The sequence below is a fragment of the Falco punctatus genome (genome assembly GCF_963210335.1).
Source record: "Falco punctatus genome assembly, chromosome: 7".
Classification (NCBI taxonomy): Eukaryota; Metazoa; Chordata; class Aves; order Falconiformes; family Falconidae; genus Falco; species Falco punctatus.
In genome coordinates, this window is record NC_137587.1 from 4,446,882 (window position 1) to 4,518,970 (window position 72,089).

The window sequence follows — 72,089 nt, forward strand, 5'->3', positions numbered from 1 at the left end:
AAACAAGACACTTTTCATTCCATATCCACCTAGCATTTTTATTTGGTGTGAGAATGATCATGTTGTTGGTGTTTACATATCATTAGTAGCAACCAAGTTAGGTTCTAATAGAAAGACAATTTTTCCTTTTTCTTGCTGGCATTTCAGATGCTTCTTTGCCTCCCTGCCTCTGATAATGATGTACAAGGCACTCAGCTCATGGACAAGAAGCAGGATGGGGGATTGGTCACAGAATAACTAACCACACCTGGTTAGACTTATGCTCCCTGGTCAGACTTATGCTCCCATACACGTTGCTAAAGCCTGTCCTGTGAGAATGATGCAGCCCCAGACAACACTAGAGAAGCATGCAATGTCAGGGATTGACACGGTTAAATAGAAACCCACCAGGAAAATGGGGGTTGTGTCTTTGATAGGTAACACATTCTAGGAATGACTATCAAAGACCTGCTCCATGACTAAGAATTAGCAATCAATGAGCCTAAAAATAGAAATAGTCTGCCATATACAAAAATCATTATGCTTACTATTCTGCAAGACTGGTAATGTAGGGTATGCTTTCTAAGAAAATACCAAGCCCTTCACATATACGACTACAAAGGTTGTCAGACACCCTCTCTAGACTAAATGGATGTTTCACTGGATGTTTCTGCCAGGTAATAGATCTGTATTCTTTCTATATCTGTATCAGACACATCATTCCCTACAAAGTGCTGTGAAGTAGCTGAAGCAATCACCTTAAACGTGATAGTAAATTTCAGTTATATGAACCCTGAATATTGAATGTAGGAATAAAGCCTACTTCAGGAATACTTTGCTTTGACTTTGATCAAGAAGTCAGGTTGTAAGATCATAAAATGTTGAAGTCAGCACCATACAGGGTCCTAATCCTCCTGACAGGATCCTGAGTGCTGCTGTATTCTCAAAACCCTCTAAGCAGCATTTAATACTGTAACTATGGCATTTGGGGTTTTTTATGGGAAAAGGATTGTAATTAAAAGGAAAGCAAAGCTCACAGCCATTAATAAAAGGGTTAAACACCATGCCAAATGGCAGCACATCGACTTAAAACACTGGGGGGAAAAAACAGAAACCTATTTTAATTTTGAAGCGCCTGCCCTGAACAATTGCATATCCACCTTGACAGGAAAAGCTTCTCTTAATGTCTCCTCTTGGAGTCGCTTCCATTATTCTCCATCCGTTAAGCATAAATCGTAGGAAATTAGACATATTTTAAGGGTCACAAGCTCATTTCCCTCTTACAGCATGGTATAAAGTGTTTAAATGTAATGTAAACTAGTGTCTATTTAATCCAATGGCACTTTATAAGCATTGTAATGCATTTGTTTATTTCAACATCCAATTCCAAATGTAGACTCCTCCTGTCCCCCAAGGAATACACAGACTTGACTGTATGTTTGCGAAGGAAATACCAGTGTTCTACCAAAGAGCTCTTAACAGAAACTACTGAGCAAACATGATGGAGATACAGCCAAAGGGATGACCCTGCTGTCATAGATGAAATTAGATGGTCAGTTATTTTCTAAACCAACTTTATTTTGTCAGAACACATTAACTTACCCAATTTCAGCAAATACTGTATTTTTAGTCAAAATAAGGTGATTGTATCTTGTGTGCCACAGAACAGCTTACAGTTAAGTGGTCTCTGCACTCACAGGCCATACAAAAGGTTAAGATTCAGTCTCCTCACTGTCTCAATAAACCCAGGACCTGGACAGAAATCTCTGTCTTGTCCTCCAAAGTGCTCTAACTTCATTATTCTGGATTGGCATTGTACCCATTGGATTTGCTCCATGATATATAAATAGATATTCATTATTAAATATTTATAAGGGAAAGTAATTAAAACTGTTTTCTATATCTTTGATGAGCTTTCCTGTCACTGGAACACAGAGCAATTATTAATCTTGCTGTCCTACAACTCATCTTCAACAAGAAGTAACGTGGAGTCTGGTCTGCATTGTAGCCTGGTGCTATAGGATGCTCACAGTTCAGGCCAGTAAAATCCCAACCAAGCACAGACAGGACTTCAGCCCAGACCTTCACCAAGTTTTGTAACTATTAGTTGGAGTATCAGCTTTTATGTGTCCAAGGGAAGGGCTGATGCAGGCACCTGTCTCACATCTGAGTGCAGAGCTGGGGGAGGCATTGAACTCTCTTTCGGTGGAGGGGGAGAAACCCTTGCTCATACGCTCACATTTCACAAAGTTGGCTACTGATAGGACTCTTATTTTTTGGTACCTAATTCTCTTTATAAGCAACGCAGACTCATTGCTATTTCAGCCTCACAAAGACTACTGGATAAAATGGCTTCTTGTCTTGACATGACTAACTGGTTAGCAATTAGTTTAGCTTTTGCAGTTGTTTCCGTTTTATTCTCAGTTGATTAGGTAGCTTTTGGAATATATATATATGTGTGTGTATACATATATCCTATACATAAATATATAGAGGCTTAAAATTTCCTGAATGTTTAGCAGATGTAATTATTCCCTTTGAAAATATCTTCTGTAATATACTATGTATTCTTTGTTAAATCTTTTACCTGTCTGATGAAGTTCTTATTTTTTATATATTATAGCTAGAAACATGAGCACATAGTTCAGGTGCCCACAGAGATGCTGCTTATAGTTGTTTATTCACACAGAGATATAGAACTAATGACAGAACAATCTAATGGTCTGCATCATTTCCTTTTGGATTATTTATGAATAATCTGCATTTTGGTCTACCAAGACTGGAACAAGGAAGCAGAAGCAAAAAGAAACACACCAATAACCCCGCACTGGAAAGTGTAGGATGGTGCTCTGGCATGCCGCAGCACGTGGCATGTTCGGGGAGTCTGTGTATTTCTGTATGTCCTACAAATTTCCTTCCTGTCCCACTTTCCTTCCTTTTTTTCCTTCCCCCTGTTCTTTCCACTTTTCTGACTCCCTGTCTCCCTCGCCTTCCCTCCACTGCACCCTTCCACCCCCCTTAAACCGCTGACTTGGTCAGGTACCTAACCCTCAGGTTTGCAGCGTGAGATCTGAAGAGTAAAACCACGAGTAGCCATTGAGCTTACGGAGCCAAAGGAGCGGAGGACACTCTGTGCCTAGCAGTAGATATCCTGGGACCTGAAGGTTTCAAACACTTCCAGATTTTGGTCTTGACAGAACTTGGATAGACCTCTCTTATCTGAAATTTCTGAATAATTTTGTATTTACAGGGTGCATTTCGATCATGGACACCTATGTTCCTATTATATGGTAATCGCTGTTTCATGGTGATGGTGTTTTATCTTGTTGTGTCTTCTCTGTGGGTAATTCTTGAGTTATTAACACATGCTGTAAAATAGTGTCTGTATGTGTGCACGCATGTGTGTATTTTGCTCTGGCTTTGTAATAGCTCTGAGTGAATTCACCTCTAAGGATTTCTAAAGTGATTTAACATTCCACTTCCTACAATAACAGCATATTTCCACAGGAACACTTAATTATTCTAAAGGTTTATTTGGTTTCATACTCTTTTTATCTGTCATGTAGCTATTTTATGCTTCTTCCACTTATATGAATTTAGACTGTTTGTTTTAAGTTTCTATAAACACAGAATAAAGAAATACTGAAAATAGCCATTAGCTTAGAGTGCTACATCAATTTAAAACTTGATTTAGATGTTACCATAAATGAAATAAATGGAAATCAGCACTAGGTGAAGCAGAAGAGGCTGAATATAGCAAAGTCACTGGAAGCTAAAAATCTACACAGCTGAAAAATTCAGGGTACAAAAACAAAATTAGGGCTGCTGAGGTCTCTGAGGGAAATGAGAAGGGGCTAATGTTTTATTCTTCCATTACTGGGTGAACATTTACATTATTATTAATAGGCCATGTCTCAAGCAGTTGGTTTTAAAATCTAATCCCTCAGGAAGAAAAAAAAAAAATCACGCTTTCTGTAATGGGAGTAAAAAGGAATAAGGGGAAAAAGGTGAGAACATAAGGATTTGGTTCTAAATGATGAAAGCATAATACTGAGGTTAATAAAAAATTCTTCGGCTATATATGAAAATTCTTCAGCTTTGTTTGAGACTGGAGCCATTTTTAACCATGACCTCATTATCATTAAGGATTGCAAGGCCCAGATTTTGCTTGAAGCATTAAAACCCAGTACAAAATGAACAATAAACAGTCACAGTATCTGTATTAAAGATCTATATTCCGGTGTTGAACTTGAGGACTGGAAGACAGATGAACAGGAGCTAAACTCCGTATTTTCCTTATACCATGTAAATATGATTTCTCATATTCAGCCCTCAGCAAAGCAGCTTGCATAAACCGCTTGTGCTGACCTTCATCTATTGTGGTGCTGGGTTTTTTCTCACCCTGACAAATTCCTCCGAAGTATCTATTTTTTATCTGTGCAAGGACAGTTATTAACTATAGCTCTTTGTGGCAGGATGAGTGGTAGGGTACTCCAAATACAAGGTGTGATTCTGGCCCACAGGTTTCTGGTATTTATTTTCTGAATTTCAAGCAGTCATCGGAGGACCTTCCAAGTGTTGTGAGTGCAGCAGACGAGCGGCCTGAACTCGTGTTTTACATCAACTTGCAACGACCACAACAATAAAAAAAAAAGAAGGGCTGAAGTCACTTTCAAGCACGAAAATCCCAAACTGATCCCAACAGAGGCAAGCCTGGTGACATCTGTAACACACGACTGAACATGAGGCACAGCTTGCCAGGCACTTTGTTGCCTTGAGACGGTGTTTTGTGAGTCACTCCACCAAAAGCAGGAGGGATACTTATAAAGCAAGTACTATATCTAAGTGGTTGAACTGCTTCCCAGCTCTGTAACATCTGAATACCTTTCACATAAACTGGGTCACAAAGGCTGCAGAAATTCATCTGCCCTTTGGCACTTCTCTTTTGAGTTACAGAAATGCTTCTTTGCATGAAGTGTTTTGATAGCTCAGGCGGGAGCAAGGTTGGTTTATATCATGCATACGCCTGTGTTTCAGGTGGAAGTCTTTTATCAAGGACAAAGATTTGGCAGTATTCCTGAAATGTAATGAAACGCCAGCTTTGTTCTGGAGCCTTTGGAAGTTTATTCCACAACCAATTCCACCGGGATGTACTTTATTAGCGTGTGTCAATGCTAAATACAGCCTATAAGCAAATTAAGCCCCTCTTGCACATTCACAGAACTAGGACAGAACACCGTGGTGCTGCCCAAAGAAGCAGTCCTCTCCCCGCTCTTATCCTTGGGTATTTCTCACCTCTTCTATTCATCAGCAAGAGCTTTCAGGTGGATACTTGGTCCCTCAGTAGGATCCAGGAGCTGGCATGGCTAAAAACTAATCTTTGAATCTTTACATTATCCCCTTTGGTCAGTTTAATTTCGAGCCATCTCAGATGTGGATTTCTGAAATAAGTGTGGGAAGAGGCCTAGACTGCCTGTCCGTCTTCACAGCTGTCGAGATTTATGCAGGCTTCAAGTGACTATATAACCACAGCTTAAATTAGGTTAGTTTTCACTGAGCCTCTGCTCCAGACAAGGGAGAATGCGTGGCTGCTGTGGTGATTTACCATCTGTAACAGGGTAACGTGGGATCCCTGAACTGCCTTCTGGAGGAACCTGAACGTAGATGCCTGAAGTTAATACTCCCCTTAATGTGAAAACTCACTTTATTTTCAACTCTCACATGTTTTAGTCAATGCTTTATGACTACTCTGGTGTAAAGCTAGTAGAATCTGGCCCAGTGTCCTATGAACTCATGCTGGCAGCTTGCGAAGGATGTAACCTGATTCTGACATTTCCCCTTCTACATTAGAGGGTTATCATCTATTTTTCTTTGCATAGGTCAGAAATGTCTAAAGATTCACCTTTCAGAATGAAAAGGACCCATGAATACCAATGCAACTGACTACACAACATCAGTGAAAACATTTCCACCTCAGTAAAGAACCAAATGGGAAAAGCTTGTCAAAAACACTGGCATGCACTGTGACTGAAAGTGCCCTGCAAAACCCTGTAAAATGGGAGTTCCGTACTACCGCTGACATTCACTCAAAGTGTATTGTATTGTCTGTTTTTTTCATTCTCTCCGTGGGGCAAGAAGGTGACATATTCCTGGTGTCGGAGTTCGCTTTTTGCATCTATGTGTTGTCACACCTGGGCTACGTACAAACGTGCAGCCTAGGAGAGCCTCTGGGCTCCCAGTCACCCTGCACCCCGACTGACACCGGGGCAAGGCTGGGACTTGTACTACACGCCCTTGTTTCTGCAGAAATGAAATCCAGGTGGGGGCACAGACAGGAGCTACAAAATGCTCCATCTGGAACCTGAGCAGGTATTTCAGCATGTGCTAAAGACACGCTCTCAGGTCACATTAAAACATGGTCCTTCCATAATTGATGCTATTTTTTCAATAGCTTCTCCAATTTGTACTTTTCCCAAAGCAAGACAGAAGTTGATATTAAATGTACCATTTTCTACCAGGAGATTTCAGCTATCAATATGCGGCATAAAGGCTCATAGGATAATCATGTCTTTTAACATTCAATAATTACACTTCTGCAATTCAATCAATTTGGGACTCAGTATAGACAGGTTGGATTGTTTCTATTAATTGCAAAAAAAGCACAGCCTTATTAAATACATTTTGAACATGTTCCTTTACTTCTAACCTTGCAAATCACACAAATGCACTACTACATCTGGGATATTGCTGGTAGGCTGCTAGTGTGTGCTGGCTTTAACACGGGAACAAATGGCAAAGCGGAATTTGCCCCTTTCCCCCCACTCAGACGTGCAGCCTTACACCAGTAACAATGCTCTCACCGGTTTCAGAAGCTCCGTTTTCCCCTTTCTGGGGGCTCTCCACAGAAAAGGAAGCGTGGCTTGTCCAGCCCTTCACATCAGGCCCGTGCAGAAGGCAGAGGATTTTTCAGGAAGTTACCGTTTGATGAATCTAAGGGGGAAGAGCCTTTGAAGTAGATGAGGCATGTTCCAGAGGATATCGTGTTGGCTGTGTGCCTGTTATCAAGGAATTGTACAGGATGCATATTCAAAAAGTTTCCTGAAGGGAAAAGCAGAATGTGTTGGGCTGTCTGGGCAGATTTGAGTCATTTACCTGGAGTCAGGGCAACATCTCAACCTTTATGAAAGACAGACATGGAAATGTAGATTTTTTTCTTCCCAAGGGGATAAAGGAAAGTTGGGCTGAGAGTTAAGACTAAATGTCAGAAGCTTCGACTGTCGTGTTAGCTGATAGAAAATAAGAGAAACCTATTTTAGAGGGGGAATGAGAAAAGGGTAGGGGGAAAAAAAAAAGACAAATATGTTAAAAGGAAAATGTTTGGAGGGCACATGTTCCTAACAAACTTTAATTTGGATAACCTTGTAGCAATATGCCTATTTAAAAAAGAAAGAAGAAAATGAATGCAACAGCCTTCTTTTTGACTAAATAAAGAAAAAAAAAAATGTGGATATTTATATAATGACTGATACAACAGAAACTATTACTCAAATGACAGACCAGTATGACAAGGCCAGATATAAAGACTTAAAGTATGCGGACTGGGGAGTTTTCCAGGGACTAAAATACAAAAGCAAGATGCATATTTATTTTATTGTGTGGCCATATGTTTCCATTAATGAAAAAGACCAGAGAAGGCTGCTGAAAGCCAAAGAGATAACAGGAAAAATGTTGGTAAGGTATCTTTGAGGGAAAATTAAAACAAAACTTTTGGAGCAGATGGAGACTTAGAGAAAACAATATGTTCCCTAATATATATCCTCAAACATTTTCACTGGAAAACAACTAACCACTTCTGTTAGAGCCTGGCATTACAAGGGTTTTGAAGCGGTTGGTTCTTCTGGATTTCAGACTCTCTCTGATGCTGGAATAGTTTATTTAGAACGGAAAATTTAGTGGAAAACAGAAGCAGCAAGTTCAGACCTATATTATGGAAAAAAAAAGAGACCGAAATGGAAATCGTCTTTTGTACAAATAACCTGGAAGAGAAAATAATAGAGTAGCAAGATATATGATTATAGTTACCACTAAATTGTATATTAATCAATGTTTCTGTCAATAAAAATTCCAAAATCAATGCAAGCATCTGAAAACTCATTTCTATATGATCTAACAGACAAGAAAGAAAGCTGTAACAAGTCAGCTTCTGTCAAGAGACACACTAATCATTCTGCTTATTCTGTTAATGAAATCAGCAATGGCCAAAGGATTGGAGATAGTAATTAAAAGCTAGGTAACTGCAAATGTGTAATTAACACAAATGTGTATCTAATTAAGCAAAGCCTATCATGTGATGCCAGACTCAACAGAGGATAGTAAAACCTGGGTTTGACAGCTGATGGGCCTGATGAGTTTTTCAGCATTTGATCTGCAGTGTAGGGTGGCAGCAGTGGATGAAGTGGTGGCTTGTCTTCTCCTCTCTGCTCCAGACACATTGTGGAGAACCTTCGGGGGGAGAAGTTTGGGTTTCTTCTGGGTACCAAGTCTGTGAAGCTGGGGCTGCCGTTTGGACTCGGGTAAGTGTGAGGTACGTGGTAAGCTTGCAGTGTGGGTGGAGGCTGGAAGAGGTATATTTGTTACCTTTGGGTTTAGATATCTGTGTGCATGTAGCTTCTTCTGAGCTGTGTACTCTCACCCCTCTCCACGGTAAACAGGGAGAAGTGACACTTCTTAGGGGTAGTGTATTTGTTTAAGGATATATAGAAGAATCGCATCTATAAGGGCATGAATCATACTGTACAAACACTTTATGGTTGGCTACAAAAAAAAAAAAAACAAAAACCAAAAAAAAAAACAGCTGAAGGAGGCTGGAGGAGGTGTGGGTGCTCACATCTGGGTGGATCAGCCCAGGCTGACAGCAGCAGGGGTCCTGCTTCTAGCAACAAATATATCCATCGCCATCTCTGAAAGGTGATGAGGCAAGATTTCTCGTGACCTAGGCAATATTGTGAGGCTTGCATCAGACAGAGCTAAACGTGGTCAACTGCAAAGCAGGTGAAACAAGAGGGACCATCTTGTGGAGACAAGGAAGGGAAGATTTATTTTCAGGTGTTTATTTAATCTGGCCCATTGAACTGCTGGGGTCTATGCTGTTGAAAGCGTTGCTTTCCTGTTTCTATACGTATATGCTTATGACTTCTGAAATACAGACTTTATTAAATATGAGACTGTTGATGCCTATTGGTATTTATGCTTCAAAAGTACAAAGTAAAATATGGGGTGTCAATTCATACAAAGTTTTTGATGAGTTAGAGTCTGGTCACACCAAAGCCACTCCTGTGCTGCCCTGGCTCCTAGGAAAGGCTCTGCATGTGCGTGAGGAGCTCACGGAGCCAAAGCTGCTGCTGAGGTATCTCTGCTCTGTCAAGCTTGACTCCAATAAGCTTCTCTGAAGACAGAATGGGATCCAGAAAATCTTGGTTCTTACTCTGAAAAAGACTTCCCATGTTTTCTTGGTGATTCTCATAAGAATCTAGGCACTACAGACAGTAAGAATTTCAGAAATGCCTTTCAGAGCTCCCTGATATTGTGAAAACAGTCTCCACAACCAGCTGCTCATGGCTCCAGCATTCAGCCCTTCACGCTGTTACAGATGGCAATAATATTTCTATTTGCTGGTTTTTCTACATAAACTGTAATTGTTCTGGGCATGAATGTGTATGTATTATGAACTGCTCTAAATACTGCAACATCGACAAAAGTAAGTAAATAACAATTACCTGTGCATATGGAGTTTTAAAGAGATACAACTGCACGCTAACCAACAGAGAACTTACTATTGAGTTTACGTGGTGAGGTTTTGGTAGCAAGGGAGCTGCAGGGGTGCCTTCTTGGCTTCTGTTAGAATTAAGTATGTATATATACTTATATATAATTCTTTTCAAATATATTCAGCTAGAAGGAAAGTGGTTGTAATTTTTTTTTCTGGGGGTTTTATGGAACCACACAAGAATTGAGGCAGGAAGGCACCTCTGGAGTGCGCCCAGTCCCACCATTCTGCTCAGAGCAGGTTGCTGGGGTTTCAATATCTTTAAGGATGTAAACACAGCCTCTCTGGGCAAGCCTTAAAAGAAGAAATTATTTTTTCTTGTGTACAAATTTAATTTTCTATATTTCAGTTTATTCCAATTGCCTCTTGTCCTGCTACTGGACATCACTGAGAAGAGCCTCACTCAGTCGTCTTTATGGTTTCCCACAAGATATTTACACACATATTTACAAGATGTGGGGGTTTTTAAGTTCACTTTTGTTGCAGAGCAATGAAAATATTTTTTGTCATTAGTAATTCTTTAATATTTCAACTATAAGCACATTTAAAAACTTTATGTACAAATTTTAACTTTTAAACATTCAAAATAATCTTTTAATCATTTTCTTCAAGCCTCTTACAAATTTAAAAAAATGCTTCTACCAATTATAACAAGCTTTTCTTAGATTAATAATATAGTTATCAAAAAGTTTCTAGCATAATACATCAAATGATGTTTTAATTTATCTAAATATCCACTAATTATTTGGCTAGTTCTTAGATCAGGATCTGTAGTAGAAGTTTATAGCTACCTCTGTGTGATTTTGGAGGTGAACTATAGGAGAGATGTGCATTTCTCCTGTTGCATGTGACTTACTCTAGGCATTTTCTAGAGGTTCCACTCATTGTATGTCTTGTCACTTCTTCTTTTCAAGGGGTTTTGTAGTATTTTTAATATTATAAGTATAGAGAGATCAAGCCTGGCTTCAGCGGTTAGGATACTTCATTAGCTGTATTTGTAGATGCAGCTCTACCAATTATAGAGGAATGCAACTCCCAGCTTTAGTTCTTTCTGTTTCTGAGCAATCATTAGTCACAATGAAAGTGTAATAATAAAAACTGCATGCTTAGTTTTGACATATTATACCATATTTGCAAAGAGCTGAATAAATCTATTGAAATTCATACATCATATTTTAAATCAATAGTACTAAAACTTGTAAGCCCATTTTTCAGCTCACAGGATGCTTATAAAATATTTTATTTTTAAGCATAGACATTATTATTCAAAACAAGAAGTATATTGGAATTCAGACTCTACATTCTGATATTAATTTATAAAGTATTGGACAGTCATAATTCAAACTGCTGCGAATAGTTCTGATTGCTTTCATAAATCATTTTATTAATTCTAGCTTGAGTATAAGCTAATAAACAGGTCCATACTATGCATTTTCTTGAAGCATAATTTTAAAGTTTATCTTAGGAAGGGGTTTTCAGCTTTCTGTGATTAATTCAATTTTTATAATCTTAAACAATGACTTTTTAGACAGAAAAGCTTCCCTTCATAATCTAAATTATCCTTTTTGGCACTATTTGTTTAGGATTCATCTATAAACCACTTTGAAATGTGGACACTTCTCAGATGGAAATGAGTTGGTTTTAGACAATACCCACAAGTAAAGCACAACAGCTTCAAGCAGGAAGCAAAAGTGAATAAAACTGCAATATAAAATTTAGTGTGAATATAGCTCTGCAGAATAAAAGTTATCATGGAAAAAAAAATTAATCCACAGGTTACAACAAAGCAATTCTGTTTTATTGCCTAACACCCACACCTGTACCCCCAAAAAGAAAGGATTTTTTTTTTTTTTCAAATGCTAGTGGAGCTACAAACTATACTTAAGAAGAATCAAGATGGCAAAGATCTTAATTTATACAATCTGAGCTTAGCAACCGTTCTGTTTGAGGCATGTGCAGGTTTGTACTTGCATAGTTCCATGCTTCCTGACAAGATTGCCACTGTCACCTTGAAAACAAAATCTGCTTTCAGTCAGCTTCAGAGCATCTTACCAGTTCCATGTCACCCATCCAGACCACCTTCATTATTGTTTTACACTGTAGCCCAGCCCTTCCAGTAAGCTACATCTCAATGTTTGACGAGTTCTTTGCATTAGAAATTAATTTGTGGTAATCGGCAGGAAATACACTTAGCAAACAAGGCATTAAGTTTCTGAAAGAAAGTGAACGTTTGGTAACTTAATAATCTTCCTGTATATGTATATTGTCCTAGTTTCAGCTGGGGTAGAGTTAATTTTCAGTAGCTGGTGCAGCGCTGTGTTTTGGGTTTGGTACGAGAACGATGCTGACAGCACCCTGATGGTTTAGCTGTTGCTGAGCAGGGCTCACCCTCAGTCAAGGGCTTTTCAGTTCCCCGTGCTCTGCCCGTGAGCAGGGGCACAAGGAGCTGGGAGGGGGCACGGCCAGGGCAGCTGACCCCAACTGGCCAGGGGGACATTCCATACCATGGTATATCATGCCCAGTATAGAAACTGGGGGAAGAAGACGAAAGGGGGGACGTTCAGAGTGGTGGCGTTGGTCTTCCCCAGTCCCCATCACATGTGCTGGAGCCCTGCTGCCCTGGGGATGGCTGAGCACCCCCTGCCACGGGCAGCGGGGAAGGAATGCATGGGCTGGCTTTGCTCGCACACGGCCTTTGCTTTCCCTGTGAAACTGTCCCTATCGTAACCCAGAAGCTTTCTCACTTTCATGGTTCTGATCTTCTGCCCCACCGCACTGTGGGGGGGAAGCGGGTGGCTAGGTGATGTTTAGTTGCCAGCTGGGGTTTGATCCCAGCCAATACTGCTATTTCAGTTCGAGCTGCAGGCATCCTTACTAAAGCAGTGGATCAGAGGTCAACTAAATCACCAGAAGCCTACCAGCTCAGCACTCGGGAGTGTTATACAGGCCAGGCTAGCAACAAGACCATATATTTGTTGTGCACATTGATAGAAAATGTTAAATTATGACAACGATGTAAAATAAATAACCGTGTATACGTAAGGCATTTTCAGTATCATTACTTCTATACAAATACCTCCAAAACACTCCTTCAGAAATAGTGCAGCAGATAGATCTGTTAGCATTTAATTACCAGTCAAGTTAAATTACTAACTTAAACTAGTAAGAGAGGAGAGGACCGATAGATGCATCTCTTGTAAAGTGAGACTGTGATCTAAACATGCTGCTGAAACAGTTCATATTGAATATATATAAGGGGAATATTCTACTTGTTCTGTGCTGTCTTATGGGTAAGAGAGAAAAACTGGCATTTTTATTTTTTGCAGTGGTCAAGGATTCAGCAGGTTCCAACATGAATGAAATGATAGTCATGGAGATGATTTTATTTTGTTTCACGAAGGTAGGCATAAAGGAAGAGGCAGGGTATAAATCAAAAATTTATTATTCTAACTTCTGCACTCCAGGCTTTATCACTGATGCTCTGTTTGTATGCTAGAACCTCCCTGCCACCACCACCCCCCAACAAACAAAGAACTTCCAACTTTTTTTCTCGTGACATTATAGAAGAAAAAAGTATTTCTGGGAAAAGTATATTCAGCGTACCAGTATTTTTTCAAATGGGGGAAGAAAAATTACAGCTTCAAAAACTTGCCAACTAACTCCAACTCTTAAGTGTGTTCTCTGGGAATGTGTTTGCTCTTCAGTCATCTCCATATTCTAGTTGCAGGTTGTATAGAAGTATCTAATTTAACCTTAAATTGGCCCTAATTTAGCTGCTTTTCACTTTAAAGAATAAATCCCAACATGTGAAGTGCAGAGCTGCAGCAGGATTGTCAGCTTTCCAAGGTACACGGTCTGGAGCTTTGGCCTGGACCCAGGCCAGTGACCAGGGTCAGGGAGTGAGCTACACTAAAATTTTAAACACTCACAAAATTTGACAGCTTGGCTCAGCAACGCTTCTAATTTCAATATTGAAATACTTCTGTGTTGCACGATGTTCGGGGCAAATACTAGGAGTGTTGCTTACCCTGGGATTTTGATTTGGGGTTTTCTTTTAGGTCACGGTAGTTTTTTGTGAAGTAGGGGTACCTTTTGGAAGAGGCATTTAGGATCTTTGGAGGCCACCTCCTATTTGGGGTCATATATCCTTTGTGAGAAAGGGAAGAAGTGGGAAACATGATAAAGAGAGACTCCGTATCCATGCTGTGTTCTGCAGTATTTCCATTTGTTCCTGTCCAGTGGCATGAAAATTGCATGTCAATCGCTTCTGCACCTCAGACATTTGAAAGTACTTTTATCACGTGCTTCTGTCATGAATATCTCAGAGCTACATGCAAATACACACATTCAAACAAATGAATAACAAACGTTACCCCATCAATCGTTTAGGTTGGAAAAGACCTATAAGATCATCAAGTCACAAGCTGTACTTCCGAGGTGTTCTAAAATACTTGACTCTCCAACCATTCTATTGAAAATGGTCAGTCTGCCAGTGCCTGTATGTATGATGTAGCCTCATAATCTAGGAATACTTTGTGTCCAATGGTTTTCTGTGTCAATTCCACTGCAAAGTACCTGAACCAATATTTTTCTTGAATGTAGTTCCTTTTTACGTCTTTCAGGTCTATGACTTTTCTTGGCTAAATTAAGTTAACCAACAGTATTTCTGGTTTGAAGAAAAAAGCTTATCATTCTTTAATGAAAGAGAATTGCTAGCTGCATTTTTTTATTATTATTTTTTTTTTTTTTTACTTTTTAACTGCCAAAACCCAATCCAAAACTGTGATTTATGGAGACAGCTTTGCTCTCTGGTTCTCTTTCAGGCTTGTCACTGTCTGAACAAGAATCCCTAAAGCAGTGAAACATTAGAAATCACTTATTTATTCAACCTTTTTAGAACAAAAGAGTTTTGTAAAGATCTCAGCAAACTAAACATTTCTAAACTTAACTTGTATGGTTTAACTAATTTAACTAACAGGTTAGTTTAGTTCACATTAAAGTTGGCTGACTGTTCTACCAGAAATGCTATCCAGTTATGGCCAGCCTAGAATGACTGCTTTTTTAATAGGAGCCATAAAGACCAGGCACCAAATACTTAGCTGCTTTTTTTTTTTTTTTTAAGAGGAGAACATATTTGCCTTGACTTATTAATTTATAATCCTCTTTTGCATGGCCAGAAGTACAGCCATTAATGTAACAGATCACTCTCAAAGTTAATAAATGCTGTCTTTAATGTACTTCTCTCTAGTGTGCAACTAGGCATACAATTAAAGAGCAGAGGCATACACTTGATGATGGAGCAATCCCTTTTTGACCCTAAAAATGACCTCGTGACCATTTGACAGGGAAGTGACAGCAAAGCCCTTTTTAGAGGGACACTGTAAAAGGTGTAAGACATGTACATTGACCTGTCACAATGTATCCAAATGAGCTGTCATTCACTTTTGAGGATATTGGTTTGTACTTTTCATCATCTTGTCATTACAAATAGTTGGGTTTATTTTAAAGCATGGCATTACTTATTGCGAAATTCCCAGCTGCTGCTCTTAGGTTTTTCTTGGTTTTTAATGTTCTGTTATGTCAACATCTACTATTTTACATTTTATCACCTATGCATAGAAACTGATTAAATTCCTGCAGATACCCTGGGAAACTTTGTTAGGAGTCCAAAATTGTTGAAGAAGATACAAACAACTGAAGGGGCCTTATTGTCACAACGCACAATACTTCTAGTGCATTGCTCACTGCAGTGTTGCCCAACAGCCGTATTTTGTCTTACTCTCAACTTAGATATACCACCATAGAGCTGTTCATTTCAGCAGAGCTGAACTGATTTACGTTGTCCAAAAATTTGGTCCAGAACTGTCTTACTGAATCTGTGCTTTGTAACAATTTCTTCTTTCTTCCAGTCCCCTGGATTATACGTATTGATTGCAATTAAAATTCATATGGGGCTTTGTAATATAATGTTGCAGAGCAAAATATTTTCAGTTTGCAATTAGAAGGACTACAGTTCTCCAGGAGAACAAACACACGCAAAGTGTTTTCCAGATATATCTGTCCTTGACCATGTTACAGAATTCCTCCTGGGCAAGTAATTTAATCATCCTTTGCCTCAGCTTTCTACCTGAAAAATGGGAATAGCAGCATTTTCCAAATGCTTTCTATCAATCTTGTCTGACTAAAATATTAGTTCTACTGTGCAGCAAAAGTAATTACATTTTTACTCCGTAACCATTTCCCAAACTCAACCAAAAGTCTTATAGAAATGAGCATAACGGAAAACTTTGGGCCAAATGTATGGATTTTTCTTACTTTTGACATTTTGGTGGGAAAAGTGTAGTAGCATTCGGCTCGCTTTTTGAAATCTTTTTCAAAAGATAATTAACGAACAATTAGAATTAGAAACTAGGGAACAATTATGACATTCACAGGGGAAGAGAATCTGCAGACAGAACTGTCTGAAGGCCTCTGAACTCGCCTGTGTAACACGGTGAGACACAGGTATCTGTCCTCTCACTTTACTGATTATATTCTCTTCTTTCAGAGAGAGAACAGTGAAGCGATAAATCTGCGTCTGTTCTTTATGCATAGACAGAAACGGGGCAGAATATGTGGGAATGATATGTTAACTCAAACATTAATCTGTCATGTTAATGGATCTATTGCTTTCCCTACCAGAGAAGGCCATACTTTAATATGCTACCTTGACCAGATTTTCTTCGTTTAACTCCTAATGTGCAGTATTTAAGGGTACCACTGCGAATACTAGTATCCAAGTAACAAAAGCTGTTTGTTCTGTATGCTATTTCTCGTCCATTTGATGTGCTGTGGTACATCAATCAGTAAGATTAAATAATGTTATTTTCATAAAATCTTGGATGCTTTAATATTAATCTTAGATTATTTTTCCAACTAGCTGTGTTTCACTGCATTTATTTCCTCTACAGGTTAATTCTAATTTCAGACCAACAGAGTTTTATTGACAGAAACTATTTGATCGGGGCATTTCTCATTCCACCAGATAATGTCTGTGCATAACTGAATTTATTCACTTTTCATTAATTATCCCTCAACTGCAAGGAAGAACACTGGAGACAAAAAGTTAAGTAAAAAACAAGTCACACACTAATATCCCTGTGTGGGTAACACAAATAGGCAAATTCTTAATTAATGTTTACTGCAGTCAGTAGTAGCCTTGACATCTGTGGAGTTGGGACCCAAATTCTCTTGTTTTCTGACCACCAGTTCTCCCACAGGGTTTCATTCCCCTGTTCATCCTAAGGGGGTGTGTGTGTGTGTGTATATATATATATATATATATATGAAAGCAAGGACTTGGACACTGCAAGGTTGGCTTCAGGATATTTTCCTTCCTCACAATAGTATTTAAACTTTTAAATTTGTTGAGCTGCAGAGCAATTCAGCCAGCAGGCAGCACTTAGCTGTGTTCAGAAATCACCTCAGTTGTCCACAGCCAGAATTACTGGGCATGCATAACGTCGACCGTGTTTTTCTACGTCACAAGTAACATTTGGAGTTTTCTCTCAATATGATCTACAGCTACAGGTAGGTATTATTTCTGAGTTCTCTTTCCCAAACAATTTTCAACAATTTTGCTCTACTTTCCTAAACTATGCTGTGGTATATTTATGAGACCTCTTGAGATAATCTAACCCAATTATATGCTGAAAGGACAAGAATCTGTAAATTTCAAGAACACATAATGAATAAATTATTACATAGAAAGACCAAAAGTATTTCAAAGGTGTTCACTATGTGTGATTAAGAAAAATGTGATATTAAAAAAAAAAAAAAAATCTTACTCTTGAGATTAGCTGACTACAATGAACCCTTTTTGATGACAATGCAGTTTACATATATGGTACACCTATGTCCAAGTGACTACTGACATATCCGTATCGGCTAGAGGTAACGACTTATGTTTCATTTAAAAAAAACAAACAAACAACAAAAAAAACACAAACAAACAAAACCCCCTCCTGAACAAGTCTATTGCATGACTACAAATTTGTCTTATTTTACTTGTTATTTCTTGCATGAAGTTGTTATGCTGTAGGAAAAGTTTTGATTTGCATTCAGATTCTTGAGCCAAGTTTATAGCAGACTGACTCAACATAATCCAGTTTGTGGGAACATTCCCTCATATATCACTGAAGTGCATCTCTGGAGTCAAATTTGTCAACTATTTTAACAGCAGGCAGCAAAGCTACACAGCAAATTAGAAAAAGAAGTCAAGAGAAAAGTCATGGGTGTGGTCTGAATATTTACGTTGGGAAAAGCTTTGTAATTGTAAGTTGAAAAGAGTAGAAAATTCCAATTAAACAGAATTTGTAAGAAGTAATCCAGCTGGAAAGTAAAAAGTATCTTGTGGTTTAGGCCTATTGCTAAAAATAAAACCAGAAAATACTTTTTAACTGAATTATAAGGCCATTTTAAATAGAGAGTTAAAATGCTATCAGTACATGAAAATTACTTCTCCCTGCATCTTGAATTTTCAAGCTTGTAAGGTTTCCTTGCTGAAGGAGACCTTCCTAGCTCAAACCCTTCCTGTTTAGCCAACAGCCGAAAAAATCATACAAAACCTTGAAATGACGCAGATGTCTGTTAGAGGAATGGTTTCCTTCAAGCGAACAGCACTAATGCTTCTCGGGATACTGTCATGTGAAAACCTACACTCTGCAAAGGCTAGCCTTCTTATCTTTCCATGGGACATTGTTGTCCCACTGTAATGCAAAACAGCCTTAGCATCATGTTGAAAGCTGGCACGCTGAGGGGAGTTCATGAATACAACGTTGAAGATGTAGATACAATTGAATTTATCCAAGGTTCACAAAGCATTGATGTGATAGTCCAAGTCAATATATCACAGCACCTAACAAAGAACTGTTAGGTTAAAAGTGAAAAATTAGATTTCTGAAAGGGTTCCCTCACATAATAAATTAGTTGAGATATGAAATATCCCAAGAGTATATTCTTAGGTTCTATCCGTTGATAAAGATGCCTATGGAGATTTGATTGAGGGAGGGAAAAACAGTGTAATTTTCTCTTTTTACGTGAGAAGCGAAGCCAACAGGCCAAATTGAGGACTGTCTGGAAATGAAACATAAATGAAGAAGGCCAATGAAAACATAATTACAACAATTGGCCTAGAAATAACAACAGAATTTATGAAGATCAGCATGAGCAGGGTGGGCCAGGAAGAGCTCAAACTCCCATTTTAAGTTCTGCATAAGTGTGGGAATTGCAGAGAAGATTTCCTCACGTGAAGTCTCATTTAAACCAGCCAGAAAGAGGGGGTGGAATTCATGCACATCCCAAGAGTAATGGACCACAGTGTGTTTGAAATAACACATGATTGCTGATATCGAAAAAAAACAAAGCAAGAAAAACAAGTGTCCAGGTGCTTTCCCAGAATCAGACTTTTTACTGCAAGAATTTACATGTCAATAGGGCAAACATGAAAGGAAAATAGGGAATGGTGGCACTGGTGTTGAAAGGGAAGAAATACAAAATAATGCAAAAAATAAAGCAGTCTAAGTTTTCTCTCTTTCCCTGCCTTATGCAGTAAGGTATTACAGTGATGAGAAACAGAAATACTTTGAAAAGTAGATTTCACAATATGAAATTTGCCTATTGAAATTACAGGATACTGTACTTCAAACTGCATGTAATAACAAGCTGGTGATGTTTCTTCTCGCCAGTACTATGAGAAAGGACTATAATAAAGTGTATTACAAAAATATAAAAGTTTTGAATTATGTGTTTGAAAGTCTCTGGGGATAGCTTAAGGATGTTCATCTTTGGCACTCTGTAGCACAGAAAATCAAGTGAGCATGAAGTGCTTTGGGCTGAAATCAGTCCTCAGCAGTTCAAACCTTCCTCTTCTAGAATTTTGTTTAGGAATAGTGGGAACTAATTTCTTCTTGCCATTAGGAGAAGAAAAAAAAAAAAAAAAAGAAGAAGAAAAGATGAGGCTTCCTGAGTTGCCTGTAGACCAAGCAGCTGTCCTTTTCTACTTACTGTGGAAACTAGATGTCCTGAGGGCTCTGGCTAAAATTCAGAGGGAACCAACTGTCTTTCTCAAGGAAGCTGGGTCCTGCCTAACAAGCAGCACAGCTCCATGTATCACAGGAAGCCAAAGACTAGGACAGCTGATATGAAACCCACAGGTTTCCATAGATGTGCTGATGAAACTGTCAGTTTCTTGCCAACTTTTTCAGTTATAATGTGTATAAACATTTTCACAAAAAGAAAATATTTCCAAGCAAATCAGGCAAGGAATTTGGGGTTTAGCTTTTGAGGTAGTCACCAAAATTCAGTCTCTAGGGTGCCTACAAATCAACAATGAAATCTGGTATTTAATTATTAAACTGTCAACTCAGGTACTGGAGACTCCCTCCCTCTCTGCACTCGTACCAAATTTTATGCTGCTCCATTTTTTTTTGCTGCTCAGTGAGACTCTACCTGAACTTCTTTATTAGCTTGGTTATCTAGATTATGTGGGTGTTCTTTGAAAAAAGTTTCATAGAATCCATTTCAGTGGTCTTTTATACTTTATCCATTCTGTCGTCTTTTGCTTCGTCTGTGGAATTCCTAAACTTTATTTGATCTTAATATGAATGTGAAGAGATTTTGAGATAAGTTGTAAAATATAGTCACACGTAAATGTGATTTGTCTGACACCTACATATACTAGTAAGTGTATTTTAAAAATTATCAGAAAAGTGTTGACCAGCAATTGAAATAGGAGGGAATATCATATGATAAACAAACAAAATGGGCCAAGTTCAACTTGGATATAATTTCTTTTATGTTAGTGGCATTACATCAGGGATTTATTCCACTCAGTATACTCAGCAAACAGAACTTGGTACAGGGAAGGGGTTAGAAGGTAAGCAGGTACAAAACACCTAGAAAAGTCCCTAGAGTAAAGGTTTGTAAATTCACAGACAAATCAAACACTGCCACAGCTGCAGTGAGAAGAGAGGGCTGAGGGCTGGGCAGAAAGCAGAAGGTTCAATAGACATGCAGATAAATATACGTACACTGCTGCGATCCTCTGAGCCACACTACTACAAAAATGTTATGGTTTAGCTTTTGAATGAATACTTTGACACATCCAAATATTTAAGTAAGGTTAATTGAGGATGTGTTTTGCTTAAATCATATCATCAGGAGGCAGAAATAGTATTCTGGACACCTAAGTGACCCATAGCAACAAAAAAGCAATAACAAGTAGCCGGTTAGAAAAATCCAACAGTTAAAAAATGTTTCTGTAGTATCCTCACTATAACTTTCGGAGCAGTAGATGGCAATTTTTATGATTTTATTTGGTGATCACTGATTTCCTACCCACCCACGTTCTTCTTCAGGCACAGGAATAAACTGCAAAAACAATTCATTTAAAACAATGGATTCATGTCTGATCTGCACAGAAAGGAAAAAAAAATGTGGAAAGATGACCCAGTATTTCAAAAAGGCACAGACACTAAAAGCCAAATAAAAAGAATAATAAAAAACATTGTGTCTTTTATTTCAAAATATCACAGCTTTAATGATAGCTAATGATTCCTGGCTTCTGATTCTTTAATGCTTTAGTTTATGTTACTGAGAAAACAGTAACAGCTTGGTTAATCGTTAAGTAAATTGCACAACATATGAACTTATAAAGAATGTGAAAACATATGCATTGGATCACCAAATTCAATAACATCTCTTCAATTTAATACATGTTTAGGAGAAAGTATAAAAACAGTGTAAGCATACTATGATAACCCCCACAATGTGACTTCCTAGATTCTGGTAATGAGAAAAAAGAATAAAGGTATGTTTCAGAGAAAATATGTGGAATAAACAACTGAGAAACCAGTTTTTGGTAAAGAACCTCGGTTAGCAAGAGAGTGATTCAAAATCAGAAAATACCATTATGTGTGTGAGGACAGGTTATTTTATTTACTAAAATATAATCTATCGTTTGATGAACCGTATGCTGACCATCAACATGTTGTTGACTTAAATGCTCTATTCCTTCACAAAAGCCAAAGACAAGACTTTCCCCACAGCATTCAAAGTATCCTCTGTCAGGACTGTTTCTTGTGAGGGGAATTCAATCTCCATGCTGTAGTTAATCCTTGACCTGTCACCTACATCTGCCAAGGAAAGTGACACTTGTGTCAATTAGAGTGATGTGTGTTGTGACTTGGACACAGCTCTGCTGGGACCCGGATTGCAATCAGCAACAAATGACGTGGAAGGCTTTGAACAGATCAGATCAGATAGTCATGAAATTTTGGCCGTTAGACATGAGTTAGCCAAATTTGAACTAGTAACTGATAAGACAGTCACTCTATATTACCACTTCTGTTATTCTACTAACGATTTGCTGATCCTTCCAAGATATGTCAAGGGTCATGTGTCTTCAAAGACGTGCACCTGGGTACTTCAAATTGTTTCTATTGCATAGACAAGTTTTTTTCCAAATTGTTTCTATTGCACAGACAAGGTTTTTCATGCCATTGTAATCAATGCGCATTTTGCTTATAAACCCAGCTAAACTGAATAAAGAATCAAAACCAATCAGAAAAAATATGTAATTATAAAGGGCTATGTATTCTAAATGCATTAGATAATATCCTCCCCCCCCCCCCCCCCCCCCCCGCAATATTTTATTTGAATCTCTTTTCTGCTGTAATTCGGTATAATAGCATTAGGACCATGTGTACTGTTTTGGTCTTCGATACAGTTATCACTGATTTTAAGGTGAGTTATCTAGAATTAATCTCCAAGTACTGTATCTGCCATCAGAAGTTCTGTAGGCATTGTTAGTAGGCATAAAGTGTCTTTCAGTTTAGTTCAGGGCAGTCTGAGATAACAAACAATGTTACTGTTAAAAGTGAAGATTGAGATGCATCTTTATAAATAACACATGACTGGACATATGGGATCATTTTCACAAGAAAATGAATTCTTTATTTTAAAGAGTTAGAAACATAAGGAGCCATTTGAGAAGGATTTGCCAACAGAGCACTAAAACAACACTGTGGAGGGTCAGAAAATCTGGAAAATCATTTGAGAGGATAGGAAATATAGTGGAGTATTGTATATGAATAAGCCAGGAGGAGCAGTTCCAGAAATAACTTCTGCTCACCTGTAGGAAAGACTGGATTAAGCACAAGGCTAAACAGATTCCCACTCCAGCTCTGAAGGTAATTATACTTACAGAAAAATATACAATGTAAAGTATGAAAAATAAAAGCGTGTACATAAATCTGAAATAGAAATGTTTATTCATTTTTATTTGGTATAAGGATTTGAACCCATATCTAATAAAAGTACAACGGTCCTTTACAATACTCAGAAATATGTGAACTTTATGCTTTATTTTATTTACTTTATGCTTTAATTAATCTTGGGGACAGCGTATCACCAACTTCTCTTGGAAGGCATGAAAGACTGGAAGGAAAAGTTCCATATTAAGGATTGCCACTGCTCACCAGGGTTTTCTTTCCACCTATAAAAAAGGCCACAAATAAGATGATACCTGTGAAGCCGTGACCATTTCTAGACACATTTCCACTGCAATACACAATCTTCATCTTTGTGCAGGCAAGAGTGAAGGAATGCCCATGGCTTCAGCTCTTTAGGTCAGGAGAGAACCTGAGCTGGGCTGACTGGGTTCCACAAAGGTGAAAAGACTTGGTGGGTGGCATCATTATTGACCCAGGGACTCAGCCGGGCACACCCGGAAAAATCCACTAAATCCTTTCCTGAACAGAAAATAACAAGAATATTTCAAGACCAGTCATGCCATAAATATTTGTGGGAACCAAACATTCTTTTATTTAATGAACAGTGAAACTGAACGAATGAATGATCTTTTCAGTGGTAACCTGCTTTTAGCCCCAGTTCAGGAGTTGGTTACTTTAAACAAGATATTAAGATGTTCTTTAATGTAATGCTTATTTTATGTCACTTAAAGTCCGCTGAAACCTGTAGAATTATTCTTAACTTATATTGGCATAAAAAACTTTAAACGCGATCAAAATCTCAGATACTTGTCAGGTCTGGGCTTTTCCAGTTATGTTTCTTTGGTGTGTTTATGTCTGCTAACTAACGCTCTCTTATGCACTTATAACTTTATGTTTCATTTAAGGAATTTTGAACTTTGGTAAAAATGTAGAAAAGACATGCAACTACTGAATATTTAGTATAAAAATTGGCCACTCTGTCTAGAAAAGAAATTAAATCAGTCTTTATGTGATGTTCTAGATGCATTCAGCCAAGCAAAATTATCAGCTGATAATGCTTTGAGGATTTTTTACTAAAGGAAAGAAGAAAGCAAGTAGAATATTTTGGAATGGGCACTTCCTGGGAGAGTTAGGGTGGGTTTAATAACCTTCATGATTTTGCAACTTTGCTGACCACCAAAACACAACCAGTAATAAGGTTGTTACAACAGCAGCGCTATCAGCTTCTTCAATAGCTGCAGGAGATGGGCAGTGACAGCGTTGTTGTCAGGCTGCTGTCACTCTCTAAAACCCTTCTCGTTAGTTTAAGAGAGCCTGACAATGAGCAGCATGGCGTGAAAACCAAAATGTAGCAGCACCCTTGGGAAAGCAGACAGCAGAACTGAAGATCTGTATATCAGATACCTAGATACCATGTATAAACAAGTTGGATTTTTTTTCTCCTAGTGTTATATTAATAAATAGCAATCCAAAGAGAGGTACCCTCTGGGACCTTTTAGATTCTCAGATTATTTCTGGTGACTCTGGTGAGCTTAGGGGTCATGGGACATTGTCTGCTCCAGATGGAAAAAAAGTCTGAAATCCTTCATGTTGAGACTGTGGCATTTTTGAGAAAACAGCTCTAGGATTACCTGTTTAAAATGAGGTTGAACAATTTTAATTCAAGGAGTAATCCACCTCTCTTTTGTGGTTTTTTTCTTTCTTGGAAGTTGAATGAATCATTGCTATAAAACTATTGTCTGTGGGCACAGCACAACAGAATGAATTTCATTTATGCACTGTTTAATACACTTTTGTTCTGTATAACCGAGTGAAAAGTGATACTGAAGTTTATACTGCGTTCTGCTTTGAGGCATTTGAAACAGGCATGTCTGAGGGATGCAGTTTTAATGATACAGTACATTAGAATTCATTATTCTCTTAGAGATCTGTGTGCTCTGTAATGCATACACAGAAATGCATACATGGGTACAGCAGACACTATCAAAGGAAAGAAAAATCAATTACTTTGTTGCTAGTGCAAAAAACCAAACCCTTATCGCTATGCTTTGCATGGCCAACGGAGTGCTGAATTATTATCTTTTCTGTAGGCGCAAAAGACTAGATCTGCACAGAATACACGGCGACTCCAAAAAGCGGCAGTGTTTCTCTGCACCTGCTGCATCACAACTCCATAGTGGGATTAGACACAGTAAAATCAACGCCACATGAAGCACATGAAAATGCTGCATGGACTAGTGATGCTAAAAAGGTTGAGTGCTATTGATCCAGGGAATCTATGCCAGGTCTCAGTACAACCAGCGCCTACAAGTTTTTTCATAGGAGGCATAATTGCAGATATAAGAACGCTGTTTTGACATTGCAAATGCTTTGGAATGGCCTTCCTTTTATTTTATTTTTTTTTTGTTTGTTTACAAGAAATAGAAAATTGCTCTCCAATCAATTTCTCAGCCTATTGCAAATAGTTAACAATGCTCTCTAAAATAGGTCTCATTTTTGTAACTCAGATCTGAACCTGTCTGTTTCTAAACACCTCAAAATCAGATCAATAATAAAAAATAAATTTAGAAGAGCGGTGGCGTATCAGCTCTAAGCAGTTACGATTCATTTGTTTGTTGTACATTTTTAAACACCACTAGGTTAGTTATCCATGACAAGCAAATGAATTTCTTGGGTTGAGTGCACGTGTGTTATTCCTCCATAATGAGAAATAGAACACTGAATGCAAACGCATCTCAACACAGAATGGCTGCAAAACCCCGCGACTGCAGGTATCAGTCAGCCAATTCCGCCGAGGTAGCAAAGATTTAATTTTTAACTGAATATACATTAAAGGACTTTTTATAATAGGACATTATCAAGTGCTTGTATGTAATTGTACATACCTGCAGTTTTCTTTATTTTTAAAAGCTTTTAGACACTTTTGCTTTGTCAGTATGTTTTTTCTTCATGGGACAAATGGTGCTATTTCATTCTGAATTAATATATTCATTCATTCAAGAAAGCTTGACCTGCTGGAAATGTAACTTATCTTGCACGAGCCCCAGCTCACAGTCCCTCTAACTGTTGACACTGTTGTATTCTATGGGCCTGATTTAATGTTTATGTACCTTTGTAGTAAGAGCTAGAAGAATGTATATTCAACCAGAATGTATATTCAATCAGGAATAAAGGTCCCCTGGCATATAGAAAACCTCACCAAAGGAACAGCGAAGTTGGTATGATATAGAGAGAGATATGTAAAGCATATGTACCCCTGTGCAGTAGGCTGCAGTGGAGGTGTATGGGTTCCCCCCAGGCTTTCCATAGGCTAGGTGAGATACGTTGCATCAACTTTATGGTTAGCTCAGGGTGTTTCATCAGCCCAGTAATGGAATCTGCAGGGTAGGATACCTCCCTGAATCAAAACTCGTTTCCTAATAGAGCAGCAGTCTCAGGGAGGTCAGGTGGGGACAGTAGCAAGAAGGAAGGGTTTGGAGAAGGAGCCGGGAGTTCTGTCTGGATACCCGAGGCTGGCATGCCAAATGCAGGTCCTGTAGCTTGGTAAATAGCTTTCTTAACTTAGCCAGCATCACCAGCTGACCCGCTAAGCACTGAGTTTTCAGGGCGTCACTATGCAGCATAGAAATCAGAAATCAGTAGCTTTCTATTCTATTGTTATTTGAGAAGAAAAAAAAGGTAAACAAATTAATTATTTCTCTGCATCTATTCTGCTTGGCAACATTTAGCTAGTTTCAATTTTTTGACACTGACCAGTGTTGCTTAAGGGAGAACGAGCTCAGAAATTATTTAGGTAGCACCAAATTTTGGTGCATAACGCTGCTCATCATTTTTACTAGCACTAGGACAAGGAAAAAAATAGAAGGAAAAAAAAAATATAATTATGCATCATTCTGCTGCAGTTACGATTACTGACCTGCAAGCTGCAGATCAGCAGAGTGGTGAGCTGTCTGACCCAGATTATGTGAACGTTGACTACCGTGCCACCGTGGTAATAAAAAGCAGTTAATGTTGACCAATTTCATAAATGTCTCAAGCGCTCTCCATTGTTCATTCCTGAAATCCAACATACTTTTCTACTTAAAGTGAAAGTTAAAACTAACAGAGGTCTAATTAGATTCATGTATTAGGCAGTGATTTTTATGAGGTAATAAAATTGCCTGTCATTTTCTAAGGTTGAAGGATATATTGTCTTTAAATATTTTTGAAAATTGCTCTCTCCAGTTTTAAATGGGAGTCATTGGTGAGCAGTGGGATAATGAAGTGTGGGAAAAAGATGTAACTATGATTTAAATTGCTAAATTTTATGGAAAGATGCAAAGCAAAAGAGCTCATTTGATACCTGTGAAGGCATTTTTTATTTCCCTAAGCAAGTTAGGACTAAAGAATGTTTTTCAAGTGAGTTCTCTTTTGTTCCCAGAGATTTTTTTTTTTTTTTTATTTTAGCACCAGCTGTATCTAGCATACCTAGTACAAATATTTTATTAGTATTCTTTCCATTCACAAATACACATGATCTTAACATACAAGCATAACAGTCTTCCCGAATGTGTGGTCAGAATCAAATTATCTGGGCTTGGAGACCTTTTCTGTTACGGTAAGGGTCTATTCCTGGTCACACATAATGATGCTGTGACCTTAATTACAAAAAGTTATTAAAAACCAGTCCATGTTTTTTGATTTCTGGCCTAGGTGTTGTTCTTCTCAGTGTACCTGGAAAAAAAAATCTGGAGTAAGATAACTTTTAGCTAAATTAAGTAACAGTTGTTCTTCAGAATCTGCAGGGATTGTTTCTCTCCATGCTGTTGTTATATGAAGATGTTGCTGGAACCTGTTTCTTGGCTGTTCAGCTTGTACTGAATAATTGTATTAAACCCTCATTCCTTAAGATCTGACAATCACGCAGCCTCCGTGCCACCATGTGTTGCAAAGTTGCATGCAACATGGCTTTGATGTCAACGTCTTATATTTTCACATTTATTCTGGGAACAAAAATCTGATAGATTTGATTCAGTTTTCAGTAGTAGAAGTCAGGTGTGGACTTACTCTCTGGATTATCAGATGACTAGGTAAACTAATCTGACTGTCACCAAGAGATGTATACTTACATGATGGCTATTGACAGCAGCTACAAAGTGAAGAATGCTCTGGGGGTAAGACTGAAAACTGCACGAGGTAAACCTGGAACATATAAACCTGTTTCAATTGTCTGTTGCTACAAAGTATACTTTAATCCAGTAGATTCGGTGTGTGTTTGGAAAAATTAATTTAATCCCATTTACCACGAAGTCATGAAACCTTAATAACACACATTTGACTTCCTAGATATACATCCACAGATTTTTTGAGACAAACCCTGCTCTTTTCCATAAGAACATTTGTTCACGTAAATATACTTAAATGCATAAAAAATCCTGAAAGTTTAAATAACTTTTCTAAGGTCTGGATGGAGAATTAACCAGTCAATCATTAACGATTGTCAGCTATAAATGGAAAGTCACAGGGCTGAGCTTTTCTACCTAAAAAGCAAGATAGCAAACTTCTATCCTGTTTGTGACCTAAAGCAAGGGGACTGCAAATCCTATCGTTTGGCTTGCAAACTCATTTTCTTGCTGCTCCCTTAGCCCTCTTCCCTTTGAATACTTCGTTTGCGTAGCTACATTAAATGCTTCTTTTTGGACACATGATGGGAAGAGCGAGGTGACAACCTTTAGAAGGAGCAGGTCACAGGAGACCACGAGGTGCAAAATGCCAGCATTTCAAACAGCCTCGGGAATACTCATGGGAAAGCCTAATGTCGCTGAAGTAATTGATTGGATTTCTAAATATTGTGGCTTCATAGAAAACTTTGAAAACAGGAAATCTAAACCAAGGTTTATTTTTGGTAAAAGACATGTATTATCTTACTGTTCTCAGGCCAAACGGGTGCTGGAGAGGTGCAGGATTGCTGCATGTGGTATTATGAACTGGCTTGATGAGGGAAAAAAAAAAAAGTACCAGCTTGGAGAGAGGTTTCTTTCCCTCGGGAGCCTTTGACCGCTCTTGGGGACGGCAAGCACGCTGCTTCTCGACAAGGTGACTGTTACAGTGTAGTCTAGTTCTTTATAACTTAGTTCCCTCTAATAATTAAATATGTGCAAACTTCAGGAACTTTACTGAGTGCATGCATGTGTGAGAGGATTAAAAAAACAAGCAGCTAGAAAGAAAGGCTGATTTCAGAAACTGCATTGATTCAAAGTGACTTTCTCTTTATTTAAAAGGAAAATTGTTACATTGAAACTATTACATATTTGTCTAATAGCAAGCAGAATGAAAGTGCAAAGGTGACTTTGAAGTTCAGTTGAGAAATTATCTCCAGACCCTGGAAAACTATTGTAATACAGCTGCCTGATGCTGTATTCAAATTTCAGACAATAAGAAAATTGTAGCCATCTGCATACTGCTGTTTTGTGGGGGAGGCATGTGTGCACGTGTGTGTTGCAAAGGTGAAATTCTCATAGTTTTACTGGAGATTCACTTGACTTGAGGAAAATTCAGACTGATGTTGCTGCCTGGCATGCTCCCTACACCGCCAAGAGTCAATAAAGCATCTCCCTTACACAGGCCAGGTACTGTACCATCTCCTTCATCTGCATGAAATCCACTGGACTACCACAAGTTTCATTGATATGATTATGTCAGGGGGGTTTATGATAGCTATGGAAAACCTATGGAGGTTTTTGTTGTTGGTTTTTAAAAAGATATATATTAATGTGCCTCTTACGCTTAACTGAAAACAGCATGCATTAAATACTTGCACTGTGCTTCAAATCTGCCTCAGCTGGTACTAATAGCTCAGCTTGGAATTGTATGGCACTATACACATGGGTATTGCCGTGGGGTTTTGAATCCTTCTGCAGTAATTTCTTTACTTGCTTCTGAAATTACAATCACTGCCTAACTTAATATAAAGAGGATATTTTCTCACCTTTTGAATGCATTTTTACATTTCTTCTTTCGACTCAAATTGTACTTTCTGGAAAATTGAAAATCATATCACACTGGGAGTGAGTGAGGGACTATAATTCATGATTTACCAGCTTAATCTCCTGTATACAAAATCTTCTCAGTATAGATGATCTGTGGAGCATGCCAAGCCTCCAAGACAGAATTCACATAACAGGCAAGGCAACAATAAATTCCTATAGTAAAATTAACTGTGCTTGTGTAGGAAAACAAAATCATCATAAGCTCTCTCTGCAAAGAGAAGCAATATGCTTACTCCCTTCGGTGCTACAGGAATGAGACCTATATAATATGAAAGAACAGTTCTGAACTGAAAGAATGACCTGGAAGATTCAGTCTTTGTGAGTCTTTGATGAATGCCGTAAAACTTTCTGAGAAAGTACTTCTTTGCAGCTAGCAATGGCCTTTTTCCAGCATCAGCTATTATATGTTTTAGATGTGGATGCATAAACAGGTTACTGCAGGGCAGCCTGGCATGGGTAGAGCTTTCTCCACAGTCCCTATCCGGAATCATACCTCTGGTGCATAACATTCTACCAGAACATAGTAAATGCAATGAAATACCCATATTGCATTGTGTGAAGCCCCTCTTTTTGTCAGCTATGCTATTTCGTAGATTCTGTGGGACATTGCAGCGTTACTGGACAATAGACGATAGGTTGCTTTTGAATTATGCCTGCCTGAATGTTGTTCGTGTATCGGTAGGCTGATTCTGACAGCAGACGTTCTGTGTTTTCGAGAAATACCGCATTTTGTTTATGCACCACATCAGGCTCACCGACAAAGACTTAAGCTGCAACCTCAAAACCAACATTATAATAACAAGAGTGTTTTACACCAGATTGCACTCAGCCTCGGCAAGCACCTGATTCCCTTTAATGGCAATTGCTAGTAACGAGGCTGAGACAGCATGGGGTGAGCTCACGTTAGGAGATCTTTTATGCTGCTAGTTGCCAGAAAGTGCAGTTTGGTCAAGTGTCAAGTTCTAGAGAAATCATGCAAAATGCAATGCCTCTGCTTCTCTCTGCACCACTGTGTTCTGACTGAAACCCAGGATTTCCCACATAACAGGTAGGTCCAAGAGTAGCTGAGCTTAAGGAATGTCCTTTTCTGTGCCGTTCGTTTATTATATCTTTCTCCCATATGGCCACACGGATCTGGTACCTAACAATAACATTATTTAGTGAAACCTTTCCATCCCTGAGAGAGGCAGTGTCTCTTCCTTTACCTGGTTGCCTATTTTCTCTGGATTCAGAGGCACTCAACTTCTTTGTGATGTCTCTGCCAAGTGTCAGTAAGATATGGAACTGTTAGTGAAGGACAGACAGGTGGAAAGGTCGTGTAACTGGACACAGTGCATTTTCTGGAGAAACTGTTAAAAATAACCTCCAAAATGCTAACTGAAGCACCCAACTATAATTCTAACCAAAACCATCAGCTTACAAAAGGTCACAGACCATGGAGCACACAACAGAGTATCTGTCCTGCTTTGACTTTGATCTTCCAGTTTCAAATCTAATGTCAGTCAGGGTAACGATTCCCTATGGCAAATACTCCCGAGTGCTGAATATCTCCTGCTTTGGGGAAGATAAGCCACTGTGAGGCAATCTATAGTATTTATGAGTCTCTCCCCCACCTCAGCAACCATGTCTTTTAATTCTAGAAACAGATTTTTAGAATTTGGTATGTAATTCTGGAAATAGATGCACTGAGAGGTTCAGGCCTTTCTTTATATTTCTCTCAATAATGAAGTCTGTTGAAGCAGGTCCTGTGCCTTCATACCTCTTCTGTTGAAAATGATCACGTGCTATACATTGCAGATACTGTGGCTCACAAAAAAATCCATGTCAAAGAATATACAAAGAAAATACCTTCTTTTTTTTTTTTTCTTTTAAATCAGCTCTATTTATCAAATAGGTAATGTTCCAATTATGTTTTAAGAGTACGCCTGTTAAATAACTGCAGAACACAAGTTGTAGTGTGTGCCAAATCTCTACATATGGTGAAACTTTAAACAAATACTTAGTAGGATAATAACTCACAAAGGAGTTAAGTGTCTTGGTTGTACATTTTTTCCTTCTGCAAACTGTTAAACTTCTGGTGGTTTTTTTTCTTCACAAGGGCATGTCATTTTGCTAATGGATTTAACACCACCATTTGGTCCAATTTCCTCATGTCTGCTTCAATCAGCACACAAACCACTACATAGGAGGCAAAGCACAGAGATTCATCTCCTTCATTTCAGGGCCCTCAAGGAGGCAATCTGTTATTTCTTTTCCTTTGAAAAGCTGTATTTAGTGATGGGCAAAGAGATTGAGGAATAGCGTGCAGTGAGACCTTCCCTGGAGCAGAGCTGAGTCCAGAACCATTGAGATAAATGCAGTTTTCATACAAACTACAAAAAAAAAATACATTGGCTTTTCATATTTTTAGATTTTCATCACAGTTTTCTCTTTATCGTTATTTATTTTCTTCCTGCTTTGAACTTTCTTTACTTCTTTTCCTTAAATTATAAATTTAATTTTCACTCTCACAGTCTTTTGACTGTCTCCATCTGGCTTAATTGAGACCTGTTTCTGGGAGCTGGTTTTTTGAATGCAAGATGTACGTTGGGCTTTGTCAGTTTTCTTTTCTTGTGGAGTCCTCCTCTCAAAGCAGGTAAGTGAGCAGTGTAATGCTCCATATAACAAACCTGATTAGAACAAAGTAATCAAAGTTGATTACCTGGCAAGCCTCACCTTTTTATTATATATTGTTTCTGCCATGATCAGCTCAAGGCTTTATCACTACAAAAGCTGCTAGCATGTGAGAAAAGTCTAATGGTCCATCTAGTCTTTTAATACCTGAAATTTAAAAGGTATTTTCTCCTAATAGTGGAGCGCTACTTTATTATGTGCTATGGAAAAAAAAAAACAAACCCACAACAATGAACAACCAAACAAAACTCCACTGTAAAGTGATTGAAGTAAATAATTATTAAGGAAGATCAACTAATAACTGAAGTTGTTTGAGACAAGTTATTTTGCTATCAGAAGGCAGTGATTCCTCAAAGACACCTTTCTTTGCAGGAAATGCCGTGACTGTTCTGAAAGGTATGGTGGGTTTTGGTCTAAAGTTAACAGGAAAACATAAACCAGTTCAGAGGAGACAGTTTAGCCAGTAGCCTGGAAGGACATCACCCTTTTGAAATCTTTGTCTGACTTAGCAAGGACTTCATCTCAGTCCCCCGTACCAGAGGTGGATCTTTAATGCTCTTCAGGAGAGGATCTCTTTTGTCTCTCTTGAGATTTATCTGTGTATTAATAAGGGGAGAAATTTGTACTTAAGTCACCTCATGAGTGATTCTCTTTTCACTATTTTGGAAGACAATATTTCCTTCTGTTTCTAGAAGACTCTTCTCAGGGTGGAAATCTGTTTTCCTGCAAAAGAATCTACTATGTCACTATTCACTGCTTTCTGAGACATTTCCTATGTGTCTTCTACTATTAGAAGAGGTGTGTTAAATTTTTACTCTCTCCTGCTCTGCTCCATTAATACTAAAGGCTACAAGCACCTACATGGCCAATGCTATTCATTATTTTTATATAGTTTGTACTACTGAAAAAAGGGGGGTTTACATGGTTTTATTAGTGATACTCTCACCCTTTGGACTTTCACTTTCTATTGAATTTGAATTTTACTGGCTGTAATGCTTCTGGAAGGCAGCTTCCAGATATCTGTCTGTGAGTGATTGCAGCAGCCAAGTAGCGACAGGAGCGATGCTTTTCTATGTCTCCACCTGCAGAACAGAAAAAAAGATTATATATAGACTACTCTGGCCAATCTCAGCTTAATAGAGTACGAATACCAACCCTGTCTACTAAAATTATGATAACAAAAATGTGTTCTTTTTAGTTGTCAGAATACTTGAAAATGACTGACTAGGAAGAAATTGTTATCTTTTCATAAATAAGAGGGAAAGGTGCTAAAAGAGTAGACTGTTATTTGAATATGTTTCACTGACATGAATGCTTATTTAATATGATGAAAACCATTCATGTTTTTGTAATTCTTGATTTTATATTCAATTTTATGTCGTATACATGAATATTTTTGATGTAAAGCCCCCCCCCCTATTTTAAATGAAGGGGAAAAGAAGTTCAGCATTACATTAATTTTTATGTATCAAGCTGCTTCAGAAAACTATTTTGATTTATGAACATTGAATAGATGCAAATTTCATATTAAAAAGTTTGTTCAAAGGAATATTCACTGTTTTGATCATGTGAGATCGTGAGATCATATTAATCAAAGGAATACACAAGAAAATAGCACCTGATTTTTTTGTCTTTAATTAACTGTCCAGGTATCTGAAAGAACTTTAACAGCATTATGGTAAATATATCTGATATTTAATACATATCTGCAGGATGGTATCAGGATGGTATTTTATTAGTATAGTCCAATGTAAGCGAGTCATGCTTTGACCAGTTAGAGGATCTACTCTAAGCCGGGGGGGGTGGGGGGGTGGGGGGGTAGGGGGTGGGGTGGGCGGAAATCAGCTTGTAGAAACCTCTGAAGCTGATTTCAGACAGTGCCAAAAAGGACTCAGTTTTGCTTACTTTGTCCCAAGTACTGTCCCACCAAAGTAGGTCTATGAGGTGCATCCTCCCATGAATGTTCAGTAGCTAAGCTGCAATTATTTTATACCCTCCTGATGGACAGGGAAATGATCTGTGTCACTTTTCATTGTTACTCCTACCCTCTAACTTCTCTTAGTTCTTCAGGTTGTTACGCGTCAATGACAGTAATAGACAGAACTATTTACTAGATTTTAAAAACCGCACAGGTGTGACCTATGGCAAAGAAGGTCTCCAAGGGACCAGCAGTAGACTATTCACACATCATTTCTAAGTCAAGACAATCTTTGGTGGGCAAGATTGCTAACTTGAGGCTGTTGCATGGTCAATTTAAGCTGATTGATGAGTCCATTTCTGTTCATTCAAAATGGTTTGGACATCACAAAAGTACTTTGGCATCCTTAGGAAAGGTCAGGAGTTTAACAAATTGTAGCGTTATACTACTTTGTCACTGGTGGAGGTGACAAGACCTGGATTTATCAAGGCAGCTAAGAGGGCATTAGCCTCCTATGCTGCAGTCTAATTATGGTGTGTACAGTCTCAATCAGGTGACAGCAGCAGTGCATTTGGTATAATCACCCCATCCGTGTTGGTCTCTGTTTAGCTAATCGCCTAAGGGAGGTTAATTAATATTTGTGGCAATGTTTTTCTTGAAGTAGATCATAGATGCGAGACAGACTTCTTTCCACAAAATGTTTAAAGGCATTTAGAATTTTTTTTTCTGGTAAAATGGAGGGAAGAGTGCATTTTATTGGTCCCATGGGAAAGAGTTCTAACAGGCAATGTTAGAGAGTGAAGAAGTGAATAATACTGGGCGTGAATGCATTTAGGCTGAAAACTAGTAAGTTTTTAACCGCCTCTGTAGTAAGGTTCTGAACTGTTTTCTATTAGAATAATTATATAAAATAAGTAAACTATTTTCAGGATCAACCTTGATTCACATGAGAACTTGGAAGTGTCCTAAATGCATTATCCTGTGTGTGATCCTAACTGTGTGTATTCTTTGAGTGGGAGATTAGCCATCAGGAATTAGAATTGCCAACTAATATAACACTTTACTTCTGCAGTCATTGTTGGGTTTTCCTTTCCCTAATCACAAGAGTAATTTTACAGCAGCTTGGATGATCTTTTTCTACCTTTGATCAGAATAAGTTACTACATCATTCATAAATCTACTTCAAAACTTCATAAAAACAAGTTTGGACTACTGTTTGGCTCATGAATGATTTAAATATTGCTGGCGGCAACCCGCTGTTTGAACAGAGTATTGTCTCTCCCCAGTAATATGGTTTTGCTCCATGAGTAGATGACCTCCAAACAAGAAAATTCTATTTTATGTAGCAATATTTCTGAAATGAACATTTCTGGAAATATTTTACACATGAAAGTGAATAAAGGATTGCAAGTAGATGAAAAGTTTATTTAAGGAAATGCTGGTGAACAGGTTTTATGTAATACTTGTTAAAATCTAGACTTCAGCTACTGTCAGATGATAGCTTTTTGTGTAGCTGTTGATTAATCTCCTGTAATCTACTTCAGAACTTGTTGTTGTTGTTGTTGTTGCCTTTCCTTTGCAATGAAATGTAAGGATTGAAGTGTTATACCATACCTTTCTCTTCATTAGACTTGGAACCTGTTTGAGAGATGCACAAAATTTGAAGCAGCAAGAAAAGCAAGAGAGAAAAAAATATTTAAATATCAATAGCTCCGTGGGCCAAGGCAAAGGAGTCTCTTTCACCAGACGTGTATTTTTCCATATGCTTAAGCAGGTGAGTAACTAGAAATGTAACGGGAGCAATACCTATGTATCTGTGTTTTACAGACAGGTAAAGAACCCTCCAGAAAAAGGTCTGCCCTTCCCTCCTGCTCAGTCTTGTCTTTAAGCAGCTGGATCACTTGCTTGCATTGCTTCTTCCTCTTCTTGTAGGTAGGCCAAATGCCACAGGACATTGTTATGGACTGAGAAGTTGGTAAAAATAGACCGATATTAATGCCATTATGAAAGGGTGATATCCTTTTTTCTTCAAGGAAACTTTTTAATGAGCTTCCACACATATGCATATTCCATCCAGCAGTTTAATTTTTCTAGAAGTCGCAGTTGTCTATTCTCTTTATTTTTAACTTATACCTGTGTATCATTGCTTGCCCTCTGTGTATGTTGCAGAGAAACTAACCCTGTGGTTTTGCTTCAAGTATTTTACAAAATTTAAATCATAACAGGCACATAAAATATAAAATTGGAAGTCTTGAAAGCAATATTTAAAGCTACAGCCTTGCTCTTTTGGAGATGGAAATTCTATCTCCAAATTTCACCACCCATAAGGAGGAAAAGATTTAAAGGTTGGTCTTGCTCCAGATGGGTGACATGGAAACGTTCTGCAACCAGCAACTGCCACGCAGGAATTTACAGTCAGGTTGCAACACCCCCCTTGGAAAATTAAAAGCCAGATTTTAGCACAGGTTTTCATAGGTAGAACCGTGGCTTTTGATGACTGGATTTCTATTCATTGGCCTTGCCCTAGGAGGAGAAAAGTGGCCTGTTGTGACAGCTACTGGTAGGAAAGCCTGTAGCCTGGCTGGATGTATGGCTATGGCAGCGTATGGGGTGCAGGGATTCCTGCTGGCAGCAGGTAGGGGAGGTTAGCGCTTATCTCCCAGGAGTTTAATTAATATTTGGTTTGGTTTTCAGGTAAGGAAATCCTTTAACAGTTGATCACATATTTTACAAATATCCAGGAAAATAAAACCATCTAATTTGGCAACCACAATGAACGCGTAAATAAACTATGTGGCTGAGAAACAGGAAGGCCCCAAGAGCTTATTACTGAGCATGAATACTTCTACTTCAGATTCCTTTGGATCCAAATTGGTAGGAAACAGAAGGCTGATGTCATTTAATGGTGCTTGGTAGAAAATGAGCGGCAGGTCTCTGTGTTCAACATCAACGGCTGTCTTGACCTCCACATACAGAGCTGCAAGCAGTGCTGTTTGTACGGGGGCAGGAGATAGCACCTGAGCTGAAAAAGATGTTATAACTGTAAACACTAGATTTCAATTTTAGAGAAAAATCTTTCTGAAAAATAGAAGAACGGGGTATAGAAAACTTGCCTTGTCATTTTTGATGTCCATGAGTGAGAGGTTTTCAGTCTTCCTAAATAAAAATCTTTATTTCTAATGTTAGCTACATAAATTCAGATATCTAGTCTAAGCAAATAAATTATTCTTTCCTGTAGCAAATACTGTTCAAAGTTCTGTATCCAAAGGGGAATTAATCTAATTTTCTAAACAAGTCACAATTAACTAAAATGAGCTGCTCTTTGATGATTTTTTTTTTTTTTGGGGGGGGGGAGTGTTTCCATTCCCTATTTAGGGCACCTAGAGTTCTAGAAAAGAAACTAAACTTGCAATTAGCCAAAGTTAAGTGGGAGAAATAACACTACAAGGCTGTACAGCCCATATCTCTGAGTGAAACTTAATTTCCACTTCTCCCCTCCCCGAGTCTCTTTTGTTTTTGTTCTATTATTGTAGAAATATGAATAGGGTTTGTAAAGAAAGTGTAGATACATTATGAAAAATATAAAAAAAAAGACCAAGGGTGTATATCCTCGTAATAAAAATAGTTGGAGCTGCACAATTAGTCATTCTTCTAGAGGGACTTGTATACATGGGCTTGTCTAGCTAATCTAATGTAAGACCTCTATCTTCTTCACATCATAGCCTCAAGCAAAATGAGAAAGATAAATAGTCCAGACCAAGTGGTGCTTTAATTCTTCATAACAAGCTGTGTGTAATTTAAATCCTTGTTTCCTTCAGTAATTATATCAATAAGGACAAAAATCAGAGCTTGGAGTGGAATACATATTACCAAGTTGGTAACCTGCCATCTTCACATTCCCCTGTACAAAATAAAGTTGCGAGTCAACTATTCAGAAACAGGAGATATCATCCCAGAATAACTATCTGGAGATGGACCAACTATTATCTCATCAGAAGTTAATGCAACTATATTTAAAATTAAAAGCCAGAAACAACAACAGACGGAAGGAATGCAGTCAGCAGCAAAAAAAAAAGCATTGCTGTTTAACAGTAATTTTGATTCTGCACCTCTCCCCAGGGTCCTCTTCCATCTTACACTACATCAACCAGTTGGCTCACAGACTGCTCTGCACATGCTGGAGATAAGCTGCACATGCTGCTGCGTGTATTTGGCACGCGGTGGGTCACACTGCATGGCTGTTTGGATAGCTCAAAGTTAGGCTAAGGACTTTGTATCTCTCCCCCACTGTTTTGGGTTTCCCTTGACGTTAGGATGCCTTCAACACCCTTCATGCTCTTTAATTTCAGCCAGAACCTCTCCGGAATGTAGAGAGCTGAGAATAATTTTCTTTGAGTAATTTACTAAATTATGATAAAAGGAACAGTAACGTTATTATTTAGTCCTTGCAAATTTGATTGATATTAAATAAAAGGAAAAAATATGGTAGTTGTCCTTCTATTGTTTTTGAGGGAGAACAAGATTTTTAGGGAAGTGGTGCTAACTATTATCAAATCAACTTATAAGTGAAGGAAAAGCTGATTTTTGTCCCTACAGATCTCACTTTCCTCAAAGAACAACAGAACAAGAAAAGCATACTTTAATGTTTTCCAGCAATAGAGTATTATATGGCTGGGGGTAAAGGGAGGGAGAGAGATAAGGTTTTTTGCTTTCTAGAACACCTGAAGTTGAAATACTTTCAGCACTATATAGATATAGATGCATAAGGTATTATGTTGGATTGTTGGGGTTTTTTTTGAAAAAGCAAAACTTCAAACACAAACCAAATCCCTTTTAGACTTCTATGTAGTTTTGGAAGCAATGCTTATGTTGTAACATACCTTGACACCTTTGGCAAGTTTTTTCTATGTTTTTTCCAACACAAAGTATTCAAGATCAGAACTGTCTGAAATTGTGGCTAATTTAAAAGAATGCCAGGATTTGTGGAACGTATGTGAAAGCAAATAATCTCAGAAATTTTATTCCTCTCTTGAACCAGGAAATTACAGGAACAGCTTATGAAATTTTGTCTTTGACATTTATCTCGTTCCCTGCCTTACTTCTGACAGAAACTTGATTTGGAATGACACTTCCTCATTCTATTTATTCATAATTAGTCATCTCTGATGGAAAAAAGAAAGAAAATGCTGATTACACTAAGAGATTAGTTATGAAAAAAATGCATTCACTTATAACCCAAGAAAAGATACAATTAAGTGAAGCATATAATTCATTACTGTTTATCAGAGGCATTCAGAAGGCATGAGTACTATTTTCTCTTGAAACTCCAGAAAAATAAACTGTAGGCCTTGGTAACCAAGGCAAAAAGATGCCAGAAAGTAATAGGTAGAAGCCAATTGCCCGTTGAAAATGGACAGACTGACAAATACACTGTGAAGTATAAGTTTATTAAAAGGTGAAAAAAGAATAAAAAATAATGATCATGTGGGAAGGAGAATAACATGGAGGATATACCGACAGGGTTCAATCCACTGTCTGAATCTGTGCTATGGGTGGGGAGAACTGAAATCTCAGTACTGCTGACGGGTTCTGGCTCTTGGGTACTCTTCCTGCTCGCAGATTTAGTCCATGGAGTAACTATGGCTATGAGCAAGCTCAGGTGAGGACAAAAGCATTTTCAGTTCATCACAAGACTTCCAAATGTCTGTCTAAAGCGTGTCAGTGAAGACTGTAAATCCCAAATAAAAGAGGAACTCAGTTTGAAAATATTGGGTTAGGACTTTAATAAAAGATTAGCCCCACTATTAAAAAATGGATAAGTAATTAAAAGACTCAATGATGCATTGTTTCAACTGCCTTTTCCAGAATTCAAGTCTTGTACATACTAAATTCGTAATGCAGAGACTGGAACACACACCTATGTACTAACAAGGGATGTTAGATGGCCCCACTGCACAAGCTGGCACAGCCACCTCAAAACTCATTAGGGGAAACATGTGCTTAATTAGTATGGGAAAGTGTGTGGTCAAACCTCTTTCTACCCCTACTACAAAGCAACACCAAAATTAAAACCATGCGCGAATTTTAAAAGGAAATGCCCTGTTGTAGTCCGTACGCAGCACTAGTAAGGGGTTTGTGTCTTTTTTTGTTTTATTTCCAGGGATCACTTTAAATGTGCAGTGTGCTCTCATGTGTGGTTCTATACATTTGGCATGGATCTCACCTTGGTAATGATGAATTTTCCTGGCAGATGAATACTTGGTAAGATCAGATCATGGAATTAAGCTTTTTTTGGACCAGGGTTTGCATAGAATTGTATCAGCATGTGTGTACTGACCCCAGGTTGAAAGAATGTTTCATTTCAACAGTTTGAGTGGAAACTGGTCATTTCTGTTGTTTTCAGAGCAGTAGAGACACAAGAAAAGGGTTGGGGTTTTTTTTTATTATTTTGGTTTTGCTTTAAGGGAGCTTAAGAGATATCACAATACTTTTGCCAGAGAGAAAACTGAGAGGGGAAAAGTGCAAGCACAGTTTTAGCTTATAGGATGTTTAATAGAATTAAATAAAAATGCTGGTGATGCAGGGGGTTTTACCCTGGTCTCTTCCAGCATTTAGCTTTCTTGACTTTGCATGACAAAGCAATTCACAGTGAAAAGAATTTTGAAGATGCAAAACATGTTTTCTTAAGGCACACAATGGTGGCAAGAATAACCATTTCAGGCCTCTAAAAGAAAAATATATCAGCAAAGAGAAACAACTACACTGGAAAGAGATGGAGACCGAAGGTTTCAGTAGAGGATTAGGATGTGAGGTTGATCAGTAGTACCAAGACAGAGTTCTGTGAACTGCCTTGAATTCAGTATGAACTTGTTAGCATTCCTGCTTGTTCACCCTTGGTGTGGAGGCACTTAAAAAGAGAAATGTATAAAACTCACATTAATATGACCAAGTAGGTGGACTACATGTAATGAATAAATTAAATCAGCTGATTTAGTCTCTTTTTCCATTTACTTTGCAACATGGTATAAATGTCAATATTTATAAAAATACTTGATTCTCTGAACCAGTGGTGGCTGTGGTGTTTTTTAGTTGGGGGGGGGGGGACGGGACTGAAAAAAAGAATGCTGGAATTTTGGAATAAACTTGGCTTTCATGTGCATATGTATAATGCAAGTTTCAGAAGTGTATGATATGAAAGAAAAGAATATAGGTTATGCATTATCAACATACTATTGAACAAGAGACTTTTTAGCTCTTATGGCCATAACCTTGTAAATACCTTAAGACTTTCTCCTGCATGCTCCTTTCCTCACTTGGAGTAGCTGCAGCCCGCATAGGTGAGCTTGCATCCGGATAGCCAGCCGGATCCTCACTGCATGGCATGGCATAGGTGCATGAATGCATGAGAACTCTCTATATGTTCAAGCCTCAGTTAAAAAAAAAAAAATACAAAACACAATGACAGAAAAAAATCAAAACCAACCAAGCAAAAACCCACCTGTGGAATTTTCTTGTATTTTCTATCTGGTTGATTTTGTAACTTGCTGCATGCTGAATATCTTACCAGCTATCCTCAAAATTACAGAGATATGCAGATATAGTAAAAAAAATGTTGCAATGAATATACAAACGTATCATTCAGTGGCAAAACAGGGAATATAGCTAGTAACTTTTTCACCGCATCTGATGTTACTCTGGGTCTAGCAAAGAAGAAATGGTTGCAGACAAAACAACAAAAAACATTAATAATTCAAATAATTATTAAATTTTGTATTTTCTGTTTGCAAATGAAAATTAGTTTATCTACGGTGGTTTGCTCGGAGATATCTGCTCCTACAGCTTTCTATATGGAGAACATTTTCTTTTATTGTGCAGGCTGTTGGTTAGACAAAACCTTTCTTTTTTTCTGTTTTCAGAATAAGTCTTTACCTCCTGAACATTCAAAAGCTATTCCCATATTCAGAATATCTTACCATAAGGTAACACTTCCAGCAGTACAAGTAGTATCATCCTGCTGGGCTGCTCTAGGGGCTGAGCCTGCTGTTAGACTGAGGCAAAGCACCACTCACCCAGGGAGAACCATGACCAACAGTGACACTCTGGCTTCTGCCTAATTGAGGTCAGCTCACACCCTTGATACTTTGAAATGGAGCAATTCCAATTTAATCATTAAATACGAGCTGGATTAACCAAAGGGATAAAAGCAAGTTAAATTTATTTCAAAAAGTAATGATAATTGCTGCATTTTTATATGGGCAAATAGAGGTACCTCTATATGTAGGTAAGACCATTTCTTGTGTCTGTATCTGTTCGACAAAATGATTTCCACAGAAATAATGAGGAATCATAATGCTAATTTTAGACCCATTTTGCACTAATTTTACTTGCTTTAGTAGATTTATGATGTGGGTCCATCTGAGGGGAAAAAGGTTATCCTTTTTCACAGGCAATAAAAATGCCTTTCACTGGTTTTAGGTGACTGAGAAATGGAGGTTAGGAAAACGGGGACTAAAGCGTGACACTTCTGCACGGTAGCGTGTTTGTGGCACAACTGGCAATCCTGAAAATGTCTCCTTAGCAATAGAAATGAGGTAAACAAATTCCTGGCCACAGAATTGTAGTGCTGCCTGGTATTTTGCGCTTGACATGAGACTGATGTTTTTATTAAAGATTCCCTTTTGTATCCTGCAATAAGATGCATTTCTCCTTTCCTTTTATGTTCTTTGGGAAAGAAATAAAAGCTAAAAATTGGGATTTGTGAAGGTTGAAAACACCAGAAAGAATAAAAATCAGCCAGAGGTTAGTTACCCTGAGCTAAAAGTGTGCTGATTTTAAGTTTGTCTCATGACCTTCTAAGGAATAATCCTTGTACTTTCAGCCTTTCATGTTGGCACTTTTATCTGCCAGAATAATTAATAGCAAATCCTGTAATCAAAGCTCAGCTATTTCCCTCAGAAACAACACAAAGTATGTTATTCCCCTTCATAAAATGCCAGAAAATTGTATCACATCACCAAAAAGACTTACTAGTAGTTCTGTCATCTCGACAGACATTACAGAAAATTCTTTTTACAATAAACAAATTAAGTAAAATCAGATGCCCACTAAAGCATTAATAATGCTATAAAGTGTTATTAAATTTTGGAGTTTTTCCAACTCTGTATAATGAGAAGAGATTTGTTGCTCGTGGATTAACAGGATGGGCAATTAGTCTAGTGTAATTAATCCTTCCTATCCATCTGCCCCAAATCATAAAAGATTCTTGAGATCTATTATATTTCAGCAGATCTCTGCTTTTGTTCTTTTAAAGGCACGTTCTGGAGATTCAATGCTTGGGTTTTGCTCCCTCTCTACTGTCTTCCTTGTGCTGCTGGGGAAGCAGGAGCACAAGGTGTGGGAGTAACTGGGATTTTCTTAAGGTCGTAGCTGCTAGCTTGGTTGCCACTCTGGAGGCTGTGTCCCACCGTGTATCTCCTGACCCTTTCCTGAGTAACCCAAGAGCTGTTATCCTACTTCAAAGCATGTTACAGTCACAGTTGCTTCTGACCCTGTCACCTAGCTGGCTGACAGGTGAAAACCACTTGTGGCAGTGGTTCTTCAGGACATTAGCCAAATTCTTGGCCCAGCAGCAGAAAATAAAGCAATTGCAACAGTGTGACCACAGAACCGGTCTCCCATGTGAGTTATCACCACTCCCAGTGGCTCACTAGTTACGATGCATGTACTGTCAGTGTGATATTCCTGGCACTGGCCGCAGGCACTGGCCCAAAGGACTTTTTTGCAAGGGAGACACACTGCTGGATCCCTGCTAAGAACATTCTTATCACAATGGCATACAGGCTTGCAGGTGCAGCCAGACCACGGATGGGGCCATGTAAGCCCATCCGCCCTACTGAGTTTGTGAACTTCAGAAAAAGGTATACAATTTTCCCGTTGAACTTTACCATCAGTAGACTGCTTTAAAGTTGCTGAATTTACATGTGGAGTGTTTATTCCTCATATAACAATGCCCTGGAGCCTAGCATCACAGATAAATCTGCATTATGCCTCTAAGACCACTGTTGGAGAGCCTTACTGACCCAGAGCCACCCAAGGATGCGTCATCTGCTGACACCACCACAACAGCAGACGTAGGGGAGGCCAGGGCAGCCTGCCTTAGGGTTCCAAATTATTACTGGCACATTTTGAAACGCAGATATTCTGTCTGGCTACTAATTTATTTTCCCTATATAAGCTAGAAAAATTGATGAGTGGTTGTTTAGGAAGCTTCATCTATGAATTGTTTTAAGAAAAACCTCCAGGCTCTCACAAATGTGAAACTCCTTTAAGTCATCAAAAATTTAAATAAATAAATGATTTAGATTCCCAGTCCTAGTGTATGAGATGCTCTACAGACAATTTTACAAAATTAATTATTTAAATTCTCATAACAGGTAGATAACTTTCAGATAACTTTGTATGCTACATTTTCAGTACTCAGCTCAAAAAGAAACACTAGGAGGCAGCCCTACAGGCTACAAGCTCCTGATAAGATCCTTTCATTTACTAGCACTTCAATTATATCATCTTCTTTTAAAACAGACCTTTATAGTGCATAAATAAACAACAAATGCATTCCATTATTTTTCAGTCAAATTGTCTAGTTTTTGTGCTTCTAATGCCACAAAATATCTCTATAAATTATGTGTGCAAAGGTTATATTAAATTATATTTAAATAGGGTGCAGAAGCAGCTGCTGTTGAAAGGCAAAGTAGGAGACAAAAAAACCTTGAAAGCCGCACTACAGTTGTGCTAAACTTTTGCTCTTTTACAGAACAACTGGATTTGACTGCACTATGAATGTTTTCCTCTTGCAAAATATTGTTGTGACCAAAATGAAACTGCTATTAACAGAAAGACCTCTGTCACAAAATTTCATTTAAAAATACAAAGTATCCTAAATGACCAAAAAAGATCAATGAAAATACAGACATCTGAAATACTCTCAGAATATTCATTTCAATTCATTTCAAAATTACTGTTTATTTTTCTTGTATTTTAGCTATTTAACATCAGAATAAAGATAATAATAAGAAAACATAAATTTGGCACACCAGACAATCCTTGGAGTCTAAAAGATGAACTAAAGAAAGGAAAAAACACTGTGGAAAATAGAAACCAAGGAAACATGTCCTTGAATAAATACAAAATAACATAGACCTACATTACAAAGGTTAATAGCACAATAGCTCACAATTAATAACACATGTGACAGGGTAACATCAGGAAGAGTTTTGAAACAAGATTAAAAATGCAGTAATTAAAAGTTCTTTGGTGTTTTGTTTTAGTCTTCACAAAAATCAGTGTGATCAGATGCTCAACACAGACTGTCAACAAAGTGGTAGAAACATAAGACACAGTAGGACTTTACTAGAGTAAATAAAACATAAACGAGCTAAATGCATTAAGCTGTGGTTATGACTAGATTTGTTCTTCAAGTCTTATGGAACCAAAAACCCCCAAGACGTTACTGTCATTGGTGAATTCCACAGAGGCCCTTCCTGACTCTGTAATTACTCAATACCTCTATTAATAAAGTAAATTGCAACTAAAATTTGCATTGTAAGATTCAGGGACTGGAATCCAAAAAGCAATAAAATGATAAATGGGTCTAAAACACAGGAGAGGAAATTCAATGGAGATGGTTGCAAAGGGTTTACACTAAGGAAGAAACAATCAAATATCCCTATAAAAAAGGATATTTGAGAAACGGAATGCATTAATGGAGAAATATCGCTAGGCATTAGCAAAAAGTAAATGGGAGTTTGAGAAAAATGTATCAATGTAATGGTGCATCTGTAAAATTAAATACATAAAATGCAAATATTGTTCTGTCACAGAGGAGTGAAAGTATAGGAAGTCAGTCATCTACCACAAATAATTCTTTCCCTACTCAGACCAAGGGGCAACTCAGTTATAATATTGTTTCCAACATCAGGTTATTCGCGTGAAGCAAAAATATAAAATAATATTTATATATATATATAAAAAAACCAAACAGCTGGGGCTGTTCAGCCTGGAGAGGAGCAGCTGAGAGGGGATGTCACCCACGGCTGCAGGTATCCTAGGGCGGGTGCCCAGGGGACGGGGCCAGGCTCTTCCCAGCGGTGCCCAGCGGCGGGACGAGGGGCACCGGGCACAAACCGCCACACGGCCGGTTCCCTCTGAGCAGGAGGGAGAACGTGTGTCCCTGGCGGGTGGCGGGGCGCTGGGCCGGGCTGCCCAGAGCGGCTGGGGAGGCTCCTGCTGCGAGGCCATGGTGCAGCCTGCGGGGAGAGCCTGCGGGGGGGGATGGGGATGGGGGCTCAGGGGGCACTGACCGCCCCAACCAGTCTGGGATTCTGGGATTGTTACTATATTACATGTAATCTTGAGCGCTGGAATGAAGCTTTATTATTTTATCAAGCAAAGAATTCAGAACAGTGTTCTTGGCCAATAAATGTAAGCAGGAAGAAATTTTATTTATTTCCATGTCAGGAAGAAGAAATCAAATAACAGAATTATTGATTAGGAAGCAATATATTTTCTGGCATTCTAATGTGGAGAATAGGAAGCCATACAAGGCATTATCGTATTTGAAAAGCAGAGGAAAACACAAAGAGCTCTGAGAAAAAAGAACAAATACATATGGGTCCTTCTGAACAACCTACTAATCTTCTTTCCTCAAATGTTACCTTAAAGTCTTAAAGAAATGAAAGTTTATCTTTTCTGTTCCAGTCTGGTTATTTTCTGCCCCGTATCTCCCATCTGCTGAGACCAACTTGTAGGAATTTGCAGTACAGAACATTTAGTAACAACATGGACTCCACATGTGCAATGGAGAAGCACAAGGAGGGATTTTGCTTCCCTGACTCTTCCACGTCAAAGCTCTCTGGTATCCTTCCAGCTACCTGTCCTCCCTCATATGTATTGTCACTTTTGATAGTGTGTAGCAGGAGCTGGAAAAGGTAAATGCTGCCGAGAGTTGAGGTACCCTAATGTTTCATTCACTGTTACTGCCAGTGGAGTTTAAGGAATTACTTTTCCAGTGATAAATCTATTTTTTTTTCCTGGCCCTGCATCATTGGCATGATGGAAAAATGCACTTTAAGGGTACTTGCATTTCACTTCTCCACTTTCTGTCTCTCTTCCCAATATTCTGATGATGAAATTTGTTTTGGCTACTCCATGTTGTGGTTGCACTTAAACCGGCAGCTGGGCGGAATTGCTCCTGGTGAGGTGTCCCTCTCTTCACTGCTGCACTCCAGGCTTCCAGTGAGCTGTGATGTCTTACGAAACAACACGATCAAGTTCCCTGGCAACTTGTAAACTTCCAGGCCATGTGTAAAGGAATTGTGTTACTCAGACTGGTGATCCTAAGGCATTAGTATCCCATACGAAATGTGACAAGAATTTGAAAGACTTCAGTCAAACAACCCTTCGTGTCCTTCAGCATGTATAATAACTGTAACATGGAGAAAGCATTCATCTGTCTCAGGATTAGAAGAGGAATAGTGATGTGCTATTTAAAATTTTTATTTGTTACTTAGCCATTTATTTAATGTGTGACTTGGACATTGTTCTCGGATTCCTTCTACTCATATTTACCAGGAACCAATTTTATTGTAAAGATGAGTTTCATTTACTAAAATCTGACCAATAAGAAACTTCTGAGTCTAGATTTTTGGTTTATCTTAGCTTAATCTAAAAACAGGGGCATTCACAAAACTCTAGTTCCAAAATCTGAATATATCCAAAATTAGGGACCTTTGGGTCTATGGATTTGATTTAGGCCAATTCATAATTTTATCTATTATCAAAGTATCCAGAAATACCAGCTGTAACATACTGAACACTTACAATACAACTTTACAGTCCTTCTGATGTCAAGGCATCTCTTCTCCTTTTTCTATTATTTCTGTCTCCTGCTACTGCTCTGGAGGTGAAGCTCTTGACTATATCACACAGAGGCTCAAAATACATTTACCAAATATCTAGGTATCTAGGAATGACAGACATTATGCATGCATATTTTTTTCAGGAGCATCAGGTGAAGGGCCAGTGAGCTGTATCCAGGTATAAATATCTCATGTATCTTTGGATGTGTTCACATCTGAATCTAGTAAACACAACTGATCAAAGGCAGTTGGACCAAACAGGTGGCACTGGGAAAACTAATTTGCACAAGTTCAAAATCAGGATTGCTATTTTCTTCACATGTGAAGCTCAGTGTTATAAGTGCAATGCTAGCTGAACATAACTGTATCGCTTCTAAACCAGAGCTGCCATGCAGAGGTCAGTAATAAGAATTACCAGGCACTGAGCTGCAGTGGGATAGCTAAAATCTGCATCTAATATCAAAAGATATATATCTGTTATAATAACTCTTGCTGAACATGTCCTGCATCAAGTGACAGGATATTGAATCAGCACTCCATATAAAATGAGATATGACACATTGAAAAAAACCTTATTTGAAAGTAGAGAAAAAATGATATGGTTAAGATGGGATTTTCAAAAGCATGAAGTGTAGGTCTCCAGCTGCCCTGAAATCAGTATTAAAACATTCAGTGACTTCTGCAGAAGCAGATTAAGTACAATGCTGTTCACATTTGTAATTCCCACTCATAATTATTTTTTATATATCTGAGAATAAAGAAACATAATATGCTAATGGTTATTCAGTTACTCCAGGATTTTATTAGATTTCATTTACAAAGTATGTGAGTACATGCAGCTACAAGATGTTTGCTGCATCCAACCTATTTGCTTGGTGCTTGATAGCAGTGTAATTGAAATGGTGGCCAAATAGATAACTAAACCCTTTCAAATCACTGAGATGCCTTTTAACAAATTTCTGTTCTACTCAAAAAATGGATTTTTAATAAAATGCTTCTAGCTTTAAATTTGCTTTAAAATCCTTGAGGAGTAAATATTGCTGAATTACACAGCGACTTTCTAGGGAAGGCAAACAGACAGATATGCATAAGTATCCCTCCCTGACAAAACTATAATAACTTTTCAAGTACAAAAAACATTTAAAACAATGATTATAAGAAAGCTGCAAATAACGTACATAATTGAACACTACAGATGAGGCCACATAGATCTGTGTATTTTCAGCTGTGTTGCCTGAAGCATAGACAACTGTCAAAAAGGTGCTTATTGACATAGCTGGCAGGCTAGTGTTGATGATAGCTTCTGCAGTATTAATGTTCAAAATGTGTTAGTTAATTACATGGTATGGACATGAGTGTAGATACAGCTCCTGAGATTTTAGCTATCATTATGCTGAATGGCAATCTGAGATGTGATAGAGGTTGGGATATCATGTGAGGTGACAGGGAGGTACCACCAGAAGGATCAAAATACTTTTTGCGAAGGAAAAGGAGTGATGCAAGTGATGCCTTCTGCCTCCATGGCAACAGAGCTGATGTAAAAATGTATTGCACGTTCTATCCAAGATGCCTGTGTAATAAACTTACATTATATCAAGTTAATTAATCCCATGTGAGAATAATTTATTGTATCATATGAGAGGCAGAAATGAATTAGCAGGAGGACAAACTGTTGTACTGCCAGCTTATGCCTGTGGAATATGGGTCACAAAACCAATCACATCCTGGGCAGAGAAAATTACGATCATAAATAATAATCCATTCAATGCCCCTCACCTAGGAAATATGAAAGTCTCAGAGAATGTCAATAAACTAATTGAGTTTGAACAAAAACAGGGTGAAATTTCAACAGAAAACTGTGGATAGAATTAGACAGGATCTAATTATAAGGTTTTAATGGAAATATGAAACTGATTAACTACATTGTAGCAAATATTAAACACAAAGTATCAACTATAATTGTCTTCTGAAACTTTTTACTTATTGGAAAGTTAGAAAGCAAACAAGGAGAAATCTAACGAAAAGAATAAAAGAATGACAGAAATTAGAAGATAACAAGATAATTATTCTATCTGATTATACTGACATCATACCTAAACTACTATTCTGCCTCTACAGAATATATAGGATAAGGCTTTTTTTCTCAGATTTAATTTTGGGACACCTCAGGGGATACCTCTCTGCAAAGGTAAAAATCACACAGAAAATGAGGACTGCACAAGTCAATCTAAAAGTCAATCGAAAGGCAAGGCATTGCGACCAGCTCAACATGCCGTTTGGTCAATACCCTGCAACGTAACATGCTCCTGCTGAGGAGCTATCCAGAGCTGTGTCATCTGCAGGAGCCTCTCACAAGGTGTCTGCAAAGAGTCTACTGCTGCTGCAATTTAATGTCAAAGGATCTGAGGGTCTGTTCTGTAGTTCTCCATCATGACACAGGAAAACAGTTCCTCCTGACAGAACCATTGACATGACTTTATTTTATCTCAGTCCTAATTTTCACAGAATCCCAGACTGGTTGGGGCGGGCAGTGCCCCCCGAGCCCCCATCCCCATCCCCCCCTCCCCCCCCCCGCAGGCTCTCCCCGCAGGCTGCACCATGGCCCCGCAGAAGGAGCCTCCCCAGCCGCTCTGGGCAGCCCGGCGCAGCGCCCCGCCACCCGCCAGGGACACACGTTCTCCCTCCTGCTCAGAGGCAACCGGCCGTGTGGCGGTTTGTGCCCGGTGCCCCTCGTCCCGTCGCTGGGCACCGCTGGGAAGAGCCTGGCCCCGTCCCCTGGGCACCCGCCCTGGGATACCTGCAGCCATGGGTGACATCCCCTCTCAGCTGCTCCTCTCCAGGCTGAACAGCCCCCGCCCGCTCAGCCCTTCCTCCCCGGGGAGATGCTCCAGCCCCTCACCACCTTCGCAGCCTCCCTGGCCCCTCCCCAGCAGCTCCCTGTCCCTCTGGAACTGGGGAGCCCAGCACTGGGCCCAGCGCTCCAGATGCGCCTCCCCAGGGCAGAGCAGAGGGGGAGGGACCCCCTCCACCTGCTGGCCACGCGCCTCCTCGTGCCCCCCGGGGTCCCACTGGCCCCTTGGCCACCCGGGCACACGGCTGGCCCATGGGCAACTGGTTGCCCCCCAGCACTGGCAGCCCCTCCCCCACAGAGCTGTCCCCCCCCAGGGCAGGGCCCGGCACCGGCCCTGGCTGAGCTCCATGGGGTCCCCCTGCCCAGCCCCCCAGCCCCGGGGTCCCGCCGAACGGCAGCGCAGCCTCTGGGGTGTCAAAGTTCTGCAGGTATCAAGGTCCATTAGAACATTTTTAATACCTCAGTATTTCCCCATAGAGTTTTTTCCAAACGTGGTAGCACACTAAACAAACTTTCCACTCATATAAATCCACTACATCTATATCAAAAATATGGATTTTTTTCTTTTTACAGTTAAATATAATATATAGAAATTTGAAAAAAATAAATATAGGCTCACGCTCAATTGATTTAATTGATCTTAATCTCATCAATATAAATTTGGCATGTAATCATACCAATTTAACTTGTTCTCACAGATTGCTTTAATTAATCAAAATATATATCCATAAAAAATTGAAAATGGGAAGACGAAGGGCATCTGTGTTCAACTGGAACAACATCGAATGATTTGACATTTAGTATCTTATTTTGGCATTAATACTGAACAAAGTATTTCAGGATTGTACTCTCTTGTTATTGTACTGAAGTTATAAGGCAAGAAAGATTTGACCCCATGTATTATTTTTGCAAAATTAGGCAATATTTGTTGAAACAAAAGATGCTATTAGGAGTAGTAATGGTTGTATCATCCCAACATTTCAGATTGAATTATAATAACATTCTTTTATCTGAAAGATTACTTTTAAAGTCTTGTTCAAAAGTTCTGTCAAGTTGTTTACCATTGTACAGCTGTTGTGTTTCGTTGATGTATGAGGTAATTCTTGTTTGTCAGTTTGGTAAGCATTTTGAGGAAAAAAGGTGTTGAATAAAGATACTACTGATCTACTTATTTTGAAAGGGCATGTAATACAGCTTCATAAAGTCATATAAATTTGAGGTGAATAGCTATTAGGTCATCCAGTTTAGTTCAGCCACAAATAACTCAAATGAGTTTTGCATTGTTTCTATTGGGTCCTCTGGGAACTTTTTCTGCAGACATAAATTTCAATTATAGAAATTGTATCCTGACAGTGAGCTAAATTTTCCTTCACTCAATTTCATCTTACTCCCTGCTCTTATGTTCTTGGGTCTAACCAAGGTTCTTAATGTCCTTTTGTAAAAAAAACAAATCCTTAATTATATTTTTTTCTTTTTTATTCCAGAAAGACAAAGGTAAGACTTGAGTTTTTCTTAGTAAGGATGAAAAATGAATAGAGAAGGGGAGATAACCAATGCACCAAAGACCTCAGCAACTGTTTTGGAAAGAGGGAATAAATCGTCATGAAACGCTAAGCAAACAGAGTGCAGGTAGGCAACGCTGTAACTGAGGGATTAGTTAAATTTTGTTGAGTCAGTGACAGCAATCTGAAAGGCAAATATACCTCTTCTACCTAATTGTCCTTCATCTGCGTGTCACTGATTACTAGACTTTGATCTGTACTTTCAGAAGCCAGCTATGAAGAAGTCAGAATATGAGAAACAAGAAGTTTTAGCAGTTTTTAGTATTTCCAACCAGTGTTTAGAAAGGCTACTTACACCTAAAGTAATTTTCCATGCATAACAATTTATCCTGATTTTCTAGTGAATCATCTCATCCTTTCTTATCTGTCTAGTTCATCAGCCCTTACTGTTTACTAGTTTAAAATTGTGAATTTCTTTCTGTCACGGTAACAGTACAGCTCTGATTTCACGGAAGAGTTAGAGGTGTATATAAGGGCTCCAGGGCTTTGTTGGTCAGGCACGGCATTATGGCTGCTATTCAAAACCCCAAGTGCTTTTCCAGGTGAGATGGTTTATCAACAGAGTTTAATTATTATTGAAACGTATTGTAGGAGGGTCCACAACATATTGTCTTACTGTAAAAAATCTTAGATTTCACTGGTTTTTTTCAACTTCTGTACAGCATTACAAGCATTAATTTTTATTCCTGTCCCCATTACCTAGATCTCCTCGGGCTCTTCTGCTTGAAGATTGTGCTTTTATGCTGAATACTTAAGCTTTGTCTTCTTTCTCTGTAAGTGTATTATGCAGCATTTTTTGAGGGTGAGTTAAGTATCTTAGTTCAGTTAAGATAACCCCCTGAGGTCAATGGTCATATTTTCAAAAGAGCTTGGGTCTCATACCGGCATCAACATTAACTGTCTAGATTTCTCAGCGTAGTCATGGACCCAAAGTTTACAATTATCTTCTAAGTGGAACTTGAGGTTTTTTGATAATCATGCCTTAACCATCATTTTTAAATCACTTTGCTCTATACACTAACTGTTCCAGAGTGTATTTTCTCTGGATTTTTGACTTGATATGTATGTGCAGCACCACAAAATTTGTGGTTTATTCCCTTTTTCAAATATGAAATTAGTATACTAAATAAATCTGACTCCAAACCAATTCTTTTGTCATTCCTCTTAACTTTATGCATTACCACTTACTCTCTACTTTGGTTATGGTGGTGTGGCTCACATTCAATCCAAGGCTATAGCAGTTCTATCTAGTTGGCTACGAGCCCTGTTTAACTTCAGTCCATCTAATGCCAACTGCTACTACAGTTTCCTAAATATCCCATTCTTTTCTGAACGCTCAGCATGTCTTAAATTAGTATTTATACCAATCACCCAAAAGGAAGCATTGAGAGCTGGCAGAGACAAAACCCATCTCAGGATGCACCTGCTCCTAATGACGTTATTTTTTATCAAATAAAGGAATTTGATAAGACTGGATCCAGATCCTGACATATTTCATTTGATTCACATAATTATTTGCACAATGTTTCTTTTTAAAAATCAGTTATGGCTAATTATAATTTAGGAAGCAGAGGCAGTTGCTTCTAGGTTTAAAGAAATAAAGCACTTGCCTGCTAAATTTCAGTAACTGCTCACTGTGAACTTTGTGTTGATCTGTCAATATATTGTTCCAGTGGCTTTTCCTGAAGCCATAGCAAAGGGATTTTATGTAGCAGAGCAACAAAAAAATCTAAACAGCCCTGATGGAGTTTCAGTAGTGAAAGAGCTTGGGTTCAGATAGTTCAGCTTCAGTGAAGCCAAATCTTTGCCGTGATGTTACACTGCACCAAAGCCCAGCAACTTTGTGACCTAAGTGTCACTAAGTAGTTACAAGGAATGTCAATCGCTTTCCTGAACTGGAATAAAAATGTTCAGCGGTCACACAAAGGAGATTTGTGTCCTGCTAATTCTTCTCTGAGACACAGTGGCCAAAGCCGTTGTGCTGGGGAACACACCAGGAAGAAACCCATGTTTACAGACCCAGATTCTTCAGGACTGTGTTTGGCCAGGGCAGATTCTCCAAGTCACTGTAACTGGGGGAGAGAAATTCAGTGTAATTTGTCACGGTTCACCTGCTTCATTCAAAGTCTTTTCACTTCCAAAAGAGTTTTTCAAATGAGAAAAATAATTATCCTAGCATCTTGTATAACAGTGTGGTGCAGTATTTATCAAGCTGTACTTCAGCTCAGATGATTTCAGTTCCCATTTCATAACATGGCCATCTAAGAATTGCTATTTACTTGAGTTTAAGCCTTGATCCGTATCTGTCTACAGTTTCCTTACCTACAAATAGATTTTGTGTTACTTGAGCTGGGAAGCCAAAGAAGGTAAGAAAATGAAGAAAGCCATGCTACTCCCTTGGATACTTTTGGTAGGAGAACCTAGGATGCTGTATAGCTTTCTAAATGCAGATGAGATAGGACCGTATGCATTGCTGCAGACAGGATCTTCAAAGGACTGAAATATCAGCTGTCACACTATAATAGGCTCACGGCTCTCTATAAAAAGTCACAGAGTTCAAACCACAGAGAATGTGGATATTGTGCCCATATTCTGTTTATTAGATGGGGGGGTAGGTTTAAAATCATCATAAAAGTAGCATTTTCCCACTATTTACAGCTTCTCCCTCATTTGCTGCACATGAATCCAAACAAGCTCTCAAAACTGTGAATTGCTCGCAAGAAGCAGAAAGCATCTGACAAATTAATTCTATATTTATTTGACCTTGGAAGTAACTCTAGCCATTTAAGTGGCTTAAACTTCAGGGCAGTGGTAATATGCCTTGACTGGTTATAGCTGTGGAGGGTTAACTTACAAATGCAGTAAATTGTATCAATCCTTCATTGTGATGTTAAATAATACAGCAGACAAGAATCAATACATATCAATATATTATAATGCATTTTTACAGTGAAATCATTTATTTTTCTTCTAACGGCGACAATTTCATTTTGGCAAGACAGCCAAGAATCTGCAGAAGAATATGCACAGAGGATAACCAGTCAAGGCAATGACACTTTATTATTCTCCTCCTTCATCTAACCTAGTGTATCTGAATGCAAGATTTGTCTGTATCATTTAGCATTGCTCAAAGCCCTGGAAATTGTGTGTAGTGACTTTGAACAGAGATACCCTCTAGTGGTTACATTTTCAATACAAAATGGATATCATTTGCTCCTCAGAATGGAGTATTTACTTAAGAACTAAAAAGATGAAAAGAGCATTCTCTCTCTTTCCCTTTGCTTCTGTATCAGCAAAGGGAAATAACCTTGGGTTTCTCTGATCTCTGACAAGTTAATTGCATTGCTTCTTTTATCACTTCAAGTACAACACTAGGAGGCTTCATAGTCTCGTGGCCTTGTTCTGGACAGATATGGCAAAATTCAGTCTCCTGAAATAGATGTACAATCACCTTTTGGCCTATTTTCAGTGAAAATATTTTTCTCTTCATTTCCTTCAATGTCAATAATGAGTGGATTGGACATAAATTATTGCAGAAATGTTTTCTACAGTTGGAGCAAAGGTCTCACATTCAGGGCAATGGATTTTGCTCCCAGGTCTGTCACCGATTGTCACCTTTGACTAGACATTTAAACATTGCATGCTGCAGTTTGAAGTAAGTGTAATAATGATTGCTTCACTCACGGCATTTTGCCAAACATTAATTATGTATTTGTTAAACCTGTTAAGCTTGAGCAGAAAGAAGTACAGATCCACACCGCTGCCTGTACTGTCTGTTCAGAAATGAGGCTTTATGAAGAAAAATAGCCAGGGGTCTTTTTCAGGATGCGCATATTCTTACCTTGACTGACAGAAATTATTTCAGCATTCAGCAATGCCTAAGAGAGAGGAAAAAAGTAGCAGCAATCTTCTACCTTCAACATATTAAAACATTTATCATAGCAAAAATGAATACACACAGGTCATCGGAGTGGCCAATGCACCCCAATCCTCAGTGCCCTGCAGGTACTGTAAGGTACTTTGATTAAAATAATTTTTCACTTACTTCAGTGTGCTACAGGTATTGTACACATATTCACTTAAAGTCTACATGTAACAGTTGTTTACATTTGGTATCTTGTCTGTGTGTGAAAATAAAGTGAAAACTCCTAATTTATAATTTTGGATGATCCAGAGTTATTGTCAGGCAGGCATCAGTTATCTGTCTATTCATAAAGTTTGAGAGGAAGAAATAAAAATGGGGGGAATGGAAGGAGGGAATTTTTTTGTGGTTGAAATGGAACCAAAAATATCAGTCAGACCTCTTTGTACAAGGCAGCAAATAACAAAAATATGATGATTCAGCCTCTTGTCTGGGAAAGTAACCTAGAGCAGGCTATAGATTAGGTATAGATTAGGTAATTAAAAAAAAAAACAAAAACAACACACACACACACACAAAAACCCAAATCCAACCAACCATGAAACTATGCTTATTTTAAAAGTAGACTAACTATTTTTGGAATAATTGTTTCTGAAATTTCATCTCGGCCTTCCTATTGATAGGTGCATATGTTTATTTAAACAGTACCTTCATGCATCCTGCATGCACTATATGTACCTGTTTATTGTCAAGTGAGTATAGCTACCTACCAAACAGACCTGTGCCTCTGGATGTGACTCCTGTCACACGTGAAGGATAAGGCTTCCCGTCAAGGAAGATGTTATATGTCACCCACATAAGTGGACCACAATAGAGATATCTAGTACCTGAGGGAAATAGCCATGCTAGAGACGATTTATTATCACCCAAGCAATGTGCAGTTACCCACAGATTCCGACAAAGTCCAAGGCACATGATCCACGTGGCAGAAATTTGTACAGAGCCCACCATCATCGTATGCCAACTCATTGGAAGTAATGAACTGGAAAGACAAAGAGACACCAGTGGTGGATGAAGCAGCTGCCAACTCCAGCAATATGAGAAAATCTCTCTTCCTCCCTACAGTATTATGCCTTGGCTGTGGAAAAACTGAAAGGTGGGAAAACCTGTCCCAGGAGTTCCAGCAACTCAAAGAGGATATGTGTTCCCCCCATCTGTAGGGACCACTATCTCAGCTACGAACAGTGTCTTTTTGCTCAAGAGAGAGGATGTAGAAAGTACACACCATGGGATGTGGAGGTGGGGAGTGAGTGACTGACTTAGTTGCCAGCTGGGGTTAAATCACAACAGTGAGGGGTCAGAAGGGATTAATATTAATATGAAGTTTAGTGTTTCTTTGATATGTGCTATTATGGATTTAAAAAAATGTAGTCCTTTAAACAGATAAGCTCAATTCCACTTTGAAATCTCTTCTACTACTCTGCACCCAAATAGTTCACAGACACAAGATTTCAGAAAAAAGGCGGCGGCTAACCATGGTGAAGCTCTGTGCTTCTTTAGCTCACATTAAAAAAAAAAAACAACCCCAAAAAACTGCAGAAGATCACTACATGTATGTATGTGTGTATACACACATATATATGAAGTCTACAAAAAAGTCTATCAGGAGAGGTAACTTTGCATTAGCAAATAAGAAAGGCTGAGTATGAGTTGGCATATTGAGTTTTGCATTTGTGCTTTACAAAACTATCTTCCTTGCACTTCTAACTGATGTTAATACTGCTTTAATATGTACAAACAAGCAAGTGGCCATACTTTTAAGACTGGCCCATTAGGGCAGACTGACTACTTTTTTTGCTTCAGCCATAGGAGGTAGAAAACTGTAGGGGGTAAACAAACATATCATTTTCAGTCCACAAGGTGGTAAACTCCATGAGAGATCTGAGCATGGTACAAGTTTCAGCCGCAGCAGGTAAATCTGTTTGATGTCAGTAATTATATTGCCCTGGACAGCAGAAAGTACTCTTCGTTGTTTTACAGTTGTCTGAAGGGTATTCTGCAAATTTCTGTGTTCTGTATATCTTCACCTTTTTACAGTCTTCCATTTCATTTGTCAAGTCCATCATGTTCCTTAGGAACTTCAGTCAGGGTGAAAACTACTTCCATTACAGCAGACCTGCCCTAGGTAAAATACTCCATTACAAAAGCTACTTTGCATTAATACTGCAATAAAGTGAGATTGTTTTTCATATTTTTATGAAATGTTGGAGCTGACCTCTGTTTTATGAGGCACTGTGGAAGGTAGAGAAGGATCAGAGATTGCCATCCTATGTCAACTCCCTGAGCATTAAACCAACTGGCATAAGCCAGCATCAGCCCAGAAGCCGATGAGTACGTTGCTAAGCCTACACCAATAAGGTCTCCTGAGAAGGTACAGAGCTGGCATGTAGCTTACAGTCTTTCAACATGTGAATCAAGCCTTTTTTGCAATGGCTTAAAAGCCTCCAAACAGGTAAATCTAACTATTAAAATACTTTTCCAAGAGGAAAATATGGATCTGAGACTCCAGGCAGAGGTTCAGGCTGTAGCTCCTGCTGCAAAGACTGGTTCTGGGGTATTTCTGTAGAAGCCCTCACTTTGCTTTGGCAACCTTTTCTCAGCCCCATTCTATCTGTGGGTCTCAGATATTTCCCCCTCCTAATCCAATCCTATTCTTTTTGTCTGGGAAAATGTCAGCTCCACCTTCAGTTAGTTTTAGGTTTAGGATTAGGGCTTGGGTTAAAAGAGAGAAAGCCAAGAGCTCCAGCTGGAGTGAGGGGCATGAAAGGGGCTTCCAAACATTTCACCTTGCAGCCAACCCCCTGCTTTGGCATTCACTTTCCAGCTTTGATCCAGCTGGAGGCTTTCCTCCAGCTTGAGGCTTCCTATTGCTTTCAACCATAATCCTACTTCTAACTGAACCCTAACCCTAGAGATAAGGGTACAGCACTTTCTGTTGGCTGTCTCAGGCTTTCCCCACTTTGTACATTGGGTGAGGGTGAATGGAGAGGACAGATGGTGCTGTGACTTGGTGACAGATATCTCTCCCCACGCACCACGAGGGAATCCAAAGTCCAGCATCCAGCATCCTGTTTAGCACTTGGATGTTTGACTGAGTCTTTATATGTTTTTTACTTTTATATATATAATATCTATAATTAATATACATATATATACTTATATGACCATTATATATGTTACAGGAATGCAGGAACCTGGGGGCCTTGTGAATTCACTCCTTGATGAGACCATACGATTCATTTCAGATAGGCCACCTGAATTACCTTCTTGTAACCACTGTTGGCATCCCTGACATTGAAAACCACAGTCAAGATACAGAAGTGTGGCTTTCGAGTCAAATACTCCCAGTTTCATTATATACTCCCAGGTACCCACTTACTAACTAGTTCTTTAATATATATATTAAGACCTTAACTCTGTCGGGTATTATTTTGAGCTATATTTCTTCTTCCTTTTTTTTTTTTTTTAATATAAAAGCACATTTCTCTTTTATCATAATTATTCAAAATTTCTGACAAAATTATTGCTTGCAAAAAGTTAATATGTTCTTATACCAGCTTTTAATATATGATTCATTTAACAATTGTGATACTAAAACTGACTGGGTAGTTTAGTATTGCTATTGCATGGAAAACATATTCACTCATTTTATTACTGAGACGTGCCTGGAAAAAAAAAAACCAACAGTTTACAAGAGTGTAATTAATTGCACACTTTAAAGGTCAACATTAATAAAAATCAGCATGTAAATTATTAAGCTCGTAGAGAAAATAATTGGTGATATTTCCAGGTGTTGTTAAAATCAAATACACTAAACTGCAAGAATAATGCATTTTATCTGAAAGGTACAGCAGATTCCTATCCCTCATGACCAGGAAAAGACCTTCAGGACTTAATGTGGCTACCTCATAATTTGAATTATGAGGTGATAAAGAAAAGTTACTTCATAAATTTTAGACATTGTAGTTGCTCTCCATGTATCCTTCAATGTTTCATCAAAATAATCCATTTTTTCCAGGGTTATTATGAAACTTCTTTTATTCCCAGAAAGAATTATGAGTTTTGGGAAACTTTTCAGTTCTTTCCATTTCTCTTTTTTTCCACTTGTCATCATGCAAGTGTAGCTAGAAGACATTAATATGGTAATAGTACAGGAAATGGCAGAAACATCGTTAGTACCTAACTTGTCTATTAAGAAGGAAGTCAGAATTGCTAATTATTTCCAATCAATATCTTTGTTAAAATTAATCTCCTCATTTTCCTACTGTCTTGAAATTTTTAGGTCTACGCACCCAATCTTTCTCCCTTTCTTTTATTCTGTAATGGAAATAAACTGTTGGCTGTATATGGATGATTTCATTTATTGTTGATTCAGAGTAAGAATCTTGTACACTCAATCTGTGAGTAGTCCCAGAAGTCAAAATATGAGGAGTTTAAGTATAACAAAGATTTCCAAAGAAACATAATCCCAAAATACATTGGCCCTGATTCTTATTTACATAAAGGCCCCTTTACACATTCTGGCAGCAGAAAGGAACCCTATAGAGTATTTAAATAAAATTTATGCCCACTCTAAGACTTTTTGTGCTGCCAGAACTGTGTAAATGAAAATCAGGTCCATTACATCGGAGGCTTGTTGTTGAGTTTGTTGGGGTTTTTTTCTTTCAACTGTTGCACTGTATATATCAAAAAGCATTTCTTTGTATCTTTGTAACTCCCACGCTATCCTGCCCAAAGACATTAATCAATGCCAACAACACAAATCTAGGGTTTGAAAGGAAAATAATTTTTGGAGTTAGAATAGGGAAGAAAAGTCAGAATTACTCTGTCTAAAGTATAATAAAAGATAGGTGCATTTCATGAAATGCAATCAATTAAAAACGCCTTGTTCAATTTTTCATTTAGTATTCTGAGAAGCTGTGATGGGCTATGTTAAATATCAGCAGGATTGGTTTTGGAGCGGGTTGCAAAAGGGATCGACTGAAAGATGGCTGGCGGAGAACCAAACCTGCGACCATTCTTAACTGCAGAGCAGTTATAGGTGTTTCACCATGAAAAATGAAAAATGGAATGAGTCATGTTAAGTATCACGTGCAGGATGAGTGTTCATTTCTCTTGAAGAAAACGTGTTATGGAGGCAAATTTTTAAGGACTGTTTTAGCTTTGCTCCAATAGGACACTCTTGAAACTATGTTGAAGAGGGTTGTCCAGTTAGTTGCTTTCAAACCTTAGTACCCCTGGTGTTTACAGTTAATTGCAAACAAATTACGACATTTCTGTCTGATTACAGCCCGGTTTTTGAGTAAGCCACACATAGCCCACGTTCAAGGGTTTGTATTGTTTCCCTGAGAGTCTTTTATCTAGACCTTTTACCTACAATTCTAATCTTGGCCTTGCCCCATTTAAAATTTGTTTTTCCTTACTTTTATGCCAAGATTCCAATGGATTCCAGCCTTTCTCTCTGCAGTAAAACCCTCTTGTTTCCATTCCAGTAGAACCTGGAGCCATAAAAAACAGAAGACAGCCTACATCTTTAAGGAGAAATGTTTTGGATTGATTTTTGGTGTGTTTTTTTTCTTTTTTTTCTGAATTAATCTGTCACCAAATGCAGTAGGCTCTGACACTGTGTTGTCCTGAAATTTCCATTATTGTTTGAATGCTGTAGGAGCTGAGTCTTCAGTGCTCCTTGGCAGTGTGCTCAGACTTTGGGATTACTTCAGCCAACTCCCCAAGCATTGGCAGTAAAGCGGTGGGTCCTGTTGGTAACCTTGATTTGTACCTCTGTTGGAAAAAGCTCAAAATCCTGAGTCTGCCCTCTCTCCCTTTTTTTTATCTACTCTTTCTGCCTTAACTTTTGCTTTCCCGCTTCTCCTGAAACTGTGTGGATGCACTACAGAGCTAACAAACTGTTCTGGCAAGGACTGTTTTCAGACATAAACATGCCCATAAACATCAGCCAAGTTTGGGCAAAAGGGAGAGTTGTCTCCAGCCACTGAAGTGGACAACACAGGTTCCTGGATTCAGGTACAATGAAAGTGAGTACCGAGGCTTTTTGAAGTGTTGGTGGCTTGTGTTCATCTGTTTGACCAGCCAAGATGCAGTAAATCTTACGATTCTTAATCCAACTATCCTACTTGGGTTTTCCTCTGACATTGTTATTAGAGGTCTCACAGCACTGAGTGAAAAATAGGTGCTGCCGATTATCAGGAAAAGAATGTGGAAACTTTGCTTCTTAATACAAATGATTTTTATCTCCACAGACACAGACTCACAGAGAAAATATGCTGAAATGTCTTGGAGGAAAGCCAAACGGCAGTGTGAGGTCAAAGAAAATGATTAATAGTCAGACCAAGAGCAAAATATTCAGACACAGTTATAAAAAAGAAGTAGCTTTATATGTACATGTAAATCAGAAATACATAAAATATGGAATCCTCTTTCTTTATTATATGAGATTATCCTATGCTTTGCTTGATTTGAGGGGTTTTTTTCTCTGTCTTCCTTTGATCATTTGTACAAAATATTTCTTTAGTCTGCTTCACTTCTAAATATTTCTTTAATTTGCTTGAACTTTATTCCATTTTAATCACCAACTTGTTTCAAACCCACACTACTTACAAGGTGTTTGACCTGTTACAGCTGCCACAAATGAGTGAACAGTTTTCAGATGTTGGATAGAGTTCACAGGTCACATCCACCACTGCAATTCTCCCGTTATCTGACAGAACAGATGAAGCCCTAGGACCGAGTGGCTGAGCAGCCTGGGTTCCCATGCTGCTTTAACATCTTTTGCAAAGTTTCTGAAACACTGACATGTTTTAGATAAGCTAGTGCTACTCTTACTATACCTTTTTCTAGACGAAAAATGTCCTGATAGACTTCCCTATGCTTTTGTTATTTTGGAAACGATTCAGCAAAACATGTCAAGCTTATTAAATATTACATAAGTAGGGTCTGTGTACATAAGAATTTTGACTGATGGGTGGAGATAGGCTTTTTACTATTGATTAGATCAAAAATTATCCCGGCACTTAACTCTTTTTTTCAGTGCATTTCAGAATGCTTTCCCAATAATCCTGTATTATTTTCACTTGTGCATGGGCAAAACCAAGGCACACATAAGATAATTCATTGCTCTCTCAGTCCCTTGAGAGCTTCTGAAACCTGCTCATTGGCACACTGTAGTGCTGAGCACATCTCAGAGCAGAAGTGAGAGACACAGCCACAGAGACAACTAATAGATTCAGCCAGACTAAGGAGCACGAAGAAACAGTGAGACTATCGATTAACACCGTGTGTGGTTTTCACTGACAGTGGCAGCCTGAGCTTTGAAGTTTCTTGTAAGCATCATAGTGCAAAATAGTTTCAAGTATGCTGTAAGTGGGAGCACGCTGAAGTCATTTTGTGCATCTTTATACAGAATACTTTCTAAATATGAAGAAAAGATGAAAGCACCTAAATGCAGTGTAAGGAGGTGACACTGCAGGTGGACTCAGTCACCCAGGTGGATGGTTGCAACCCAGCAATTCCTGCGTCTGCAGATTCTCTCCTGGCTTTGAATCCATCAGGCCACATTGCAGAACTCTCCCCTGACATTCACACAAGAAACCAGAAATCACCAGCAGAGCTACCAGAGCAACGTTTAGGTGATTAAGGATCGCTTCTGTTTCACTGACGTAATAGATGCCACAGTTAATACAGCGAGCTATGGAAGCCTGGAAATATCAGCAGAGTGAGAATCAGAGTACTGAAGACCGGGTACAAGCCTAAAGCAGCCTGCTTATTCTTCAGAATTACTTATCAACAGTAATTTTCCAGAGAGATATTAAAAAATAGAGCTTAAACAAAGATACATTGTACTGTATCTACTGCATAACTACAGGACTGTGAGCACTATATAAAGCAACCAAGCAAACAAAGCCCACCAAACCCAAACAAAATCTGCTTCAGAGGCACAAAGTAATCGGTGTAACAGCTTCTACCTTTGCAGAAGGAAACGTGCTTTCTTAGCATGATCGGTGAACTCGGCTGAATTCATCCCACAGTTCTGGCAGGTTACCTTGTTCACAGTGTGTTTGTTCTGATACTAAAACTGAACTGTCATCGCTTTATGGCAACTTTCCTTGAAAGCACACATAGGTTACAGTACGGCAAAAATTCTTCCTTGCCATTGGAGGACAATAAAGACAGTATAAAATACTTGAGAACACAAGACTTTACAAGTCAATGTAAAATAATAAGGATCTTATCTGAACTAAACAGAAGCAGAGAGGCTACATAGCAGTTTAGACCCTATGTTCCTCACTATTTTGGCAACAACATCTGGCTAGCTCTCTGCAAGCCAGTCCTGCACACACAGGTAGCAGTTGCAGAAGGGAGGGCCTGGGAATTCATGCAGGCAAGGCAGGAGGGGTATGGAGAGGGACTTCTGCGTGCAGGATCAGGATTGCTAACCTGGTTCACTGCACCAAGCTGCTGAAACTCTGATGGATTCGTAGCCCTTTCAGCATGCTTTTGGAGACCTGATTGCTCATTAACTCCTACTACAAATGCACCATTTTACTGGGGCAAAGATCTTTTGTGATATTGAGCAGAACCAGAAATCAGATCCCTTATGACAATGTTTATATATTTCCTACAAGGCTCATTTCCCCTTGTAAAATGCACATCTCATTTTCCTTGATGAATGACATCACAGACCTTCATAAACATCTTTCTTTTTCTATAGTCCAGGTGTAGTTGTTCACCTGAGTCAATATATCTAACACAATTAATTGAAATAAATCTATAAATCTTGAACAGCTGCAGCTTTTAGGGAAAAAAAATGTTTTATGGACACAGATCTATTGTCACCCCCCACACAGTCACATTTTCACCTGCACACATAAACACACAGACACTCATCATGTACGACTCTGTAGCCATTCTCAGTAGTGTTCATTCCACTTTAAACCACCTGTCAAAACAGCCATTTAATTAGGTTAAGCTGTCTGGCTTTGTGAAAAGGTTTTACTGTACTCTGTTGTCCTTGCTATAAAATTAATAGTTTGACCAACTTCTGAGGGGACAGGTTTTTGCACTTGTGAAAGTCAAATTAAAGCCACCTTTGCCAAACAGGATGAAAAAAAAGATCTTGGTGTCTGAAACTTTGAAAGCAACACTTCATTTATTATAATCTTTTTCTAGTGCCAAATACAAATTATGTACAGAAACAGAACTGCAGCTGCAAGGAAGCCAAGACTGTAACATGTAGCACACATCACCCTTGCACTTGGTGGAGCAGTTGCAAGATGATGAAGCCATCAAAGGACTTGCACTTTACTCCCCACAACCTATTTGTTCTCCAAGTCACTGAGGAAGGGGGAGAGTCTCCTCGCTCTACTGTGATCTCTCTTACACTTGAGCAAGTCTCATTCCTGTGGCCATCGAGGTAACTGTGCTGCCCTCGTGAACCACAAGCACCCTGAATATCAGCTTAGCTGACAGTTGACAATACTCCGGTGATACTCATCTGTCAGAATAGCCTTTACTTTGTCAAGTGACAGCACTCAAACAAAGATGTCTAAGGAAAAGGGAGAGTTGTTGGGCTGTGGTTACATCCTGGTAGCTCCTGCTTGCAGAGGTAGGGTTATTTCAGTGGGAGCAAAAATGTGCAGATTCCCACATCGTTGCTTCTACCTTGATCTGCCTGATTTCATTCAGTCTTGTGAGGTTTTAAAATATAATTGGAGAAAAGCTTCCATTTATTATGGTAGTTAATACTGATGTCACTTGCTAATACTCTTATTACAGCACTATGCTGAAGGTCTATTTAGTATGTGGGCCAGGTTCTGTAAACTTATTAAAAAATTACCATGATCCCTGAGGCTCTTGCAATCTAATTAAGACACAGTTATGAAAGAGGTGGTCAAGTAAAGCTTACCTGACAATGCATACGCAGGTTTTAAAATTTTATTTTAGCTTTGTACTAACTGGTTACTTATATGCATTGACCAGTAAGATTTTGGCCAATTTATTTTTATAGTAACTGTGTAGTACAACATTTATTTATCTGAATGATAGCACCTCCAACATTAAAAAAAAAAAAAGGAAATAAGGAAAGATTATAATTAACAATAATAATTTTTCTTCTGCTAGTTATCTATGGGTTGGTTTTTTTTCCTTTTTCTTGAAAAAATCCTATAACTGTTTGACTGCTCACAGCAAGTGGGCCATTTGGGATATGAATTGAATAGGTTTTATCAACAACAAATTTCAAACATACAGTGCTCTCAAATACTCAAGTCTGCACACAGAAAAACTGTCCTAAAGGGTACCTATCCTACAGCTACAATAATCTATATCTCAGGTCAGGCTCCAAATCTACCTGAAAAGCTTGATATAAAAGCTTGAAGTGTAACCTCTACTTCAAGTTAAATATTGTCCATCTTCAGCAGAGCTGTGATCTAAACTATTTCTGGTCAAACACCTCCTGATTCTCTGGATGCACTTTCACAGAGATCCTTCATTTTTATTCTTCACTGTAAGCCAGTCTCAATCAGCAGTTTGCAATCTACCTGCCAAAGTCAACAGAAACTGGGTTTGAACAAGCCAATAAGCCAGCTACATTTTAGTCCTCCTTTTTAAGAACTAAAATGCAACATTTTTTATTTCTGCTAGCTTTTCCCCCAAGCTTCCTTCTCTTTCTTTTTTTTTCTCTGTTATTGCTGTTTTCTATAAATTTGTATGAGATAAGTAAAGTATGTATTTATTTTCCAGGCTTATATTACTCTTCCATGTGTGGCTTCCTTAAAGCCTTTCTGGCTCTACGCTGTTGCTCTAGCTGAGCAGAAGCTGCGGTTTACCAAGAATGCTCTCTGGAATGTGCAATCAGTAGTAACTGCAGTTTCTATATAGCTACTAGTTCTTTTTCCAATAACCAGAAAATGGCATGCAAAAAAAATCTTCTTTATTTTACACATAATTCTATTTAGCTAGTATTAATTTTCTGGATTCAGATGGAGCTTTACTGCACCAAGTCGATGTCTGTGCTTTTAGGCCTTGACTTACTCATTTTATTTGATGTAGAATGGCTGAACCCCTTCTGTTTTGCAGAGTGTTATTATTTGTAGACTGCTATGCTAGGATCTCTCACTGGGGTTTTTTTGTGCATTCTAAGATGTCAATTTTATTCAGTTTGATACAATACCTAATAGTGAGTTGCAGAAAAAAAAAACAACCTTACACTCTCCTCCATGGTCCTAAGCATATACTACGGCAGTTTATCTTTCTGTCAGGTCTCCCGATCATGCAGCTACAGGGCAAGTTGGTTTAGTGAGTTGATTCGATAGAAAGACAAGTATGAAAAATATTCTGGTACTTCTGTGGAGCGACAAACCCTCAATGGCTTTTATTCCTGTAAGTCTTTCTAAAATTTCATAACGATCTGTATACCTTTTGTGTCAAGGAGATTTCCTGCAGACTTCCTGCAGACTTCCTGCAGATTTCCTGCAGCATCATTTCCTGACAGCACAGTGAAAGTGCCAACTGCAGCTGTCCTTGACCTGACCTGCCAGCATGATGTACACTGAGCATACTGGCCGCAGTGGGGATGCCCTTCAGCTGGCCACACTTTCTGCCTTCCTCTTTAGTATCCATGTGTGCAGCACCCAAGATTTCAGTCCAAGACCCTAAAGTTGCTAACCTGGATTCCCCAAGCAGAGAGCTTTTGGACTTCCATTCTCATGACACCTCCCTCTTTTTTTTTTTTTTTTTTCACTCTTGGAAATCAGAAAACACCTAATCTTCCATTTTTCTGCTGCTGTTTTGCTGCACTCATTTCAAAATAAGGAACATATTTCTAATTTTGTCTTACATAAGAGCTTTAGTAAGTTCATCTTGCTTTTAGATAAATGTTGGATTTTGGTTAGATTCCCTTCATAAACTGAGAAGTATGTAGGAAAGAATAAACAAGATATGGATTTGTTAGGATGCTTTTTCTCAATATACTCACTTTATTCTCAGCAGCTCAACTCATTACACAGAGAAAGTGACCAAGAGCCCATGTCCCAAGGGCATTTTCTGTTCTGGATTCTGATAGAGACAATGCACTACTTGCCTAAAATGGTGCATGAATATAAGATAACAATTAGATTTAATATAGCTGAATTTATGAGAACAAGCAATCTAGCCTGTGCCTGATCTACAGACTGAAACTCAATTTCCTTGCATCCCCTCTTCACTTGCTCAAACAATCAGCTCAGTGGTGCATAACCTCTTTCATTTTGTAAAAATTCTGTGCTGGGTGGTATGATGACTCAATATCTTATTCTTTCTATTTTCTTATATCCTGGCAGCTGTTGAACTACTGCTGCTAAAGTTTTAATTTTGCACTGACTCATGGTGTGATTATTAATGCTTGTTCTTCATCAAGAGTGTAATGGATGTGAACAGTAATTGCATAGAGTTAAAAGGGGTTAATCGGGCATGCAAGCTTCTCTGCAGGTCATTCACTTGGCTGTAAAATTCGGTAACAGTGCAAAAAAAGCATCTTTTCAGTAAAAATACGATGTCTCTATATAACATACAAAGCACACTGACATCATTTTGACAGGTAGAGTACTATGTTAAGCTATTATTAATGCCATGCAGATTTTTTTATAAATATCTGCAAAGTTCTTAATCCATTTTGTTTGTGGTCCTTTTTACCACAGTCAAAGACAGAAAGAAAAAAAAAGTTTTATTTCAGAGCATATGGTGCATATTTTATAATTCAGTGAAAGCAATCCGAAAAAAAAAAAACTATGTGTCTGCGTGTGCATTGAAAAAAAGATGGGGGAAGAAGGGGAGAGAGAGTTGCTGTGAATTTGTTTGATTATCTGCAGATTCTTTTCTCTATCACTTTTAATTCACCACTTTTTCAGTTTATAGCTTTGCAGGAAAATAATGATCAGTGTCCAAAAATCATAAGGCACTGAACAAGTACTAGGCACAATTCTTTATCTATTTACATATATACCTGTAGCTGCTGCTACCTGAAAAGTTTGCATGGGCACACAGCCTATAAAGGCTTTGTGTCTTGATAACACTCAAGTACTGGGGCTGATACTGATAGTAAAGAGGTAGATGACAACAATCCTCCTCCCAGTGCAAAAAGCATCACGCTGCAAAAGCAGCTGATATTAATGGACCTTCTATGGCACCTCTGTGAGGGAACTAGCCTGCAATGAGAGTGGAAGACTTAGATTCTGACCGACGTTATATGCTAAAATAAAGTTCCATTTTCTGTGTCTCTTGGAAAAAAGGATGTATTATCTACTGATGCTTAAGGGTTGGAGTGACCTTAAAGGATGATAATACTTCCACTTTTCCATTGTACATGATGTCTATTTTATTAAGTTTATAAAAAATGCTATCTATGTTTCTTTGGGAAGGAGGGATGGGACTGATTCCTATATACACACAGGTAAGCAGCTGAGTCCTGTTTATGTATTCTTGGTAATTTTTCCCACCTGACAGGAAACCAGATGAAAAAAGTACAGATAATAACCACAATAGCTGCATATAAAATGTGACTCAAGCCAATGGATGTACACAGGAGACAGAACTGCACCTTCTATGCATGTTAAGAAGGCTTATAATATAGTTACAAGAGGTCTGTCTTTGCTAATGAATTCTGTAATGGTGTAACTTAGCTACCCATTGCAAACTTCTACTGTTTGATGCCCTTCAGAGGGACAAAACAAGTTGATGATCCTGTTTTTATCACATTTTCAACCATGTGTTCTCATAAAAGTGCCCATCTCTGTTTTGATAAAAAACATCTACAGAACAAATTTGAACTAGAATATTCACACTGACAATGTATTGTTGATGCACATTTCTTTAATATAAACAAAGCTTTAGTAACAGGACATTTAGTTCCATCCAAGGTAAAGTCAGTCAATATGCTTTGCATAAATTAATTTATTTTGAAACAAAAAATGCTGGTCATGTTAACATTACCCACTCATATGCTGTATGTATTTTTTGCTTGAGTAAATCATGGAATCATGACTTGCTAGCCTTTGTTCTCATAGAGGGACTTCAACTTACCAGATGTCTGCTGGAAATGAAACATAGGGGAGAAGAAACAGCCTGGGAGGTTCCTGGAGTGCGTGGAAGAGACCTTCGTGGCACAGCGGGTGAGGGAGACAGCCAGGGGAGATGCCCCACTGGACCTGCTGCTCACAGGCAGGGAAGGGCTGGTAGGCAATGTGGTCAGAGAATGCCTTGGATATAGCAGTCATGAGATGGTAGCTTTTTGATTGTTGGAGAAGTAAGGAGGGAGGAATCAGCAGAACCACTGCCTTGGACTTCCAAAGGGCTGACTTTGACCTGCTTAGGAGCCTGGCTGACAGAGTCCCTTGGGAGCAGTCCTGAAGGGCCAAGGCATTCCAGGAAGGCTGGATGTCCTTCAAGAAGGAAGTTTAAAGACGCAGGAGCAGGCTGTCCCTACGTGCTGAAAGACAAGCCAGTGGGGAGACTGGCGTAGCTGAGCAGAGAGCTTTGGCTGGAACTCAGGGGAAAAGGAGAGTTTACCACCTTTGGCAGAAGGGGCAGGTGACTCAGGAGGATGTCATGAGGTTACAGAGGCGGAAAATTTGAAAGGCAAAAGCCCAGCTAGAACCCAGGCTGGCAATTGCTGTAACAGATAAAAAACATTTTTACAAATATACTAGAAACAAAGGAAGGTCCAAGGATAATCTCCACCCTTTATTGGATGTGTGGAGCAACATTGCCATAAAGGATGAGGGAAAGACTGAGGTGTTACCCGAGGTGTACTTGGTGCTCTGAGCTGGAACAGAGGGACAGGGAGCAGAATTATGTCCCCACAGCCTGTGAGGAAATGGTTAGTGACCTGCTGCTCCACTTAGGCATGAACAAGTCTATGGGGCCAGATGGATCCACCCGAGGGCACTGAGGGAGCTGGTGATGGAGCTCACCAAGCCACTCTCCATCATTTGTCAGCAGCTCTGGCTAACTGGGGAGGGCCCAGCTGGCTGGAGGTTGGCAAACATGACACCCGTCTACAAGCAGGGCAGCTGGGCATGAGCCCCCCGCGTGCCCGGGTGGCCCAGGAGGCCAGCAGCGCCCTGGCTGGTGTCCCACACGGCGTGGCCAGC